The 72,089-nt window shown below is 42.8% G+C and overlaps 1 protein-coding gene and 1 pseudogene across 6 annotated transcripts; one reads left to right on the forward strand and one right to left on the reverse strand.

Annotated features, from left to right (window-relative positions):
* The first annotated feature begins 4,277 nt into the window (after positions 1-4,277).
* LOC112262080 lies at positions 4,278-7,977 on the forward strand (annotated as a pseudogene).
* Positions 7,978-10,343: 2,366 nt separating this feature from the next.
* LOC112216352 (arf-GAP with GTPase, ANK repeat and PH domain-containing protein 1) lies at positions 10,344-59,757 on the reverse strand. Of its 6 annotated transcripts, none has more exons than XM_024376306.2 (19): positions 59,288-59,757; positions 26,723-26,781; positions 26,145-26,232; positions 25,750-25,835; positions 25,405-25,546; positions 24,620-24,754; positions 24,296-24,417; positions 23,895-24,059; positions 23,553-23,639; positions 23,239-23,343; positions 21,892-22,057; positions 21,446-21,562; positions 21,114-21,251; positions 20,657-20,716; positions 18,948-19,099; positions 18,175-18,265; positions 16,532-16,754; positions 15,829-16,180; positions 10,344-14,084 (listed from the first exon to the last, which is right to left on the reverse strand). In XM_024376306.2, exons 1-19 carry the CDS (start codon positions 59,448-59,450, stop codon positions 13,848-13,850), a joined length of 2,688 nt encoding a protein of 895 aa, XP_024232074.1. In that variant the 5' UTR covers positions 59,451-59,757; the 3' UTR covers positions 10,344-13,847. The 6 variants fall into 6 exon arrangements, with proteins under 6 accessions (XP_024232074.1, XP_042153909.1, XP_024232057.1 ...); XM_042297975.1 differs by having other exon boundaries at positions 23,880-24,059; XM_024376289.2 differs by lacking the exon at positions 59,288-59,757 and adding an exon at positions 44,275-47,332.
* Positions 59,758-72,089: the final 12,332 nt, after the last annotated feature.

Below are 72,089 nucleotides of genomic sequence, written 5' to 3' on the forward strand. Positions count from 1 at the left end.
AGCCCACATCAGGTTTACAGCCCACATCAGGCTTACAAGCCACATTATGCTGGCTTGCAAAGTCATGTATACTGAACAAAAATGTAAATGCAACAATTTAAAATATTTTACTGAGTTACAGTTCATGTAAGGAAATCGATCAATTGAAATTAATTCATTCGGTCCTAATCTATCTTTCACATGACTGGGCAGGGGTGCAGCCATGGGTGGGCCTGGAGGGCATAGGCCCACCCACTGGGGAGCCAGGCCCAGCCAATCAGAATTATATTTTTTTTACTCACTAAAGGGCTTTATTAGAGAAAGAAATACTACTCAGTTTCATCAGCTGTCCGAGTGACTGGTTTCAGACAATCCTGCAGGTGTAGAAGCCGGATGTGGAGGTCCTAGGTGGTAACGTGGTCTGCGGTTGTGATAAGAGAATTATGTTCTCCAGGTACATAACCCAATTCAATTGTAATTACTCAGTCTGCTATATCAGGATTTGTAAGATACTGATAGAAATGAAAACAGACGGAGGCCCAGTCTACCACAGTCAAATGTTTATTCACAGGAACGTTCTAAAGTCAAGAATACAAAACAATTCATTTTATACTGACTTCTCATGTTTAATCACCTGCATTAAATCTATCTGATTGGATTAGTTTAGAAAAATAGGTTATCTTTGTAGTGTAAGATTAATCAATCAATGTGCATTCAAAAACACAAATATAAGAACAATCCTTAACATTTCCACCTGCAGTAGAGCATGCTGATAATGGTGGATGTGGTTTTGATGGGAACGTTATACTCTCCACAGAGAAACTGACACTCTCACACTCAACACTGGTTATTAACACCAACACTGGGGTTATTTTACACCACTGAGTGTTAATTTCATATTTACAAAGTTGATTTAACTCTGGAGTCAACAATAGAAATATTATACTGAAAAATAAACACTAGGTAACACTGGAAAATATTTTGTTTTGGAGGAAAATAATGGTCTTGAACATCTAGGGATGTCATTAACATGTTAATGCCTTCCAGTAAACCACCAAATCCCACATGGCAGGCAATCACAGTGCAATCTGATTAACAGTGTAACAGTCTGATTTACTACAGGGATAATAAGGATGGACAGACATTTCCTACCCAAAGCATTAACCACCCACGCATAGTGTTGAATGGGGAGGCACCACTAAATGGATAGAATACACACATTGAGCCATAAAAGCTTGCTTGGCCAGAGTCAAACTGACTCACCATGTCCTTTCCCCAGATACCCCTCCCCTCTCAAGCTTCCTAGAATGATTTCATTGTGTATTTGTGTGTGCATGTAACCAGCGTCCCAGTGCTTCCTTAGCAGATTTGCTTTTTCGCTCAACTTGCCTCTCGACTGGGCTTGAACTAAGGTCATCTGTCTCAAACACTTTCCATTACATGTACATTGTGTGATGTCTGTCAAAGCACACAAAAACAAACGCCTTCATGGTTTTTAGTCCTTCAGTGTAACATCCTTTTAGAGGGGGTAGTTCCTTTAACATTCTCCTCAGAACAGCAGGACTAGGGTCAGAGGTCACAGTTTTTATTGTCCTTGCCTTGTATATCATAAATCTGCTGACATGTTTTCCTGTTGCAATAAGGAAGATCAACAAAATAAGTTGGTACGGGGAACAAAGGGAATTGCTGAGTAAACACCGAGGTACACAGGGGTTTGAAAAGGTGAGGCGCTCTTTTCTAAGAAAGAGATTGAAACAAATCCAAGATAAACATCTGTGACCTGAGAGAGATATGGGATGAGAACTAACTTTGTTACTTTCTAACAAGCACTGTTTTAATTTATTTGCACCAAAGAAAACAAGTGAAAGACAAAACCGTACAGATAAACTGGTTAAAATGGTGTGCAGGTGAGGTTGGAAACCCAAAAGGGCTTATATGAAAACCACACCACAAAAACCAATATACAAATAAAGCTTGTTCAATCAGTTAAACAGAGAATGCCAATTATAAATATACATGATATACTCAGTATACTTTACAAGAAACAAGCACTGGTGTCTATCATTGTACAAGCTTTATTGTAATGTAAAAAATCAAGTTGCAGCAGAAAATTGTGCTTGAAAAAAAATCTGTATACTCTTTACGGTTGCTGTCAGTTTAAACTGAAAATAAAATGCTGTTTTGAAACTACAGAATGCACTCTAAAACTGACACAATTTAATTTTTATAGATGTTTAGGTGGCAACATTATTTCAGGGGTTATAGAAGACAACAATAGAGGGCAGCAGTATTTGAAATGGCAGGATCTGAAATAGCCTAACGTAGCTGTGGAATAATAGTAAGATGAGAAGTCTTAGAGGATCTTGTGGTACTGTAGCTACTATGTACTGGATAAATTGGTTTGTGGATGTAAAACTTCCATAGCACTATGTCTTTCCTGATGCAGACACCAGTAATGACTCTGTAGAATTTCAAGATGCTTCTTCCATTATTTTCTAAAACTCAGTGTCACCCTAAACAAGACTGCAAGTCTTTTGAAAACGCTGAGTATCTCCTCTACCCCTGATTCTGCCCTCTCAGCACAGTTCTCTTCTGAAAGCACTGTTAAAGGTCAACCTCCCCTTAGAACCAACTTCTGATTTTGTGGCATCGATAAGAGTCAGAAACATAAATTCCAGTGTAAGAATTGACTACAAAGTCCGTCTCGTCCAAAGCTGAGCTTTGTGAGTTTGTCATGACTTGCTGAAGGGTTGGGTATGGATTAGGATCATGCCCACTGGCACAGTGCCAACTAACACGAGAGAAGCAGCTGTGCTGATTGTGCTCTATTCAATCATAGCAGTCAGATTCTCCAGACAGTGAGACAGACCTGCCCATTACGCAGTGCCTCAGACTTGGTTACAAAAGACTATACGTCGCCTATGTTAAAATAATAATAAAATAAGCCCTTTATGGAATGGCCACTTGATGTGTGTGATAGCATCAATCACTCGAGTCTGCCACTCTTTGGGGCAAAATTTGAATTGTGACGATCAGAGCAACTCGTCAGAATTGAGATGTATCCCAAATTGTCAACATTCCAAAACCTATTCATGAGTATCTTGTGTGTGTCCCGACCTGTCTTGTAACAATTCCCTATGAAACATAGCCAGACAGATGCACACACTGGTAATAGATAGTGAGAAAGTTAAAAACTCAAACGGCACTGAAGCACACACGTCACCACTCGCCAGTGTCTTGATAAGCTGATCGTGACCTGGCTGCTCAATGTCCCTGCTACCTATTACTTGCCATCTTTATTGGCACACAGTGTAGCAACAAGCAGGCATGTATTCAGTGATGACAGATGAACAGTACAACGTTGTAGATTGTGATTGACAATCAATCGTAGTAGTTGCATGGATGAGTTTAAGTGTAAATGATTTATGTGACTGAGGACTTATTTAATGACCCAATGCTTAAGGGCCAAATTATTCATGTTTATATATACAGTGAGCTCCTAAAGTATTGGGACAGTGACACATTTTGTTTTGGCTCTGTACTCCAGCACTTTGGATTTGAAATTATACAATGACTACGAGGTTGAAGTGCAGACTGTCAGCTTTAATGAGGGTATTTTCATCCATATCGGGGGAAACGTTTTAGAAATTACAGCACTTTTTGTACATAGTCCCTTCATTTTAGTGGACTAAAAGTATTGGGACAAATTCACTTATGTGTATTAAAGTAGTCAGAAGTTTAGTATTTGGTCCCATATTCCTAGCACGCAATGATTATATCAAGCTTGTGATTTTACAAACTTGTTGGATGTTTGTTTTGGTTGTGTTTCAGATTATTTTGTGCCCAATAGAAATGAATGGTAAAGTATTGTCACTTTTATTGTAAATAAGAATATCATGTTTCTAAACACTTCTACATTAATGTGGATGCTACCATGATTACGTATAGTCCTGAATGAATTGTGACTAATGATGACTGAGTTAGATGCACAAACAGTTAGATGCAAAGTTAGATGCACAAATATCAAACCACCAAGGCATGCTAACCTCTCACCATTACAATAACAGGGGAGGTTAGCATTTGGGGCGGGTATGATATTTGTGCATCTTTAACTTTCTCACGTATTATTCAAGATTCATTCAGGACTATCCGTAATCATGTTAGCATCCACATTATTGTGGAGGTGTTTAGAAACATGATATTCTTATTTACAATAAAAATGACACTACATTATTTGCCATTAATTACCCAATACTTTTGGTCCCCTAAAAGGGGGGATGTACAGAAAGTGCTGTAATTTCTAAATGCTTCACCCGATATGGATGAACATACCCTCAAATGAAAGCTGACTGTCTGCTGTTTCACTGTCCCAATGCTTTTGGGGCGCACTGTATAATTGTTTTTTATGGATGGTTTATTATGAGTTGACATGATCATTAGAAATTATTCAGGGCTCACTCAATCTCAGATAGGGACTGTTAATCCTGGGGTGAAAAATAAACCTTGGACTCCATATGTTCCATGCCTAATCTTGCAACTGTTGAAAAGTGTGTTGGATCTGTTTTGGTTCCCTGACCTCTCTGATTAAGGTGACATTGACCTTCAGTGACCTCTGACCCTCACCTTTCTATGATAGATTTTGGCTCTTGCTCACAACTCCTGGTAGTCTCAAGTCTTAATAATGATTTCATTTTAGCCCCTTTAGTGACATCATAATAATGAACTCAGGGTGGCTCAGTTATGTGCAATTGTCTTTTTCTTTTCTTTTTGGAGGCTTCTTTCATCTGTCATGTTTTTATCTCCCCCTCTATGTTGGTCTGCTCATCCTTTTGCCAGAATGTCCCCCAAACCCCTTCTCCTCCCACTCCAGCGAGGATATCCTGTCCTCCTCTAGCTGGGTGATGTTGAGTCAGGGCTGGGGAGGTGGGTGTGAGGAAGGATTTTAACTGTGAGGCTCATGTCTCTACCAGTACAGTGGTCATTGAGGAACACACACAGCCAGTGCAGCCATGACTTTGATCTCGCTCAGCTGCAGTGGATCCTACAGGTGAACAGCTCTGCTCTCTCGCTCCTGATCTTGTCCTCTCATCACTGCTCAAGGTAAGCCTCCTGATGTGAAGTCCCCTCTTACTTTCATCTCTCAGGCTGCTTCCTAAAGGGCACCCTATTCCCCAGTGGCAGGTAGCCTAGTGTTTAGAGCGTTGGACTAGTAACCGAAAGGTTGCAAGATCGAATCCCTGACCTGACAAGGTAAAAATCTCTTCTGCCCCTGACCAAGGCAGTTTATCCACTGTTCCTAGGCCGTCATTGAAAATAAGAATTTGTTCTTAACTGACTTGCCTAGTTAAATAAAGGAAAAATATAAAAGATATTGCATTACTTTTGATTAGAGCTCAGGCTATGGACAAAAGTAGTGAATAGGGTGCCATTTGGGACTTACTCTTAGCTTTCCCCCTTCATTCAGTAGTAGGAGAGAGATTTTTATGACGTATTTCTCATATAGGCTCTTTCCATATGGTCTGGTAATTATCCAGCCATTGTTGCTTAGCTTTTAAACTTATGTTTAGATATATCCACAGCAATATCTATAGATTAGAAGTACCACAGATTTGCAGCATTGTATCAGTCAAGTCTCTGGTCTGACTTAATCTGGATCTAATGTTCTTCATAGGATTGTTTGATATGTGTAACAGTCAAGACCTCTAGTGATCCTTTAATATTCTTAAACACTTCCTCTGATCCTCGCCCTGGAGAACAGATGCATTCAGTCCATTCTGTAACTGCCTCATACCCAAAGTTCCGGGATGAGATATAGGAATGGTACCGAGTCAATGTGCAGGGGTTCGAGGTAGTTGCGGTAATATGTACATGTAGGTAGGGGTAAAAGTGACTAGGTAATCAGGATAGATAATGGGTATTTGGAAGGGAATGTAATTTGGGATGAGTCCCGAGATGCAATCTTACACAAACATCCTTTTGTAATGACGTCCTCAGTGGGGTTTTGAACTTGGCTACAAACACACACAAAAGGTAATGTAGTTGTGGTCACCCCTGATGTTTGTCATAGAAATCCTTATGACACTGTATTTATTTCTGTTTTTTTCATCTGGATACACTACCGTTGTCCACCTACAGGTCATGGATGAACACCCCACCTCTGCCTCAAACGACAACAACTACACAGACTCTGCCTGGTTCATCCATGAGTGCCATGTGGACCTGGACAACACCTCGAGGCGCTCTTCCTGCTCTACCTGCTGTTCTTCATGGCTAGCCTCACGCTCAATGCCCTGGTGGTGTGGGTCAACTGGCACCGGCGCAGCAGCCGCAACAGCGTGCTCTTCTGCATACTCAACGTGGGCGTGTCGGACTTACTGATGACAGTGATGGTGCCCTTCTTTATGCTGGAGGCGATGATGGAGTACGTGTGGGTGTGGGGATACCTTCTGTGCCGCTTCACCAACCTCGTCTATGACATCAACTTCTACAGCAGCTCCTTCTTCCTGGCCTACATGACGGTGGAGCGCTACCTGGCCGTGGTGCACACCGGGCCCCGACCCTGGGGCCCCAAGCAGGCCAGGTTCAGATGCCTTCTCTGTGGGTTCCTCTGGGTCCTGTCCGTGGTTCTGGGCCTTCTGGAGAACGCCCATGTGACACTGCTGGAGTGGGACGAGCCAGGCTGCTACAGCTACCCAGAGCACAACTTTATAGACTGGAACACCGCCCACACCTTCCTCTACCTTATCTTCCAGTTCCTGGGCCCGGCATCCATCATTGTGACCTTTAACCTGCTGACCCTGCGGGCGGTGTGGGCCAGACCCGAGGGGGCGGGGCGCGGGAAGGAGCTGTGGCTGGTTCATCTCTATTCCCTGGTGTTTGTGCTGTGCTGGCTGCCCTTACACAGTGTCTTAATGCTGCTGGTGGTGGATGAGCTGAACCCAAGGGTGCTGAGTTGCCAGACGGTGGAGAAGATCTACTTCTCCTATGTCGTGGTCAAGGCTCTGTCCCTGTTCCACTGTGTGGCCAACCCCATCCTCTACAACTTCCTCAGCAGAAGTTTCCGTGGAAACCTCATCGCCGACCTGGCTCGCCACCTGCCCAGAGACGCTGTCGCCAGGGGAAGGGACGAGAATCATGACAACCGTGTGGGTAATGGAAGGGCAGCGGCCAATGAGAAGGCAAAGGAGTTGAGTAACGCCAGCACCAGCCAATCGGATGTGGAGTCTTAAAGAGAGGGACCATTGTAGAGGGGGAACAAAAACTCATCAAGCATGGCAAAGGGACATTCTACCGCATGTCTCCCGCAATAGTGGATGTTTTGTCACATACACCAGATATGTGCAGTAATATATAATAATATTATATGCCATTTAGCAGACACTTTTATTCAGTCATACACGCATGCATTTTACATATGGGTGGTCCCAGGAATCGAACCCAATACCCTTGCATTACAAGTGCCATACTCTACCATCAGAGCTACAAAGGACCACAGTGATTTGTGTTGTTTTACAGGGTCAGCCATAGTAGTACGACGCCCCTGGAGCAAATTAGGGTTAAGTTCCTTGCTTATGGGAGTGGTTGAGTGGAGCTGAAGGATGGGACTACAAAACAAACTAAATATAACTATTGTAGAATGTATATAGTACAGTATGTATATGCTGGATGTAGAAGTCTAAATGTTGTTTTCCATTAGTTTATCCCAATTAGGGGAGGTAGGGGAAAATAAAAGGAATATATATATATATATATATATATATATATATATATTTGTTTAAATGCATCTATTTTATGTATTTCCCAAAAAATATGGAGTATTGGAAATGCAGACAATTACATTGTGGCTTCCATCAATAGATCCTTTTTTTCCTTTACATGTTTTGGTTGTAATATCTTATCCTACTGCTATAATCTGTTCAAAAACACTGTTGAACAAGCTACTGAACATATGTGATAAACCAGCTTCATGATGTGGATATATAAAATACCAATAGTCTTTTCTGTGAAATTGTTGGTTTTCAATCCCAGCCTTCTTGTTTTCACATACAGTGCCTTGCGAAAGTATTCGGCCCCCTTGAACTTTGCGACCTTTTGCCACATTTCAGGCTTCAAACATAAAGATATAAAACTGTATTTTTTTGTGAAGAATCAACAAGTGGGACACAATCATGAAGTGGAACGACATTTATTGGATATTTCAAACTTTTTTAACAAATGAAAAACTGAAATTGGGTGTGCAAAATTATTCAGCCCCCTTAAGTTAATACTTTGTAGCGCCACCTTTTGCTGCGATTACAGCTGTAAGTCGCTTGGGGTATGTCTCTATCAGTTTTGCACATCAAGAGACTGAAATTTTTTCCCATTCCTCTTTGCAAAACAGCTCGAGCTCAGTGAGGTTGGATGGAGAGCATTTGTGAACAGCAGTTTTCAGTTCTTTCCACATATTCTCGATTGGATTCAGGTCTGGACTTTGACTTGGCCATTCTAACACCTGGATATGTTTATTTTTGAACCATTCCATTGTAGATTTTGCTTTATGTTTTGGATCATTGTCTTGTTGGAAGACAAATCTCCGTCCCAGTCTCAGGTCTTTTGCAGACTCCATCAGGTTTTCTTCCAGAATGGCTTGTGGCAAACTAAATGACACTTTTTATGGATATCTTTAAGAAATGGCTTTCTTCTTGCCACTCTTCCATAAAGGCCAGATGTGTGCAATATACAACTGATTGTTGTCCTATGGACAGTCTCCCACCTCAGCTGTAGATCTCTGCAGTTCATCCAGAGTGATCATGAGCCTCTTGGCTGCATCTCTAATCAGTCTTCTCCTTGTATGAGCTGAAAGTTTAGAGGGACGGCCAGGTCTTGGTAGATTTGCAGTGGTCTGATACTCCTTCCATTTCAATATTATCGCTTGCACAGTGCTCCTTGGGATGTTTAAAGCTTGGGAAATCTTTTTGAATCCAAATCCGGCTTTAAACTTCTTCACAACAGTATCTCGGACCTGCCTGGTGTGTTCCTTGTTCTTCATGATGCTCTCTACGCTTTTAACGGACCTCTGAGACTATCACAGTGCAGGTGCATTTATACGGAGACTTGATTACACACAGGTGGATTGTATTTATCATCATTAGTCATTTAGGTCAACATTGGATCATTCAGAGATCCTCACTGAACTGAAAGTAAAGGGGCTGAATAATTTTGCACGCCCAATTTTTCAGTTTTTGATTTAAAAAAGTTTGAAATATCCAATAAATGTTGTTCCACTTCATGTTTGTGTCCCACTTGTTGTTGATTCTTCACAAAAAAATAGTTTTATATCTTTGTTTGAAGCCTGAAATGTGGCAAAAGGTCGCAAAGTTCAAGGGGGCCGAATACTTTCGCAAGGCACTGTATGAACAAACAAGTTATTAACCTCAAAATGAATGTCATGCACATTCTTCTCACAACCACAAGAAAATAAAGATGACAAATAAGGGATGTGTTTTGTGTAGGCTTACCTTGGCGTGACGTTTTGATAATCTTGTAAATCTTTTCAGGACAAGGTGCCTTGTCGTTTTGGTACAGGTCAGGTTTAGCATCAAAATAGACATTATACAAGACTACAAATTCCTACAAGCCATCTCTGACACCTTTGCTAACAGGTATTGTGTCAATTTAAAACTTGCACAATACAGATCACAGAATTGTCCATTTAAAGAAATGTAACCAATATGTCATTACATTTCATTTACAGATTGTTAATCCAGTGATTCTTACCTTTGCCTTGATTAGGCAGTCTCGTCCATATCATCATGGCATTTGTAGTTCTTTGATCGCCACATTATCAGCAAATTAGCATTAAGATTTTGGGGGGGGGGCAAAAATACAGTTGATTATATTGACAAGGCACCTTGTCCTGGAAAGATTTACACGGTTATCAAAACGTCACGCCAAGGTAAGCCTACACAAAACACATCCCTTATTTTAAGTGTTTCTAAAATCTCCTATGGGAAAAATGAATGGTGGAAAATCAATTGGAACCATTTCCTTGTTTGACCGGTATGTTTTATGGGTATTATGACAAACACTGTGATACTCTATAGGCCCTGTCAAAAGTAGTGCACTACATTGGGAAAAGGGTCATTTGGGACGTAAACCAGGATTAATTAGCAGGTTTCTGTGGCTTGGCCTGAGCCGACACTACAGAACTCTACAGAACTCTTAAATGATCTCTACAATATACATATCTGCCTCCCCATGGCCGACACTGGAAATGAGTGTTTCAGGTTCACTTGTTGATTTACCCCCCCTCACCCCCTCCATCACACACACACACACACACACAACTTGCATAGGGAAAAAAACAAAACATGTAGAGAGACAGATCCATTCCTCAGCTTTATATCCCTTCATGTCAATTCATTCAAATGACAAAATACCCAGAATACAACATTTTTATTGTTGCTTTGTTGTATACTGTTTTTCCTTTCCTTATTTGTTTTAAGCAGATAAAAGTTGCACATTAAAATATGAAACACTCCCAAATATATAAATAAAACCACAGGTTTGACAGTAATTGTATTGACAGCTAACTTGAATGAGCCATGAATCATATACAGGAGTAGAAAAACACTGCAAAACAAAAGCATACACAATTTACAGACAAATGTTCATTTTCAGTCATTAAAAAAAAGAGGTATGATCATACTGCAGTAGATTGATAAGTCCCAATATAAAAGCAACATGGTCCTTGTGGTGTTATGATAATGGTCTCTATTGTGGCCACTAGCAAACCTTTCATTCTCAATACAAGGCAATTCATTTCCCTTACTAATAATCATTTTGTACAGTTGGAATAATAATCGAGAATGACGTCTTGAGTTTTGGTTTTGAACCCCTTTTTCTTTTGTGGGTGTGGCAGTGCACACAAAACATTCCCAATATTTGCAATACATTCAATCAAACTGGAAGGCATTTAATTTGTTTCACAATACAATGGTGTCTGGCAGTAACACTGTTCAGCTAAAATAGGACATATAGAAACTGCCCTAGTGGGTGGGTGGGTCTCTCGCATTTCCAAAACACGCATTATTCACACACATTACAAGTCTCCATCTTGGATCTCAAAGTGACGTCAGGGAGCTAGATAGCGGACTGCCAAATAAAATAATCACCAAATCTGTTTTGTATCTCTGAACAGCTAAGAGTAACCCTTGTGTGTATTAAACAATAACCTACCATACAAACTTCAGAACCCACATTAACATTCTTGTCCATGAAGTACTTCTCAATATTGATAACTATGACAAGTATAGTAATGATGTAAATTTCATATGTCTTCCTATACAATTATTTTGACCTTAAATTCTTAAAATACAAATCCTCTCTCTGTTGGACAGTATTTCTTTTGAATTTGATCTCAGCTGAGCATTGTTCAGTAACTGACCGTTTTGTCTGACTGTGGTACAGTGATACTTTAACAGTGGTCATTATAGTTCCAGCACTGGCCATTGCTGTTGGTCTTGACTCCACTGTTAAGTTTCTGTATAAGTACAATGTCATCCAGAGGATTCAATGAGCCCCATCATACTCCTTTTATCATCATATTGAAAGCATCTTTATAGATGTAGCTGCATTTTAAGTTAAGCTGCTCCACGTCAACCATAACCATCAAAGCACAGGAGAAATGTTCATAATGAATTTTAAACTGACATTCTCCGCTGTTGAGAGCGGAAACCATCTTCCCGTCTTCATACTATAGTCTTATCATGGTACTTCAAGCATCCAGAGGTACAGAAGGGCGAGAAGGACACATCCATTGTCTCACACTGGTAATTCAATTATTGCAGTTCTGTACCTCTGGTTTGTTTTCTTCTCCCAACCCTGTGGTCTGAGAGATGTGATTGGGCATGAACCCAAGTCAGTATACAGGACAGGCCATCAATTTGGCCCCAGAGCTTGGCATTACATTATCCCTGTCTGTCAGTCAGTATGTGTTAGTGAGGCTCAGGGTACGGGGTACTGGTGAAGCAGTAGCACACCTTTTGGCAGGTAAAAAGGTCCAACAGAGCAGTGGTGAGGTGAGCCTGGAAGAGTATATATTATCAGTGCCATAGTGGGGACAAGGTACCCCACTGACCAGACCAGTCCCTCTCTTTCAAACATGCATGCACAGAGCCAAGTTAGAGGGAGTTCTGCCTCCTGGCTTTACTGTGGTTAGTGATGTGTGGGTTGACTCATAACCTGCAGTCCATGCAGTTTAGGGCAATTAAATAGTGTGTGGCTGAATGGCGGGCAGGCGGGTTGAATAAACTATGCATTAAAAAAAAATCCATAAATGTATCATTCTTGTGCAACTCATATCTATAGGCTAGATTTTTTTTTTTTAATTATCTGGTGCTAGAGTGTAGTCTAAGCCTAAACTTTAGGGCCTAACTGTACACTCTGAATACACAGCAATCGTCAATTGCTTTTACGAACTTAAGCAGAAAAAGTTCGTCGATCCACTGAGGAAAAAGGACAATGTTGGAGTTTAATTAAATAAGAGACAAGCTGCAAAATGGAGAGTTGAATATAAATAGAAGTGCCAGAACAGTAGCCTGATGTTTGGGAAAGATTTGGTGAAGTGGTAAAAGAGGATGATAGCAGTGCCAACTATTGTGTGTGATTGTGAGGCGCTATACAAATTTGACAGTCACAAGATGAGGACTTCAAAATGGTACATCAAGGGAACTATAGGCTACTGTTCAGATGGGTTAAAGGCCCAGTACATTCAAAAAACATGATTTGTTATATATATATATATTTTTTTTTTTTTCCACACTATGAGGTTGGAATAATACTGTACAATTTAGAAAATTATGATACTGCCCTTTTAGTGTAAGCTCTGTTTGAAAAGACAGCCTGAAGTTTCAGCCTGATTTGGTGGGAGGGAGTTTTGGCCTTCCATGGTTACATCATCATGTGGTAAATTAGTTAATAGACGAGAGTTCCAAACCTCTCTGCCAATAAGAGCACATTTTCTGTTTTCACCTCCCCATTCAAACCACTCTCAGACAGTCATTGAAAAATTGCTCTTTGCTAAGAAGTCAATTTTGTTTCTTTTTGACCATTTTAATTGAAAACATTCACACTAAAGTACTGAATTGTTATCCAGAAATGATTTGAAATACAGATATAAATGCTGCACTGGACCTTTAAATGGAATAGTATCCTGAAATATGCACACTGAATATAGGTCTATTACCGCCTAATATAATATTAACTTGTGAAATTATACACCATTTTGACTGGAATGGAGAAATATTATTTATTTCAGCATCTTGAGAGAATGAATGTGTGGTTAGGGACCGTCTGTAAAGTTCCTATCTTTATCAGCATCAAAAAAGCTGATAGTAGCCTATTTCAGTCACATAAAATATGCATCCAAGCCGAACTGAAATGTTGCCAGAAACATGTTGGGTAGTTTTTACAGCTTTTAACATTTTATATATTTGCGGGTTAGGGTCAGGCCTCAGATTTTCACTATCACATATAGTCGGGCAGTTGCGGATGGGTTATTTAGCAATTGCGGGCTGGTGTAGGTGAATAAACAGCTGACCAGTGCACCACTAAGGGTGGTGATGGTGTTGGCTGCTTGTTCATTCAGTCCTTCTGGTCTGGGACTACGTCCTGGTGTGACTTTATGGGTTCCTTTTAGAGGACACTGATGACACAGCCTCCCCCTTCAACTAGAGCTACCCTGGCATGCATATGGTCACAAACACACATGCACCACCCACACAACCTCTGTCTCTCACACACACACACACACATATTGCATGTACTCACACTTTTACACGTACATACACACTTACACTTTCACACAGTGTACTCTAACCCCTGTCACATTAAGACACTGCTCTTCTGGAGCTGCTGCTGCGGCTCAGGCTGGTGGCGCTGCTCTTGCGCGAAAGGCTGGGTGTCGTGGCGACTGAGAGGCTGGGCGTTGTGGCAACCGAGGGGGGCGGCTCGTTGGGGCAGCCGTACTGCAGGAGGATGTCGGCACACTCCTGACTTCCTGCGTAACGCGCCAATGTGAGGGCCGTCTGCCCCTGCGCGTCCCGACACCTCACATCACTGCCATACTGCAACCAGGGAGAGAGAGGGGGGAGGAGGGAGAATGAGAGCGGGCAATAAGATTCAGCTGAAATTTGTAGTGGATAAAAGAGACATGTACAGTGCATTCGGAAAGTATTTAGACCCCTTGACTCCTAAAATTGATGACAATAAAGCAAAAACAGGTTTTTAGAAGTGTTTGCAAATATTTCTAAATATTTGGTATGATGCTACAAGCTAGGCACATTGTATTTTGGGAGTTTCTCCCATTCTTCTCTGCATATCCTCTCAAACTGTCAGGTTGGATGGGAAGCGTCGCTGCACAGCTATTTTCCGGTCTCTCGAGATGTTCGATCACGTTCAAATCTGGGCTCTAGCTAGGGCACTCAAGGACCCTTCTCCCCCGATTGCTCAGTTTGGCCAGGCGGCCAGCTCTAGGAAGAGTCTTGGCGGTTCCAAACTTTGATGGAGGCTACTGTGTTCTTGGGGACCTTCAATGCTGCAGACATCTTTTAGTACCCTTCCCAAGATCTGTGCCTCGACACAATCCTGTCTCAGCTCTACGGACAATTACTTCGAACTCAAGGCTTGGTTTTTGCTCTGACATACACATGTCCAATCAATTGAATTTACCACAGGTGGACTCCAATCGAGTTGTAAAAACATCTCAAGGATGATAAATGGAAACCGGATGCACCTGAGCTCAATTTCAAGTCTCATAGCGAAGGGTCTGAATACTTTTGTAAATAAGGTATTTGTTTTATTTTTAATACATTTACTAACCTTTCTAACAACCTGTTTTCTCTTGTCATTATGGGGTAGTGTGTGTAGATTGTCATTATGGGGTAGTGTGTGTAGATTGAGGGCAAAATATTATTGTATCAATTTTAGAATAAGGCTGTAACGTAACAAAATGTGGAAAAGGGGAAGGGGTCTGAATACTTTACAAAAAATAGCTATGCAGTGCATTCGGAAAGTGTCACACTACTATACCCAAGTCATAGACTGTTCTCTCTGCTGCCGCACAGCAAGCGATACATCTGCAACCAACAGGGCCCTGAACAGCTTCTACCCCCAAGCAATAAGACTGCTAAGTACTGCAGTTAGCAGTAGCTATTGGTTAATTATTTAACTAACTACATTGACCCTTTCTGCACCAACTCTTTTGACTCATCACATACGCTGCTGTTACTGTTTATTATCTATCCTGTTGCCTAGTCACGTTATCCCTACCTATTTATTTTTATTTTATTTTACCTTTATTTAACCAGGCAAGTCAGTTAAGAACAAATTCTTACTTTCAATGACGGCCTAGGAACAGTGGGTTAACTGCCTGTTCAGGGGCAGAATGACAGATTTGTACCTTGTCAGCTCGGGGATTTGAACTTACAACCTTCCGGTTACTAGCCCAACGCTCTAACCACTAGGCTACACTGCCGCCCCACCTATATGTACATATATACCTCAACTACCTCGTACCCCTACACATCGACTTGGTACTGGTACCCCGTGTATATAGCTGAGTTATCATTACTCACTGTGTAATTATCTTTTTATGATTCCTCTATTGTATTTCTTCATTTTTTTACTCTGCTTTGTTGGGAAGGGCTTGAAAGCATTTCACTGTTAGTCTATATCTGTTATTTACAAAGCATGTAACATAACATTTTATTTGACATTTCTGCCATTCTTTGGCTGTAGTATCATGAGTGGATGAAAAACAAAAAAATGGAAAAGAAGGATGAAGAGACTAAAGGAGGGACGTTCTCTCACCCAGACCAGCAACTGGGTCATGACCACGTCGGCGAGCTGGCAGGCGGCATGCAGCGCTGAGTGGGGCGGCAGGGGGGATCCCCCCATGGGAGAGCTGGGGAATGCAGCAGGGGGCTGAGGAGAGAGGTGACCCCCTGGGCGGAGTGGGGCGTTAATGTCGTCCTTGGTGCTGTGGGCCAGGAGGAGGAGCAGGCGGGGGAGGTCCCTCTCCATCACGGCCACCAGCAGACACGCCGACAGCGTGTTGACCTCTGACCCCTGGCTGGGGGACATGGAGGGGGAAGGCGGGACCAGCGGAGCAACAAACAGCCTCTGCTCATACTTGGCCCGGATCCACGATTCCCGCTCCTCTCTGGGATCAGTCAGACACAGTTACAGAGACACACACAGTTACCAAGGGAACAGAGTGTGTGAACAGGCATGTGTATATAGTCAGAATCTACACACACACACACACACACACACACACACACACACACACACACACACACACACACACACTACTATTTCTACTTTCTACTACTATTAGCTCTAACACTTCTATCAATGCAACTCTTCTACAATAACAACAATAACTCATACCGCAACTGCAGTCCAGCAAACTTGCCACTTATTCACATGTTATTAAGCGTTCCCTTCCCCTGTCCTATCCCCTGTTTCCCAGTGTCTGTCCCATGTCCTCCAGTATCCCTAGTCCTCCTACCGGGTGGCATTGGGTGTTGGTTTCCGGCGGCCCAGTGTGCGTCCCTCCCAGATGCTGTTGGCCAGGTGGTTGCCAATGGCGCCCAGCACCAGGGTGAGTTCTCTGGGCAGGTCGTCCAGGTCCAGAGAGCGGACACGGGACAGGTGGGTGCCCAGGTTCCTGTGGATCCCTGAACACTCAATGCAGATAAGAGCTCCCAGGTTCAGACTGGCCCACGTTGGGTCTGAGAGAGGGGAGACAGCAGGTTCTGGGATCACACTAAATAGTAGACTAAAATGTGTACAGTCTTAGTCCGGCCTGAAACTGCAAGCATATGATAAACCGAGAGGAAATACAGAGATGGGATTAGATTACTGGTATTACAATGCATTTCTATTCTGGGTTGCAACTACATGAGTAGGATTTACACTGGAGAAAGAGTGGAAGGATATGGAGAACAGTGTTGGGGTCAATTTCAATTTTCATCACCTCAAAAAGTGAACCAAACTCTTTAAAATTTCAATTGTTCCATTGAAGAGAACTGGAATGGAATGACTGGAATTTAAATGGTATTGACCCCAACCCTGATGGAGAACGTTTCCCCCCCACTGAAAACCAAGCTCAATGAGATCACCCGGCTACACATTTGATTCTATGGAAGTTGTGGGAACGTACGTTTTTGGTTTCACATTGGTTGTGGGAACAAAGCCATTCGTTTCCTGACCAGTAAAACTGAAAGAATTTGAAACATTCTGAGAACAGAAGTGAACATTTAGCCTTTTCTGGGAATAATTATTTTCAGGTTGCAGGGATGTTCTGATAATGTTGAACTATAGTTCCTTAAGTTTTCCTGGGAGGTTTTATTAACACCCTGAGAATTGAAATTCTAGGTTATTTGGATGTTTTTGAATAACTTCAGTGAATGTTCCAATAAGACTTAACAACACTAATAGCTTATTTTGGGTTAACTTTTTTTAAACTCCAAGCGTAGATAGGACACATGGAAATTAATTTCTTTAGGCATTAATAATGCGTTATAGAACATTTTCTTAACATTCTCAGAACGGAATATATATGTTTTTAAATCATATTCTAAGAAGGTTGTCTGAACGTTACAAAAGTTTATTTTTTATGATTAATGTTCTTGGAACAATTTGAGAATGACTTTAAATTGAACCATGAGGAAACATTATGCTTTAGTACTGAAATTCCCACAGAAGAACATAGTTTAGAGAATATTGAGAAACAATTTGAAAACATTCCCAATGTCAAACCAGTTGGAGAAAGTTTGATAAGAACATTATCAAAGGTAAATGTAATCATGTTTGAACTTTTAGGAATTCTGTTATATTAATGAAATACCAAGAAACATTTTTTTGTCAAGTTTCTTAAATGTGCTGAGAATTTTCCAAAGCCAAGCAACTATCCTGCACCAATTCCCAGAAAACTGTGGGCAGATTGTATGCAAAATAACCATTGGCCAACCACCCTCTCGCCAAGCTCTAAGAAACATATGGTCCTCAGAACGTTATGGGCTAGCTGGACAGTAAGATGGAAGAGAAAGCAGAGAAAGCAGTAGAGCACGAAAGGAAAGAGAAATTGAATAAACAGAAAGAGAGCAGAAAAGTGAGATACAACCAACAGTAATGAATGAGTTGACTAACTAGGTGCTTCACAGTCCACACAGAGGCTGTTGCCCTTGGCGTTACGGATAGCCTGCAGCGCCACAGCTTCACTCTGGCTGTTCTTACGAGCCTGAAAAACACACAATTAGTTTCTCTTTAGTAATAGCTGGTTTCCTAGATAAACACTTCGCCAGATGCAGATGATATTTTCTTGTAATGCGTGTGTGAGTGCATGTGTGTGCCTGTCTGTCTCTGTGTACCCGCGGACAACAACCATCCGAGCCACTGCCTGTTCACCCCACTACCATCCAGAAGGCGAGGCCAGTACATGTGCATCAAAGCTGGGACCGAGAGACTGAAAAACAGCTTCTATCTCAAGGCCATCAGACTGTTAAACAGCCATCACTAGCACAGAGAGGCTGCTGCCTACATATTGACTTGAAATCATTTGCCACTTTAATAAGTGGATCACAAGTCACTTAATAATGCCACTTTAATAATGTTTACATATCTTGCATTACTCATCTCATATGTATATACTGTCTTTTATACCATCTATTGCATCTTGCCAATGCCGCTCAGTCATTGCTCATTCATATATTTATATGTATATATTCTTATTTCATTCCTTTACTTAGATGTGTGTATTAGGTAGTTGTTGTGGAATTGTTAGATTACATGTTAGATATTGCTGCACTGTCGGAACTAGAAGCACAAGCATTTCACTACACTTGCAATAACATCTGCTAACCATGTGCATGTGACCAATACAATGGGATTTGATTTGTGTGTGTGTACATCTGCATCCTTGCCTTGTTCTTGCTGCTCTCACACAGCTGCAGGCTGGCCAGGATCTGGCTCTCGATGGCAGTCACCCAGGCGTCCCTTTCCTCCACACTCTGTGCCTCAAAGTGCCACGTCTGGCCCGTGCTTGACACGATAAGGAAGTCAAAGTTATCCTCGTCTGATAACAGAACACAGACAATATATAGGCTTGTATTAGAGACAGGCAAAACATGATAAATAGGACCCTGAGTTGACTACATGACCTGGTCCAATTAGGCCTGAGGTCAGGTTAAACTCATGGCCCCAATGACAAATTACCATACAGTGGATTCAGAGGGTTTCTTCCTCCATCACAATGATGATTGGTGGTGGATCGCCAAACAGCACTTATCTGCTAAGTAGACATCGGCATGCATTATTGCATTGCTGTCATGGTAGACAAATGAAGATGCATGGAGTATATGGAGAGAAGACTATTACTGAATGGAGATAGGCGCTTTCTCTTCGAGAGACTCAAGAGCAGTGTTAATTTCGTCAACAATAACTATGATGAAAAATACTAATCAACAGCCTATTTTTCCTAACTAAACTATGACGATAACGAGATGAGATGCCCTGGGGAAAAAACTACAACTATTACAAATTACTTTCCATTTTAGTCGACGAAAATGTGACAAGACGAGAATTCCACCTGAGACTAATGTACATTTCATTTGAAGCTCCTTTTCATCTGTTTTGTCCAATCATAAGCATGCATGCAAAATATTTTATGCAATCATCTCTGAAAGATGGCAGAATTGTCATTTTCAGTTGTGTGGTCTGATTGAGCTGATCTGTTCAGCACTCCCGCAAAGATCCCATTCGGTCACTTCAATCACTCGTCAATCTTTTGAACTGATGCGAAGCCAGGACATTTGACTTGTAACTGACCTCAACTAGAAACAATGTTTTATCCTCTCTCTTACATTCACGTAGGCTCTATTTTTACACGTGCACTGTTATTCATTCATCTGTGTTGCCGTTCCCGCGCCGCGGTCCGCAAATACGAGTTGTGTTTCCTATGGGGAAAAAACGAATGCTATTTGTTGAATATTAGGAGTACAGTAATACGTCTGGCATTTTTTGTAAAGCTCAAACTATTTTATTTTCAAGGAAACCACTGTATGGGGAGAAAATCAGAGCTGTAAATAGTTTAACCTGTAGCCAAGGCTGTATAGCCTATATTATTAATTATGGCTGGCATTGGTTACAATCTGCCACAATATCAATGTTGCCAGCTAAGGTATACGGGGGCATAGTTGGACAAGGCTGTCTGAATGTGCACATGATGAAAGTACAAGGTAGACTGAATATTCATTATTTAATAGATAGAAATACACTGACTTATGTATCTAAAATGTCTGTGACTAAAACTAGACTAAATTTGTCCAGAGTTTTAGGCGACTGATAATAACTAAAACTAATGATGAAATTACTCAAATGTGACTAAGATTAAAAGCTATTTTAAGACGGAAACTAAGACAAACTAAATCTAAAATAGCTGCCAAAATGAACACTGCTCAAAAGAGAACTCAATATGGTGCTACTGCATCTTAAAAGCAGACACAGTGACAGAGAAATTGACAAACAGAAAAGCAGGCAGCAGGACAGACATACAAGACAGATGGAAGGACAGAGACATGCAGTTAGGATGAAAAGCAGGGCTGACAGACAGACAGAAACACACCCTCATTACCTGTCTTGTTTATGTTTCTTAAGCTACCAAAGCTTTTTAGTTTCCACATTTTGCGCTTTGCTACAGGGTATGAGATTAGCAGATCAGACGTCCCAGGAAAGCAGAGGGGAGAGAGAGAGAATGAAGGAGCACAGGAAAAACGGCAGATATTTTGGAGAAAATAAGTAGACATTTTCAAGCAGCAGGGCAATAACAGATGAGAGCAATGTTTTTCTTTAGACGTCTGTTCAGTATTGATCCATTCCCGGTTCACTTTCAAATTTAGTTTCAAGTTTATCCACAAACGAAGTCTACACAAAGTCTAAAATTCCTCAACAAAGATTTGAAACGGAGGATGCAATGTTCAGATAAATATAATGTGTAAAACACATTCTATTGAATCTCATGCAGTTCTATCTGCAATGTTCTGAATGTTTAACCTCACTAAACCCTGAATACACTACTGTTGGAAGCTTACCATCTGCTTGGCCAATTGCTGTGTCTCCTTTCAGGTTCATGCTCTTCTTCTTGCGATGCTTCTTCCTGTCAACCATCGGGGAGGCGGGACCTGTGTCTTTAGAGGAGGAGGGGTTGGACACACCCTCGATGGCAGTGTCTGCCACAGGCACACAAGCACAGGAAATAAGTTTGTGTCATATGGTATAACAGTACAAAAAAACTCACGGGGTATGTGAATCTAGCGGAGAATCATATCCACAATAACTCATAAGAGTACACTAGAGGAGCAAGCAAATTCAAAAGTGACAAAATAAATAAACAAAGTCCAGAGGATGAGGGGGGTGTACGTACCCACACTTTGGGCCCTGTAGGAGACAGAGGGACAGAGCTGCACCCCTCTGAACCCCTCTGACAACCCTCCTCCCGCCCCCTCCTCTACCGGCAGGAGGTTACTGCCACTACCATGGACTATGGGGGAGAGAGAAATACATTTAAAATAAATATTACATAGACACACTCATGACAGTTCAGTGATCAAAGCAAAGAATGTAGATCACTCAAAAAGTTGTCAAGTGCTTATTTATGTTCTATTACATAAGTGCAATGTATTTCTACATCCCAAATCTGGTGAGAGATGGATGAAAGAAGAGTAAGTTACAGGGAGAATGATGGCAAAACAGTGAGACATCAAGATGGATAGAGAGAATATGCTCTAGATTAGATTCAGAGAGAAGGATAATGAAAGGGGAGAGAGAGTGATACAGAGAGAGTGGCTGTCCTTTTGGGGCCCCTTTTACCTGCACTGGCCCCCTCAGGCACCTGTACGTCTTTGACCAGGCCGTTGAGGCCAGGCGGAGGGCCACAGGAAGGGACGGCACCAGCACGAGGCGGGCGTTTCCCTGGCACCTTCACAGTCACCCGCAGCATGTCCATTTCCTTCCCATGGGCATTCTGCATGTAGTCCTGCCAGGTCAGGGGGAAAGGTCAACCATTACAGAAAATATATAGTGGTATTGTAGCATGGTTCAATCCATTCTGGGATTCAATACAGTGTTCAGCAGGTTATACAAGGGTCGTTACACCAATTGGCTGCCTTTTGAGCAGTGTAACTTGGTGGGGGGAAAAAAACATTTTGTTTCACATAGTTTTTACATTCTGTCAAAAAGAGCACATGTTCAACTTAATAAAAATAAACAAATAAGTGCAAGTAAAGTAACAGGGTTGACCATAACACGGTTGACGATTTCATCTTAAGTCAGCCATGAATCCCTTTGTGACAAGCTTGTTGTGTGCAACAGGGAGGGGCAATTGAATGCAAGCTTCCCCCAAAAAATATATTGTTAAAACATTTCTAGCCTGTCTATCTATGGGTAACAGGGTTGATGTGTTATGCTCGACCAACTCCGTTATCCTCCAAAACCACCAGAAAATTGCCAAAAATAGTAGAACCAGCTCACCTGCTTTTACACTAGGGTTTGACTAGAAGTTGTCAAATGTTTCTTTTGAAAAATATTATGAAAAAGGAATAGTTTGACCATATTAAAACAAGAGTTTAGTTCACGTAACAGGGTTGACCTTAAAATTAGGGATTTTTTTTAATTTTTTTACCTTAGAATGAGTCACTAAATCACATTAAATAAATAATACATCACCAGAAATGACTGTGAAAGCAACATAACTAGGGATTCACAATGATGGTGAGAACTTGGTCAAATTTTGGGATTAAGTGGGTTAACATCTTCCTAGAAGTCAAAGAGGGTGCACAGAGGAACATGTCAAAATGCTGTCTTTATTCATATAAAAAAATGTAATGGCATTTAATTGAATATAAAAGGCTTTTAAAATGAAATATTTGTACTTAAAATATCAATGGCACTCATTTCGTGGAACGACCCACAAACCATACTCTTTAGCTAACTCTGGGATTCATTATCCAACCATACTCCAAAGTCCCTGTCATAGAGCCCAGAGTTTTCCCTGTCAGGTCATGTGGTCAAAAAGACAAACTCCTTTTCTCAATCTAAGGAAGCTCTATCATAAGTGTGTATCTCTAATCAGCTACAGTATATGTGAGGTTATTAGGGATGTGTCCATACAAACAGCTAGACTATAGTGTAGCACTGTGTGCCAGTGCATTGACTCACATTGACGTTTGAGTGATAGGAGAGCATGCCGTTGTTGGACAGCGTGACATATTTCTTCTTCCATTCCTTGTTGAGGGAGCTGCCACTGCGCTTCAGTAGGACACTCTGGTGGAGGAGAGGAGACAAGGATAACATTCTTTATCTGTTCTTTGTTATCGTTCGTCACTCTTATGCCAAAAGAGCCTAGAAATTCTCAAAGGTAAGTTGAGTCCCTCTCCTAGCTCCATGATGTTAGTTCATTGTTTGTGGTGAGCTCCAAAAGACTGCGGTGAGTTCCCCTCTACACAGCTCCTACAGGATGTACTGTCACCCACCTGTTTAATGGGGATGGAGCGTCCACTGCCCAGGTCTCCTGTCTTACTGTCTGTACTCCTCCTCTCCGAGTCACTGCCCCTACGGCCCTGCAAACAGGGCACAGGACAAATGACAACAATTAACAGGAGAAAACAGAGTGCGAGAGATTGAGAGAAATATACAGACAGAGAGGCTAAGGAGAGGGACTATAATCCATGAACAGAGCTAAGAAGAGTACATTTCAAAGAAAGCACAGGGCCCCTGAGAGGGTTATGGATTGGTCGATGAAGAAACTAAAGTCAGTAAATGAGAAAGTGTGTGTGTGTGTGTGTGGGGGGGGGGCTTACATGTGTATATGTTACCGTGAAGCGGGAGCCGGTACGTCGCCGGGAGGCACTGCGGACAGACCCTGGGGTGGCGCTGCCCAGCCTCTCCCCGCCTGCTGCCCCACCGATCTCCTTATGACTGATCACTGGGGTGGAGGGCAGAGAAGACGAGTAGTCACTGCTCTGACCACCATTACTGGCCTGAGAGAGACAGAGAGAGAGAGAGAGAGTGACAGACACATTTGAAAAGAGAGAGTGAGATTACAGAGAGCAAAGAATGATGTCTGAATATCTGAAATAAATATGGAAACAAAATCTATATATCTGATTAGGCCCTGATCTGAACACTACCAGTCCAACATTATTAACATCCTATTGATTTGGGCCAGTACCTCATCTCCAGTATGGAGGACTAGAGGCCAAAGTTGTTGCTGTACCTGCGCAGGAAAGACTCCTGACACTGGCGTAGAGCCTCCAGAGTGACTGGGAGAGTTGGGCAGGGATTTACAGGAGGCCAATAGAGCTGCCTGCTTCTTCACTGCCATGATCTTGTGGGCAGCTGTGGTAGAGAGAGAGAGAGAGATAGAGACAGGACAAATACAAACACTACTCGTCAGACCGTCATCTTTCTAGATCCTCCTATAGATGAATATGAAATTCATTTAATTGGTTGATTCAGTCAAATTCCAAGTTAAGCAGCAACATTGCACTGAAAGAACTGAAAAGGAGCAGTGTGTGTGTTTATGTGTGCATGTCCTCACCCTCGGTGAAGACGCGGTTGACGTTGAGGCCGTAGGTAGCGCAAGTCTCGTAGTAGGTACAGCGCCTCACGTCTGAACACAGCTGTCTGGCCCTGGCGTCCTCTATCACCCGAGGGTTGGTGCTGGTGATTTTATCTGGAGGAAGGAGGAACTACATCAACACTACATTCCAAGAGCCTTCCGAGTGGCGCAGTAGTCTAAGGCACTGCATCGCTGTGTCACTAGAGATCCTGGTTTGAATCCAGGCTCTGTCGCTGCCGGCCGCGACCGGAAGACCCATGGGACGGTGCACAATTGGCCCAGCGTTGTCCGGGTTAGGGGAGACTTTGGCCGGCATGGATGTTCTTGTCCCATCATGCACTAGCAACTCCTGTGACGGGCCGGGCGCAATGCACGCTGACACGGTCGCCAGGTGTACAGTGTTTCCTCCGACACATTGGTGCAGCTGGCTTCCAGGTTAAGCGGGCATTGTGTCAAGAAACAGTGCGGCTTGGCTGGGTCGTGTTTCGGAGGACGCATGGCTCTCGACCTTTGCTACTCCCGAGTCCGTATGGAAGTTGCAGCGATGGGACAATTGGATACCACGAAATTGGGGAGAAAAAGGGGGTCCATTTAAAAAATAAAAAAAATTTAAACACTACATTCCAAGTTACATCAACATTACACCCCATTGGGAAACTACACCAACACTACATCTAATTGGAAACCTTCATAAACCCATATAAAGTCCACATGATGTTATCTTTAGAATAACATGGGTTGTTTGGGTATGCGTAGGGTCTTACCTTGGGTGCCCACAACTATGAAGGGGATCTCAGCAATGTTGCGGTGAGAGCCCAGCTCGCTGTAGTTCCTGTAAACTTCCTGTAAACTGGCCTCATTCTCCAGACTGAAGACCAGGATGACCCCGTCCACCCAATTAGCCATCTGGAGGGGAGGGGGTGAGACGGCAGGGGAGGATGGGAGAGGGAAAAGGAGGTAGACAAATTGGGAGCGAAGGAGTGAAATAGAGCGAGTACAAGGAGAACGTATAGGTTAATTTCACTGTGTCAGAGTGAACACCTGTCAACTCTGTGTTTTAAAGGAGACTCACTACTCATCAGTCTGTAGTCAGTAAAGCCTCCACCTACCTGTGCATCTGGGGGTCCAGTCTCCTCCCTGATCAGCAACATGTGACTGTTACCATCAACCAGCACCTCCTTCTTATACCTGCCCTCTGAGAGACAGAGAGAACAAGAGAGAGAGCGAGAGAGAGAGAGAGAAAGCGTGAGTGAGCGAGCGTGAGAGAGTGCGAGAGAGAGAGAGGCCAAGATCATTACAAGAAGCCCTTTGTGTTAGTAGTATTGTCTATACAGGAATCCATAGATCTAACTATGAATTTGAGAGTGGATACATTTTCCACACCCATCCCTCAGCTATTTGCCAAAACACTGGCAGGGTGTACGATTTGCTGTTGTTTGAACTGCCGATTGCCCCTTTAAGTACACAGCACAGTTTGTCTGTGTGGAGATGTTGTCAAACTCACCATCTGGGTTCTCCAGGGGGAGGTAGCTCCCGGTCATGTGTCTGTGGACCAAGGCTGACTTTCCACTGCGGAGACCTCCCAACACCCCCTGGGTACACACACACACACACACACGTTTACCCCACTCTTTCTATTAGAGTGACATGTTTGCCCTACTCTTCTACAACTACTAGTATTAACGTCATCATAGCATACTTAAGCAAAAAGGCATGAGGGGGTGTGGTATATGGCCAATATACCAGGGCTAAGGGCTGTTTATGCACAACGCAATGCGGAGTGCCTGGGTACAGCCCTTAGCTGTGGTATATTGGCCATATACCAGAAACCCCTGAGATGCCTTATTGCTATTATAAAACTGGTTACTAACGTAATTAGAGCAGTAAAAAAAAAAATGTTTTGTCATACCCGTGGTATACGGTCTGATATACCACGGCTGTCAGCCAATCAGCATTCAGGGCTCAAACTACCCAGTTTATAAAGTACATTATAATACACTGTTACTGTCTTTGTTGAAGCCAAGCCTACACGTATTACCTATTCTACTGGAATGACTACAATAATGATAACACTGCTCTCACCAGACGGAGCTCTTGGGCAGTTCGACTGAAGGTCCATTCTTGACTGTTAGTGCACGCCGCTGTATACAGAAAGAGGGAGGAAGAGAGATTATTAGGGATATATATATATATATATATATATATATATATATATATATATATATATATATATATATATATATATATATATATATATATATATATATGAGCAGGGACCCTGGGCATCTTTCTTTGGGTGTTTTTCAGTCAGTAGAAAGGCCTCTTTAATGTCCTAAGTTTTCATAACTGTGACTTTATTTGCCTACCGTATATAAGATGTCAGTGTCATAACGACCATTCCACAGGTGCATGTTCATTAATTGTTTATGGTTCATTTAACAAGCATGGGAAACAGTGTTTAAACCCTTTACGATGAAGATCTGTGAAGTTATTTGGATTTCTACTAAATTATCTTTGAAAGACAGGGTCCCGCAAAAGGGCCGTTTCTTTTTTTGCTGAGTTTATAAGAGAGAGAAAGAAAGCGAGACTGATTAACACATGTGATCATGACATTGACCCTGTGTTCCCTCTCCCTGTCTGCCTCCTGCCTAAATTCTGCTTAGAGAAGGGGAGACTTTCAAAGTCACCGGCCGCCGCGCATCACAGCACTCTGAAGCTGTGAGGCGTGCCGCGCTGTTCCAAGTGGCCACTGCCTCCACTGCAGTGTGTGTGCCCCCCATACGTGCCCTGTCGCAGGTCCAGATGGCACAGAACATAGAGTTAGGGGAGGGAAGGGAAGAAGGAGAGAGGGAGTGAGAGAATGAGGTAGAGCAGCAAAGGAGGAGTGCAAATTAATTGCACAGGCTCAGTGGGGCTGCAGTGGTGAGGCTCAAGTTCATTAGCAGCTCTGTGGATGGAACCCAGAGCTAGCGTGTGTGTGTGTGTGTGTGTCTGAGCATGTATGTGAGATGATTAACAAACAACCTCGTGTTTTAGTCATCCAAAATTCCAATACAAGCCCCAGTTTTCACCTTATTTTTGAAAGCCAAAAAAAAAGGAAGTATACTTTTGAGAGAGAGATCATTTCTGCGTTCACAGCGGAGTGAAAACAAGGATATCCCCCAAGCATTCTGATTTCTAGGTAACTGTTTCACTGCATTTCCCAGAGGTGTCCAATAATATATGAGAAGCACAGAAAGGGGTCTTCACAACAGGTGACTGCCAATGAGTAGTCATCTGTTCCTTTATAGACTTTTCTCAAAGTCACATAATCTTCTATTTGTACACGACTGCAAAAGCCCTCACACAGAAAAGAGTGAGATGAGAGCCATGGTGGACACCCTTTGTTACCAAAGGGTCCAAGAGGATTAAGTCAAGTCACCCTACTGCATAGCAGAGAGGAAGAGGACTAGTAGGTACCATCACATCCTTAAAGTAGCTGCCAATGTCATTCCTCATACTGACAGAGCCAATCAATAAGAGTACATTTGTTCAGATGTGGACCTGAAGACTAATGGCCATGCAGTATGCAGGAGAGCAGACGTGTAGAATGAATGTGACGATCCTTTACGTGGATTTGTGTCAATCTCAAATGGCACCCTTATTCCCTATGTAGTGCACACATTTTAAAACAGGACCCATAGGGTATAGGGAGCCAGTTGAGAGGCAGACAAGGTTTTGAGATGGGTTGAGGGTCGTACATGTACCAGTGTGCACTCCAGGACGAGACTAGCTACCTTCGTGCACTAGACACCCCAAGGCCAGACTGTCTACCAGAGACCCAGGCTGCCTCCCAAATGGCACCCTGTTCAAAAGTAGTGCAGGGAATAGGGTGCCATTTTGACAACACAGGCACTTAAACACATGTCAATATACTAAAGAAGACTGGAGTGATGGATGGGAAATAAAAACATTAACAAGCAGATTCTGCAATGCACGCATGCATACATCGTGTATAACAGTTCCTCTATCCAGAGAACCGATTCCTGATTTGGGCAACAGGCAATCATCATACACACACGGCCACACAAACGATGACACTGACTCAATCAAAAGGGTCTTTGGAGGTCTGAGTAAAGCAGTGTTGAAGTCAAATCCAGTCAGACAATGTGATCCCTCATACACTGAATCCCTTCTCTCTGGACACACACCACCATTGAGGGAGTCTCCACAGGCACACATTATATACTGCCTGTGCTTTGCTGTGCGCACCGGCCACACCTGGTAACACAGCCACCACCACTTCCTTCCACTCTCACTCTGAGGGGAGATGAAAATCCCTTACCCCTTTTCTTTCAGTCTGTCTATCAGTCACTCCCTCTCTCCACCCCCCCTTAATTCCCTCTCTCTTTCTAACCCTCCCTTCTCTCTCCAGCGTCACCGGCCAAATAGCATCTTGTCGCTTGCTGTTGCCATGGCAACCCTTCTTTCATAAATTGCCTGGGTCTTCGCACAACAAACGCTATCATACATACAGCAGTGTGAACACATTCATACAATTGTAACTGAGACACATTCAAACTACACATGAGCCCACATAAAACACTGAAAATGCTGGAAAATAAATGATTGACACTGACCAGGTTTCCATCCAACCTTTTTATGTGAGTAAAGTACATGTTGGATACCAAATGTCATAACAAGCCTGATGGAAACTAAATTTGTTGGTTCCAAATGTCAACAAAATACGCTACAGAAGGTGTAATCACAGAAATATCTGTCTCATTGTTCTTTCACTGGATGTATAAAGGTGAAGCATCCGCTTGGCGTTTCCACTCACTACCAAATATGGTAGTGAGAGGAAGCCCATGGCGGGCAGTGGGACAAGATGGAACCAGATTGATATTAGCCGACATTCTGCACATTTTCTAATCAATGAAACATTTGCTCTCAATACAGTTTTCAGTTACCAAAACTAGAATCTGCTAAAAACAGAGTTAACTAAGTTTTGTAGACTTTACGTTTCGCAAAAGTTTTTTTTCATTGCGCTGTGTAGGAGTGCAAAGGCGCATTGAGTTATTGCAAAGGGAATTGAGTTATTGCACACACGCACTTCAGAGTAGGCGTTCCCTAACGAAATTATGCTGATAGATGCTAGAACTCGCCAATAGGATCTTGCTAGCGTGTGCTTGACTCTGCCCACGTCCTTGAATGTTCTGCCCACTATGACTAATTTGTTCAAATAAGAAACTACAGGCAGTGGTCTATCTTGCTTTAGTTATACATCATTGTAATCATTTTGTTTCGTTAAAATTAATTATGTGAGAAATGTCGGTGGAAACGCTTTTATGCGCAAATATTGATTTAATAACCATCATATCGAGGTAGACTTGGAGTCACGCAATGACATGTTGTGTGATCCTCCCAATACGACTAGTCGGGAAAGCATGCAGTTTATTAGACTACCGATTAAGTAAATTATGATGAACTTCACAGGGTGGTGAAAGTGCAGTGATGAGCTTGATGCTCCTATTCTGGTGACATGATCATCGCTGCTTGGCTGCAGCTTGACAAATGCAAATAATAGCGCTCTTTTGTCCATAATAATCTCATGTAGGCTAGATTAGGTTAGATTACTCGTTGGTTATTACTGCATTGTCGGAACTAGAAGCACAAGCATTTCGCTACACTCGCATTAACATCTGATAACCATGAGTATGTGACAAATAAAATTGGATTTGATTTGACACACACTGCATCTGTGAGCTGTTGGCTAGAGCGCACGTGCCAATACCAGAGTTGGCACACTCGCTATTAAACACAACATTGTTTTGTTGAGAAAAAACATCAGTACAGTTGTAAATGCGATGGAAACCCATCTCATTTGTCATTTCCCACAGCCTTTTATCTGCAACAATTCAATATGATGGAAACACATATCTTCTGGGAAAATGCACATATTGTTCTGGGTTCTGCTGGTGTACCGCAATATTTAAGTCATACCACAGATTCTCAATTGGATCGAGTTTTGGGCTTGGACTCTGCCATTCCAAGACATTTAAATGTTTCCCCTTAAACCACTTGAGTGTTGTTTTAGCAGAATGTTTAGGGTCATTGTCCTGCTGGAAGGTGAACCGCCGTCCCAGTCTCAAATCTCTGGAAGACTGAAACAGGGTTCCCTCAAGAATTTCCCTGTATTTAGCACCATCCATCATTCCCTCAATTCTGACCAGTTTCCCAGGCCCTGCCGATGAAAAACATCCCCACAGCTTGATGCTGCCACCACCATTCTTCACTGTGTGGATGGTGTTCTCGGGTGATGAGAGGTGTTGGGTTTGCGCCAGAAATAGCATTTTCAGTGATAGCCAAAAAGCTCAATTTTAGACTCATCTGACCAGAGTACCTTCTTCCATATGTTTGGGGAGTCTCCCACGACCTTTTGGCGAACACCAAACGTGTTTGCTTATTTTTTTCTTTAAGCAATGGCTTTTTTCTGGCCACTCTTCCGTAAAGCCTAGCTCTGTGGAGTGTACGGTTTAAAGTGGTCCTATGGACAGATACTCCAATCTCTGCTGTGGAGCTTTGCAGCGCCTATAGGGTTATCTTTGGTCTCTTTGTTACCCCTCTGATTAATGCCCTCCTTGCCTGGTCTATGAGTTTTGGTGGGTGGCCCTCTTGGCAGATTTGTTGTGGTGCCATATTCTTTTTTTTAAATGTTATAAACAGATTTTTAAAAATGGTGCTCTGTGGGATGTTCAAAGTTTCTGATATTTTTTTAGAAAGAAAAACATACAATGGGATTTTCTGGATTTTTGTTTTAGATTCCGTCTCTCACAGTTGAAGTGTACCTATGATAAAAATTACAGACCTCTTCATGCTTTGTATGTAGGAAAACCTGCAAAATCGGCAGTGTATCAAATGCTTGTTCTCCCCACTGTAAGTGTCACATGATCTCGGTATATATACACCTGTTCTGAAAGGCCCCAGAGTCTGCAACACCACTAAACAAGCAGCACCATGAAGACCAAGGAGCTCTCCAAACAGGTCAGGGGCAAAGATGTGGAGATGTACAGATCAGGGTTGAGTACACTTCATATGTCATCTGTGAGAGACAAAATCTAAAACAAAAATCCAGAAAATCCCATTGTATGATTTTTAAGTAATTAATTAGCATTTTATTGCATGACATAAGTATCTGATCACCTACCAACCAGTAAGAATTCCGGCGCTCACAGACCTGTTCGTTTTTCTTTAAGAATCCCTCCTGTTCTCCACTCATTACCTCTATTAACTGCACCTGTTTGAACTTGTTACCTGTATAAAAAGACACCTGTCCACACACTCAATCAAACAGACTCCAACCTCTCCACAATGGCCAAGACCAGAGAGGGTGTAAGGACATCAGGGATATAATTATAGACTTGCACAAGGCTGGGATGGGCTACAGGACAATAGGCAAGCAGCTTGGTGAGAAGGCAACAACTGTTGGTGCAATTATTAGAAAATGGAAGAAGTTCAAGATGACGGTCAACAGCCTCGGTCTGGGGCTCCATGCAAGATCTCACCTTGTGGGGCATCAATGATCATGAGGAAGGTGAGGGATCAGCCCAGAACTACACGGCAGGACCTGGTCAATGACCTGAAGAGAGCTGGGACCACAGTCTCAAAGAAAACATTTGTAACACACTACGCCGTCATGGATTAAAATCCTGCAGCGCACGCAAGGTCCCCCTGCTCAAGCCAGCGCATGTCCAGGCCCGTCTGACGTTTGCCAATGACCATCTGGATGATCCAGAGGAGGAATGGGAGAAGGTCATGTGGTCTGATGAGACAAAAATAGAGCTTTTTGGTCTAAACTCCACTCACCGTGTTTGGAGGAAGAAGAAGGATGAGTACAACCCCAAGAACACCATGGAGGTGGAAACATTTTCTGCAAAGGGGACAGGACGACTGCACCGTATTGAGGGGAGGATGGATGGGGCCATGTATCGAGAGATCTTGGCCAACAATCTCCTTCCCTCAGTAAGAGCATTGAAGATGGGTCGTGGCTGAGTCTTCCAGCATGACAACGACCCGAAACACACAGCCAGGGCAACTAAGGAGTGGCTCCGTAAGAAGCATCTCAAGGTCCTGGAGTGGCCTAGCCAGTCTCCAGACCTGAACCCAATAGAAAATCTTTGGAGGGAGCTGAGTCCGTATTGCCCAGCGACAGAACCGAAACCTGAAGGATCTGGAGAAGGTCTGTATGGAGGAGTGGGCCAAAATCCCTGCTGCAGTGTGTGCAAACCTGGTCAAGAACTACAGGAAATGTATGATCTCTGTAATTGCAAACAAAGGTTTCTATACCAAATATTAAGTTCTGCTTTTCTGATGTATCAAATACTTATGTCATGCAATAAAATGCTAATTAATTACTTAAAAATCATACAAATGTGATTTTCTGGATTTTTGTTTTAGATTCCGTCTTTCATAGTTGAAGTGTACCTTGATAAAAATTACAGACCTCTACATGCTTTGTAAGTAGGAAAACTTGCAAAAATCGCCAGTGTATCAAATACTTGTTCTCCCCACTGTACATTGCACACGGGTGGACTTTATTTAACTAATTATGTGACTTCTGAATGTAATTGGTTGCACCAGATCTGATTTATGGGCTTCATAGCAAAGGGGGTGAATACATATGCACGCACCCCTTTTTCGTTTGTTATTTTTTTAAACAAGTAACTTTTTCATTTCACATCACCAGTTTGGACTATTTGGTGTATGTCCATTACATGAAATCCAAATAAAAATACATTTAAATGACAGGTTGTAATGCAACAAAATAGGAAAAACACCAAGGGGGGGTGAATACTTTTGCAAAACACTGTACTTCAACTATAACTGACACCATCTGAAATAAAATAGAAATGCCCCCCAAAATGTAAATAGATTTCAGCTCCTTTTCACCCAATTGTAATGTGGAGTCATTGAGTGAATGGGGTCCATTTGGACTTTGATTGACTCTGCAAGCAGAGCAGGAAGTTACTCCTTCCGTCCCAAATCCCTCACCCCCTGCCCTCTTACTACTCCTCCTATCCATCCCTCAGAAGAACACAGCTCTGTGTACTCCCATGCTTAATTATTCATGTGCCGCTTACTCCTGACAAATTATTCAGCACTTACACCAATCTTACATACTCCTTAAAATCAGTCTACAATAGCACATTCACAAAATATAGTGAAATCTGAATATGTTATTACATTGGGCTTGATCACATTTTCTTGTGACTCCTTGGAGTTAGAGAAATTTAGGCCAAGTAGGTTTTCATTGGCGGAACCATCACTCTTGGGAGTAGGTGAAGCATACGCAGGTTGTCCTCTCCCTTATTTAACCTCTTTCATACCCTAACGCTCATTTTACTGTGCTCCCGAGTGGTGCTGCGGTCTAACGCATTCAGTGCTAGAGGCTTCACTACAGTCCCTGGTTTCACTAGTCCCTGGTGTCATTGATAACAATGGCGCCGGAGAAGGAGGCTGACATTTTACATGTCCATAAACCGATTGTGATTTTTGTTAGTTTATTTGCATTGTTTGTAACTTATTTTGTACATAATGTTGCTGCTACCGTCTCTTATGACCAAAAATACCTTCTGGACATCAGGACTGCGATTACTCACCACAGACTACCAGAATCCTTTTTTTCCTTTAACAAGTCTGACGAGCCCGACGGGAATGATATACTTCTTTCTCGGTAACAGACCCAGATCCCCGTGATTTGCGTGAAGAGGCGGAGAAAAAGGGGCCAGAGGGCGGGCTGCCTTCTGAGAATTCGTAGGAGATTGAATAAACCTCCACTTCCTTCCATTATGCTAGCAAAATGTGCAATCTTTGGGGAATAAAATAGAAGACCTAGGCACCCTACAATCAAATCAAAGTTTCTCACCTGTGCCGAATGAAACAGTGAAATGCTTACTTACAGGCTCTAACCAATAGCGCAAAAAAAGATTAGGTGAACAATAGGTAAGTAAAGAAATAAAAACAACAGTAAAAAGACAGTGAAAAACCGTAGCGTGGCTTAGCCCCAGTGATATACTGGGTCGTACGCACTACCGTCTGTAGTGCCTTGCGGTCGGAAGCCAAGCAATTGCCATACCAGGCAGTGGTGCAACCAGTCAGGATTCTCTCGATGTTGCAGCTGTAGAACCTTTCAGGGGCTATATACAGTAGCGAGGCTATAAACGTAGCGAGGCTACATACAGCCCCGTCGATGAGAATGGGGGCGTGCTCGGTCCTCCTTTTCCTGTAGTCCACAATCATCTCCTTAGTCTTGGTTATGTTAAGGGATAGGTTGTTATTCTGGCACCACCCGGCCAGGTCTCTGACCTCCTCCCTATAGGCTGTCTCGTCGTTGTTGGTGATCAGGCCTACCACTGTTGTGTCGTCTGCAAACTTAATGATCTAAACTTGATGCCCTCAATCTCACACAAATGATCAATGAACCTACCAGGTACAACCCCAAATCCGTAAACACGGGCACCCTCATAGATATCATCCTAACCAACCTGCCCTCCAACTACACCTCTGCTGTCTTCAACCAGGATCTCAGCGATCACTGCCTCATTGCCTGCGTCCGTAATGGGTCTGCGGTCAAACAACCACCCCCCATCATTGTTAAACACTCCCTAAAACACTTTCTAATCGACCTGGCCCGGGTATCCTGGAAGGATATTGACCTCATTCCGTCAGCAGAGGATGCCTGGTTATCCTTTAAAATTGCTTTCCTCACCATCTTAAATAATCCTGCCACATAAAAAAAAATTGAACCAGGAACAGACATAGCCCTTGGTTCACTCCAGACCTGTCTGGCCTTGACCAGCACAAACACATCCTGTGGCGTACTGCATTAACATCGAATAGCCCCCGTGATATGCAACTTTTCAGGGAAATTAGGAACCAATATACACAGGCATTTAGGAAAGTAAAGGATAGCTGTTTCAAACAGAAATGTACATCCTGTAGCACAAACTCCAAAAAGTTCTGGGACACTATAGTCCATGGAGAATAAGAGCACCTCCTCCCAGCTGCCCACTGCACTTAGGCTAGGAAACACTGTCACCACCAATAACTCCACGAGAATTGAGAATTTCAATAAGCATTTTTCTACGGCTGGCCAAGCTTTCCACCTGGCTACCCCTACCCAGGTCAACAGCCCTGCACCCCCCACAGGAACTTGCCCAAGCTTCCCCCATTTCTCCTTCACCCAATTCCAGATAGCTGATGTTCTGAAAGCGCTGCAAAATCTGGACCTTTACAAATCAGCCAGGCTAGACAATCTGGACCCTCTCTTTCTAAATTTATCTGCCGAAATTGTTGCAACCCCTATTACTAGCCTGCTCAACCTCTCTTTCGTATCGTCTGAGATCCCCAAAGATTGGAAAGCTGCAGCGGACATCCCCTTCTTCAAAGGGGAGACACTCTACACCTATATCTATCCTACCCTGCCTTTCTAAGGTCTTCAAAAGCCAAGTTAACAAACAGATAACCAACCATTTCGAATTCCACCATACCTTCTCCGCTATACAATCTGGCTTCCGAGCTGGTCATGGGTGCACCTCAACCACGCTCAAGGTCCTAAACGATATCATAACCGCCATCGATAAGAGACATTACTGTGCAGCTGTATTCATCGACCTGGCCAAGGCTTTCGACTCTGTCAATCACCACATTCTTATCGGCAGACTTAACAGCCTTGGTTTCTCAAATGACTGCCTCGCCTGGTTCACCAACTACTTCTCAGATAGAGTTCAGTGTGTCAAATCGGAGGGCCTGTTGTTCGGACCTCTGGCAGTCTATGGGGGTGCCACAGGGTTCAATTCTCAGGCTGACTCTTTTCTCTGTATACATCAATGATGTCGCTCTTGCTGCTGGTGATTCCCTGATCCACCTCTACGCAGACGACTCCATTCTATATACTTCTGGCCCTCTTTGGACACTGTGCTAACTAACCTCCAGACGAGCATACATTCCATTCAACTCTCCTTCCGTGGCCTCCAACTGCTCTTAAATGCAAGTTAAACTAAATGCATGCTATTCAACTGATCATTGCCTGCACCTACCAGCCCGTCCAGCATCACTACTCTGGACGGTTCCGACTTAGAATATGTGGACAACTACAAATACCTAGGTGTCTGGTTAGACTGTAAACTCTCCTTCCAGACTCACAACTAAGCATCTCCAATCCAAAATTAAATCTAGAATCGGCTTCCTATTTCGCAACAAAGCATCCTTCACTCATGCTGCCAAACATACCCTCGTAAAACTGACTATCCTACCAATCCTTGACTTCAGTGATGTCATTTACAAAATAGCCTCCAACACTCTACTCAGCAAATTAGATACAGTCTATCACAGTGCCATCCTTTTTGTCACCAAAGCCCCATATCCTACCCACCACTGCGACCTGAATGCTCTCGTTGGCTGGCACTCGCTACATATTCATCGCCAAACCCCACTGGCTCCAGGTCATCTATAAGTCTTTGCTAGGTAAAGCCCCGCCTTATCTCAGCTCACTGGTCACCAAAGCAGCACCCTCCCTAACCACCACTCCAGCAGGTATATTTCACTGGTCACCCCCAAAGCCAATTCCTCTTTTGGCAGCCTCTCCTTCCAGTTCTCTGCTGCCAATGACTGAAAAAAACTGCAAAAATCACTGAAGCTGGAGACTTATCTCCCTCACTAACTTTAGCAACAGCTGTCAGAGCAGCTCACTGCAGCTGTACATAGGCCATCTGTAAATAGCCCATCCAACTACCTCATCCCCATACTGTTATTTATTTATTTGGCTCCTTTGCACCCCAGTATCTCTACTTGCACATTCATTTCCTGCTCATCTATCACTCCAGTATTTAATTGCTACAGTGCGTTGCGAAAGTATTCGGCCCCCTTGAACTTTGCGACCTTTTGCCACATTTCAGGCTTCAAACATAAAGATATAAAACTGTATTTTTTTGTGAAGAATCAACAACAAGTGGGACACAATCATGAAGTGGAACGACATTTATTGGATATTTCAAACTTTTTTAACAAATCAAAAACTGAAATTGGGCGTGCAAAATTATTCAGCCCCCTTAAGTTAATACTTTGTAGCGCCACCTTTTGCTGCGATTACAGCTGTAAGTCGCTTGGGGTATGTCTCTATCAGTTTTGCACATCGAGAGACTGACATTTTTTCCCATTCCTCCTTGCAAAACAGCTCGAACTCAGTGAGGTTGGATGGAGAGCATTTGTGAACAGCAGTTTTCAGTTCTTTCCACAGATTCTCGATTGGATTCAGGTATGGACATTGACTTGGCCATTCTAACACCTGGATATGTTTATTTTTGAACCATTCCATTGTAGATTTTGCTTTATGTTTTGGATCATTGTCTTGGTGGAAGACAAATCTCCGTCCCAGTCTCAGGTCTTTTGCAGACTCCATCAGGTTTTCTTCCAGAATGGTCCTGTATTTGGCTCCATCCATCTTCCCATCAATTTTAACCATCTTCCCTGTCCCTGCTGAAGAAAAGCAGGCCCAAACCATGATGCTGCCACCACCATGTTTGACAGTGGGGATGGTGGGTTCAGGGTGATGAGTTGTGTTGCTTTTACACCAAACATAACATTTTGCATTGTTGCCAAAAAGTTCAATTTTGGTTTCATCTGACCAGAGCACCTTCTTCCACATGTTTGGTGTGTCTCCCAGGTGGCTTGTGGCAAACTTTAAACGACACTTTTTATGGATATCTTTAAGAAATGGCTTTCTTCTTGCCACTCTTCCATAAAGGCCAGATTTGTGCAATATACGACTGATTGTTGTCCTATGGACAGAGTCTCCCACCTCAGCTGTAGATCTCTGCAGTTCATCCAGAGTGATCATGGGCCTCTTGGCTGCATCTCTGATCAGTCTTCTTGTATGAGCTGAACGTTTAGAGGGACGGCCAGGTCTTGGTAGATTTGCAGTGGTCTGATACTCCTTCCATTTCAATATTATCGCTTGCACAGTGCTCCTTGGGACGTTTAAAGCTTGGGAAATCTTTTTGTATCCAAATCCGGCTTTAAACTTCTTCACAACAGTATCTCGGACCTGCCTGGTGTGTTCCTTGTTCTTCATGATGCTCTCTGTGCTTTTAACGGACCTCTGAGACTATCACAGTGCAGGTGCATTTATACGGAGACTTGATTACACACAGGTGGATTGTATTTATCATCATTAGTCATTTAGGTCAACATTGGATCATTCAGAGATCCTCACTGAACTTCTGGAAAGAGTTTGCTGCACTGAAAGTAAAGGGGCTGAATAATTTTGCACGCCCAATTTTTCAGTTTTTGATTTGTTAAAAAAGTTTGAAATATCCAATAAATGTCGTTCCACTTCATGATTGTGTCCCACTTGTTGTTGATTCTTCACAAAAAAAATACAGTTTTATATCTTTATGTTTGAAGCCTGAAATGTGGCAAAAGGTCGCAAAGTTCAAGGGGGCCGAATACTTTCGCAAGGCACTGTATATTGTTTCAGCACTATGGCCTATTTATTGCCTTACCTGACTTATCCTACCTCATTTTCATACACTGTATATAGACTTTTTCTATTGTATTATTGACTGTATGTTTGTTTATTCCATGTGTAACTCTGTGTTGCTGTTTGTGTCACACTGCTTTGCTTTATCTTGTCCAGGTCGCAGTTGTAAATGAGAACTTGTTCTCAACTAGCCTACCTGGTTAAATAAAGGTGGAAAAAAAGGGAAAAAAAGAAGATTAAACTACCAACGGGATATTCAAACCTGTAATATCTTAAGCTTCACAGAGTCGTGGCTCAAGACACTATCAACATACAGCTGGCTGGTTATACGCTGTACCAGCAGGATAGAACAGCAGTGTCTGGTAAGCCTAGGGGCGGTGGACTATGTATTTTTGTAAATAACAGCTGGTGCACTATAACTAAGGAAGTTTCGAGCAATTGCTTAATGTTCGCCTGGGGTAGAGTATCTCATGAAAAGCTGTAGATTACACTAAATACCTAGAGAGTTTTCATCTGTATTTTTCATAGTTGTTTACATACCACCACAGACTGAGGCTGGCACTAAGACAGCATCGAATGAGCTGTATTCGGCCATAAGCAAACAAGGAAACGCTCACCTAGAGGCGGCGCTCCCAGTAGCTGGGGACTTTAATGCAGGGAAACTTAAATCTGTTTTACCAAATTTCTATCAGCATGTTAAATGTGCAAAGAGGGGAAGATTTAAAAAATAAAAAATATTTTTAAAAAATCTGGACCACCTTTACTCCACACACAGAGACACATACAAAGCTCTCCCTAGCCCTCCATTTGGCAAATCTGACCATAATGCTATCCTCCTGATTACAAGCAAAAATTTAAAAAGTAAGCCCCAGTGACTCGATCAATAAAAAAAGTGGTCAGATGAAGCTGATGCTAAGCTATAGGAATGTTTTGCTATCACAGACTGGAATATGTTCCCGGGATTCCTCCAATGGCATTGAGGAGTACACTACATCAGTCATTGGCTCCATCAAACACGCATCGATGACGTCGTCCCCACAGTGACCGTACGTACCCCAACCAGAAGCCATGGATTACAGGCAACATCTGCACTGAGCTAAAGGCTAGAGCTGCCACTTTCAAGGAGCGGGACTCTAACCCGGAAGCTTATAAGAAATCCTGCTATGCCCTCCGACGAACCATCAAACAGGCAAAGCATCATTACAAGACTAAGATCGAATCGTACTACACCGGCGCTGATGCTCGTCGGATGTGGCAGGGCTTGCAAACCATTACATACTACAAAGGGAAGCACAGCCGAGAGCTGCCCAGTGACACGAGCTAAACTACTTCTATGCTCGCTTCGAGGCAAATAACACTGAAACATGAGAGCACCAGTTGTTCAGGAAGACTGTGTGATCACGCTCTCTGCAGCCGATGTGAGTAAGACCTTTAAACAGGTCAACATTCATAAGGCCGCGGGGACAGACAGATTACCAGGACGTGTACTGTGAGCATGCGCTGACCAACTGGCAAGTGTCTTCCCTGACAATTTCAACCTCTCCCTGTCTGTAATACCAACATGTTTTAAGCTGACCACCATAGTGCCTGTTCCCAAGAACACTAAGGTAACCTGCCTAAATGACTATTGACCCATAGCACTCACGTCTGTAGCCATCAAGTGCTTCGAAAGGCTGGTCATGGCTCACATCAACACCATTATCCCAGAAATCCTAGACCCACTCCAATTTGCATACCGCTCCAACAGATGATGCAATCTCTATTGCACTCCACACTGCCCTTTTCCATCTGGACAAAGGAACACAAACTCATCAAAAAAAGAAACGTCCTCTCACTGTCAACTGCATTCATTTTCAGCAAACTTAACATGTGTAAATATTTGTATGAACATAAGATTCAACAACTGAGACATAAACTGAACAAGTTCCACAGACAAGTGACTAACAGAAATTGAATAATGTGTCCCTGAACAAAAGGGGGGGGTCAAAATCAAAAGTAACAGTCAGTATCTGGTGTGGCCACCAGCTGCATTAAGTACTGCAGTGCATCGCCTCCTCATGGACTGCACCAGATTTGCCAGTTCTTGCTGTGAGATGTTACCCCGCTCCTCCACCAAGGCACCTGCAGCATCCCAGACTTTTCTGGGGGGAATGGCCCTAGCCTTCACCCTCCGATCCAACAGGTCCCAGACGTGCTCAATGGGATAGAGATTTGGGCTCTTCGATGGCCATGGCAGAACACTGACATTCCTGTCTTTAAGAAATCACACACAGAACGAGCAGTATGGCTGGTGGCATTGTCATGCTGGAGAGTCATGTCAGGATGAGCCTGCAGGAAGGGTACCACGTGAGGGAGGAAGATGTCTTCCCTGTAACGCACAGCATTGAGATTGCCTGCAATGATAAGCTCAGTCCGATGATGCTGTGACACACCGCCCCAGACCATGACAGACCCTCCACCTCCAAATCGATCCTGCTCCAGAGTACATGCCTCGGTGTAACGCTCATTCCTTCGACGATAAATGTCAATCCGACCATCACCCCTGGTGAGACAAAACCGCGACCCATCAGTGAAGAGCACTTTTTGCCAGTCCTGTCTGGTCCAGCGATGGTGGGTTTGTGCCCATAGGCGCCGTTGTTGCCGGTGATGTCTGGTGAGTACCGGTCTTACAACAGGCCTACAAGCCATAATTTGCAAATAAATAAATTAAAAATCCTACAATGTGATCTTCTGGATTTTTTTCTCATTTTGTCTGTCATAGTTGAAGTGTACCTATGATGGAAATTACAGGCCTCTCTCATCTTTTTAAGTGGGAGAACTTGCACAATTGGTGGCTGACTAAATACTTTTTTGCCCCACTGTACATACGGACAGTGAGGCGACTTGGAACCTGAACCAAGACAGGTGGGCCTTTTCTTCACCAGACTTGATTTCACGCTGACATATCACCCAGGTAAAAAATACATCAAAGCCGAGGCCCTGTCTCAACAATTCGGGAGATGTTCCTGTCTTTAGTGCACCCATAACTCCGCCCTCTCGAGTTGTAGCCCCCGTGCTCTGGGACGTAGACATCTTTACCCGTTCCGTGCCTCAGCATCCCTGCTCTTATCTGTCCATTGATTTTGGCACTGATCTCCCCTCTTCTAATGGTTTTACCACCATTTTTGTGATAGTGGACAGATTATCTAAATCATGCCATTGCATCCCTCTCTCTGTTCTCCCTACCACTATCCAGGTCACTGAGGCATTGTTCCAGCAGGTCTTCCAGCACTGTCGCCTTCCAGAGGATATCATCTCCGATCGTGGCCCCCTATTCACATCACGTGTATGGAAGGCCTTCATTCCTGAGGAGCCATTATCAGGACCGGCAGGGGGAGCGACCCCGATTCCTTCCCTGGGCTGAATATGCCCAGAATTCATTGCGACACTCCTCCACCGGGCTGACTTCCTTCCAGTGTATTCTGGGTTACCAGCCAGCCCTGGCTCCGTGGACTCCGAGCCAGACCTAAGCTCCTGCAGTGGACGAGTGGATCAGGCGCGCAGTTGTGGTATGGAACGATTCCCATGTGAGACTCCAGCACGCCGTACGCTGTCAGAAAGAGCAGGCGGATTGCCACCGCAGAGAGGCGCCACCCTGGTGATCGCGTCGGGCTCTCCACCAGGAACCTTCCTCTCCGCCTGCCCTGTAAGAAGTCCTGTGGGGCTGTTCAAGGTCCTCTGGATGGTCAATGAGGTAATTTACAGATTACAACTCCCCACTCACTACTGAATCTCACCATCTTTTCAGGTTTCCCTCCTCAGGGCCTGTGGTTCCTGGTCCTCTGGCTGATGCAGTCCCCCACGACACCCCTCCGCCTCCCTTAGACATCGAGGGGAGCCCTGCCTATGCAGTCAGATCCCTCCTGGACTCCCGATGTCGTGGGGGTGTCCTCCAGTACCTGGTGGACAGAGGGGTACGTTCTAAAGGAGCAGTGTCGGGTTCCGTTGGACGACATTCTAGATCCCAACATCATCCAAGATATCCACCTTCGCCATCCGGACCGGCCAGCTCCTCGCGCTCGGGGCCGTCCCCCTGGCCGGTGTCGTCCTGCGGGGGGCGGGGGTGGAGGTTCTGTTACGTCTACTGCCACTCTCCTGCTCTGGCACTCGACGCCACCGGTCTACTAACCAACAGTCCTGGCAACCCATCTTTACGCACACCTGCGCCCTATCATCAGTCACACCTGGACTTCATTACTTACCATTTATCTAGCACACTGTTTTGTCAGTCATCAGGTAGTATTGTTTGTATTTCCATGTCAGACGCTTCTCTTGTTTTGTATCGTTCCATGTCCATTATCATTAAACTCACTAACTGCACCTGCTTCCTGACTCCGTGTCTACGTTACAGCAACAAGATGTGGAAAAAGTCAAGGGGTCTGAATACTTTCTGAATGCACTGTATGTTCTTGGTAATAAAGATGTACAATATCACTCTCACCCCTGACAAAGAACACCTCAATAACCTTTTTTAGAGTATATGCTGTGTATGCTGGTCCAGCATGGTCTAGTTGGTTAAGCTGGTCTGCAAAAGCACGCCCATCATGCTCTATTGCGGTTAGATTTTTTTCAATATCTATGTTTTTGCATTACATTGATTGATTAATTAATTAATTTAGATTTTTCTACACAAATAACACATTTTTCTAAACCTTTCTAAAAAACACAACCAAGGTTAGTCACCAGGAAAAACACAACCAAGGTTGGTCACCAGGAAAAACACAACCAAGGTTGGTCACCAGGAAAAACACAACCAAGGTTGGTCACCAGCAAAAAAAACAAAGAAGGTTGGTCACCAGCCTATGCTGGAATATGTTTTTTTTTCAGAAGGGTAGCCCAAGGTTATATACACTGTACTGTGAAATAGCAATGCAATCACCATCACTCTAGTTGGGAGAAGGGTATGGGGTTTAAATCTTATATTAACCAATGTTACAGGCAACAAATAAAATGTAAGTCATTGGAGTAAGATGGTAGCCTGCCGCATCCAGTAGTGAAAAATCTGAAATGAAATGGAAAATGCAGCTAGACCTGGTTGGGGTGAACTATGGGGAGGTGGATGTGGGTGATATCTTACCTTCCTCCTCACTAGAACCCCTCTGTATGGGTGTGTAAATAGGGGGCGTTGTGTTGGAGCTGGGAGGCGCAGGCGTACTCTTTGTGAAGATCCCACTGATGAACTTGAGCATCTTGCGGTCGCGGGCACGCTGGGTGGTTCCCCCCTGACCCTGGCCCTTGCTATCCTTCCCCTTCTTCAAGTCCTCAGAAAGAGAGTGCAGGTCACTGTTGTCCAGGGTACGGCTCTTGCCCTTCCTTGCCGGCTTGGACACCTGGGTGGTGGGTTGAGCTGGCAGGGAGGTGGAGCCTGTCTTCAACCTGTCCCCTTGGGGGCTTTCCCTGGTCTCCACGCCTGTAAACCCTCCCCCCACTGGGACCCCCTGGTGAAGGAGGGTGGTCCTGCCGTCACTGTCTGCCCAGGACGCTCGGTAAGGCCCTAGGGCGGCCGCAGCACCTATCATAGGCGACCGATCCCCTATACGGTTGTCTTTGCGGTCCAGACTCTTGGCAGATGGAGGCATACTCTGATCTGCTTCCCTCAACTCCCGCCGGCTTACAGCCCCCACCCCGGCATGTGACCTCATCAGGACCTCGGGTCGATGGGTAAACCTGGGAGGGACAGTGATGGGCACGCTGACTCGGCAGAGGGTGCTGCTTGGGTCGCCCATCCCCTCCTCGCCCCTTGGAAACCGCATGGGTGGCTCCCTGTAGAGTTCGGTTTTAGGACGGGTTCCCTCTCTCCTCAGCCCTGCCTCTGAGGGGACACCTGACACCCCTGCAAGCCCCTTCACTTGGTCTTTCATGTTCTTCGGTAAGAGGGGACACTCCTTGCTCTTAATCCCCAATGTGATATCTTTTGAGGAGCCTGGCCCACGACTCTCTTTCTCCCTCATCTCAGGCTTCCCCCGCTCCTGAACAGGCCCCCTAAAGCTAATGTCCTCCTGCTCATCTTCCTCCATTTCTGTGTCCCTCTCTCCCTCCCCCACGGCACACGAGTGTCCTCCCTCATCCTCAGTGGTCCTGCTCAGCTCCTCATCCTCCTCATACCCAGGGCCCCCCACACCTCCTCTCCCTAGGGAAAGGGCCAGCTGTGGCTGGGGCCCGGTGGCCCTTCCATCACCCCCTACCGCCTCAACCTTGACCAGGGTGAGGGAGATGAGGTAGGTGGTGCGCCTTGGTAGGGTGCCTGTTTGGCTCATAGGGGCGGCAGGCTGGCAGACAGGGAGGCAGACCGACCTCAGAGCAGCGGCAGAGCCCTCACTCTGACCCAGACAGACCCGCAGGGAACAGGCATGGCAACCCACAGCTGGAGGCTTCACCAGAGAGACAACAGTCAGACCAGAAAACAGTCAGAAGGTACTGTCAAACTAACTGGCGTAGGGATACATCTGATGTGGGTGAATGGTAACTTTGTCAAGAGGTGGTAGGTGCTACCTGGAATTAGCGGAGAACACTTAACAAGGCTGAGTTACTTAAATCTAGAGTGTACTTTATTTTAATCCTTCCTGTAATCCCCTTGTCACCTTCTCTTTGCTGATCACTGGTCTCCTCCACAGGTTCATTCACAATCCTCTTTCTTTTCCCCTTTCTCTCTCCATATGAAAGATTAATTCTACAGCCCAATGCCAGGGATCTGAGATTGCTTTCCTCGATCTTGATGTTTGAGACTGGGTAGTCTGGAATTATGCAAGAGTCAACAAATGAGCCTGGTCCATTTTTCCAACAAGACTGTACTACGTAGTTCCCCACTCCACAAAATCACCCAAGATGAAATGCCTCAAGTCAGTCTTCAGCCTGTAAGCTTCTCTTCAGATAATTTCTTCACTCCCAGTGAAGGATATTCATTGTGCTTCAGAATCTTCATATCCCAATTACATTTGATTGGTTGACAAAAAAATAAAAAAAATAATGTAGCACCGTCACAGACAAAGGGTATGTATCGTGGTAAAGACAAACCAGACAGCACAGTAAACAGCTTAAGCAGACCTAGCAGAGAAAAACAGGTTTGAATGTAAATAAGAGAACAAACATCCATATGGAAATCATTCACGTGTTGCAAAGCATGTGGTGGTGAGAGTCTACTTCTGACTGCATGTGAGGCAAAGACACACTAATGTCATGCATGAATCACGTATGCACGTTGTGCGGATCAATGAAAGGCAGGCTGCAAACATCTGTTGTAATTCCCACAGTAAAGAGAAGCAGAAATGGTGGTCAGATAGGCAGAACGCAGTCACTGTTCCACTGCCTGTAATGCTCTTCTGTACAGTTGGTTCCTTCGCGCCCTTCAGTCACTGCATCCTCTCCTCTGAGTGTCTTAGGCAATTAGCAAGTCAATAAAATGTGTCTGTGAGGCAGAGAGCAAGCCCACCGGCTCAGCTTAGCCCCTCTTCTCATCAGAGCCACTGTGCCTGCTAGCCTCTCCGATAGCCCGTCGCTACCACAGCTCCAGCTCCAGGCAGGCAGGCAGACTGAGTGGAAGGGTGAGGGTGATGCGTCCAGTGAGAGATGCCTGTTCTCGGTCAAGCACTCGCGTTCTGTGGCTCATGTCGGATCAGACAAAACCAAGACAAAAACCTCTGCCTCCTCCTACCCATCACTTGCTCGCTCTCTCTCTCGCTCTGTTCTTCTTAAGGCAATCTCCTTGGCAGTTCCCACTCTCCCTCGCTCTTCTTCTCTCCCCCTCCCCTTCAGGAAAGAGGGAGCAAGCGATGATGCAATGGAGGAAGAAAGGTGATGAAAAAATCCACAGACGTCATACTGATGAATGAAAGGAGAGAGCGAGGGAGGAAAGAGAGAGAGAGAGGAGGAAAGGATAAAAATGAACACGAGTGTGAGGGGGAGGGTATAACCGTCAAATTAAATAAGGTGGTTTGAAAACAAACTGAATGGGTGATGATAAATCTTGGGGCACAGAAAAGGGAGGGGATGTGAGGATGAAAGAGGTGATCCGAACAGAAAGGAGGGTAGCTAAAGGTGGAAGAGAGGAGAGGAATGCAGGAGAGAAGGGAAGGAAAAAAAGGAGCTGGAAAAAGGTAGACAAGAGAGTGAAGGCTCCATCTACCCTCTCCCCTTTCTCTCTCCTTGGCAGTCACAATAGCTCCATCTCCCTCCAGAACGGCTCCCTTCACCCCCCTTTTAAAATCAGCAAGGATTGGGGTAGCAACAGCTTATTCACCACCTCCCTCCTTCCACCTCCCTCATCTCTCCCGCTAAGCTGCTGATACCATGTCGGTCTCTGTGTGTGTGTATTTTTTGGTTTCACTATCCTTGTGGAGACCATAAGTCCTCACAAGGAGAGTAAAACAAAGACAAATCTGACAAGCTGGGACATTTTGCTACTCCCCATATGGAAAAATACTATTTTAGGCTTAGGGGTTAGGTTTACAATTAGGGTTAGAATTAGGTCCCCACAATGATAGTAAAACAAACATGTGTATTTGTGTGTCATTGACATTGAATGAGGAAAGGTTATGCTCCTTCTTTCTTCATCATTAGTTCATTATTGACTCACACAATAAAGAGAAACCATGGGTCCAATATTAGAAACTAACACGTTATCATAATTATCCCAATAACGTTTGTACCATGTTTTCTGCTGCTACCATGTTGTGTTGCTACCATGTTGTTGTCATGTTGCTGCCATGCTATGTTATTGACTTATAGGTCTCTCTTTATGTAGTGTTGAGGTGTCGCTCTTGTCGTGATCTGTGTTTTGTACCATTGTTGTTGTAATTCCAGCCCCCGAAGGAGGCCTTTTGGTAGGCCATCACTGTAAATACGAATTTGTTCATAATTGACTTGCCTAGTTAAATAAATTAAAATACAAAATGTAGCCCATAATATACTCGCATGACTTAATGATACATGCCACGTGATTTTCAGCATGTGTACTGTATGAGTGTGTAAATGTATGTGGCTGTATGTTGTGTGTGCTCACAGTGGGGGTGGGGCTTCATTGTGTGTATAGGTATGTGTTACCCACCTGTGTCTCTTGTTTAATTGGCTGAAATCTGTGAAGGAAGAACACCCACAGAGTATGATGAATCATGTCCCCTCTAAACTGAAATTATAATGTGTAACTTACTGTGATATACACAGACAGTTGCTTATAGATACATACACATCTGCTCCTTAGAGATTATTTACACTGACTACCCAAACATCCAACCTTTACACACAAACTCTCACACACACAAACGCTGCTGTTCTATTATATACTATTTATGCCACTGCATGACCATGTAACTAACCCACTTTATATTTGTAAATACAATGTAATACAGTCCATTTTTACAATGCATACTATCTCTCTTATTACTTCTTTTACTTGACTGACTTTCAGGGCTCTAAAGTGCCCACATGCAACAAAATGTTTTGCTGTTGGACCTGTACTTTTATTTTGGAAGCACAGACTGATAAATTGTTTACGAATCATAACCAACTTTCCCTCAGAACTGTTCTGATGTTTCTGTCAGCTAAGTAATGGCATTAGCTGGCAAGAACAGCAACAATGAAATGCGGTGGAATTTAAGCTTTCTTTAACAAAATGTTTGTTTTTATTAAATGATCAACCACAACCAGGAGATGAGGACAATGTTAAAGATGGTGTTACCAATCCACTTCCTCAGAAAAAAAAGAGCTACATGTTTGGAGAGGGATTGGCCCAATTATGTACTATTAGATTTTAATTTTATTTATGAGAGGTATTGCCATGTTGAATGCACCGAGCTGTCCGTCTAAACTACTGGCACACAGCTCGGACACCCATGCATATCCCACAAGACATGCCACAAGAGGTCTCTTCACAGTCCACAAGTCCAGAACAGACTATGGGAGGCACACAGTACTACATAGAGCCATGACTACAAGGAGCTCTATTCCACATCAAGTAACTGACGCAAGCAGTAGAATTACATTTTAAAAAACAGATTAAAAAAAAAACACCTTATGGAACAACGGGGACTGTGAAGCAACACAAACATTGGCACAGAACATGCATACACACACACTGATTTAGTACTGTAGATATGTGGTAGTGGTGGAGTAGGGGCCTGAGGGAACACAGTGTGTTGTGAAATCTGTGAATGTATTGTAATGTTTTAAAATTGTATAAGCTGCCTTAATTTTGCTGGACCCCAGGAAGAGTAGTTGCAGCTCCATAATTAATACAAATACTCTTAAGGAGCCTAACGTTAGGGTCACGTCTACTCCCGCTCCCTGGCACACAACGTCGCCAGTCTAGTAACCCATCATTACGCACACCTGCGCCTCATCATTAGGCACATCTGGACTTCATTACTTCCCTGATTACTCTCCCTTAATCTTGCACTCTGTTATCACCCATCAGGCAGTATTGTTTCGGTTTTCGGTTTTCGGTTTTCTTGAGTTGATTGAGAGGCGGACCAATATGCAGCGTGGTTACTATTCATGGTTCTTTAATAAAGCAACTTCACATGAACAGACTAACAAAACAAGAAACGTGAAAAACCAAAACAGCCCTATCTGGTGCAAACACAGAGACAGGAACAATCACCCACAAAACCCAACAGGCTACCTAAATATGGTTCCCAATCAGAGACAATGACTAACACCTGCCTCTGATTGAGAACCATATCAGGCCAAACATAGAAATAGACAAACTAGACATGTAACATAGAATGCCCACTCAGATCACACCCTGACCAAACAAAACATAGAAACATACAAAGCAAACTATGGTCAGGGTGTGACAGCTTGTTTGTTTATTCACTCTACGTTCGTTCTTATTAAACTCACCAACTGCACCTGCTTCCTGACTCCCTGCGTCTTCGTTACAGAATAATGCCTCACAAAATGGAAGCAGCAGCCAACCAAGACATCTCCCAGATGGTCGGCGAACAGGGAGACCTACTTCACCGACACCACACGTTCTTCAACATCTAGATCTTCCTCAAGCGGCATCCTCCAACGAGCAGAGGATCCTATATCATGAGTCGACCCAGTGCCCCCACCACCAAGAGGTCCAAGGTTTCCACGGTTATTTCCCTGTTGACCGGGCGGGCATTGGAGTGGGCTACGGCCGTCTGGGGAGGTGAGGAGGAGCTGGGTTCCTATGATAGTCCTCTGAATAGAGCAAAGAACCTATTTGATCATCCACTGGAGGGCAGAGAGGGGGTGAGCGCCTACTCCAACTACGGCAGGAGGGCCAGACCACTGCGGAGTACACCCTCACCTTCTGTACAGTGTCAGCATCCAGCAGATGAAATGAGATGGCACTCTGCAAGTTATTCAGAAAAGGATTGCGTGAAGAGGTCCAGACTGACTTGGCATGCCTAGACGACACCCTCTCATTGGACACACATCGCGATGGCCATCCGTCTGGATAACCTCCTTCAGGATGGTCGGCACCCCCATCGACTCTCCCTCCTTCATTGACAGTTCTGAGTCAGAGCCTGAACCCATGGAGGTAGGGGCCTCACGCCTCCCCGCAGCTGAGCGATGCTGTTGGAGACAGCTGGGACTCTGTCCCTATTGCGGTCAGTAGGGACACCAGCTTCAACGGTGTCCGCTACATCCCAACCTGGGAGCCACTAGAGCAGAGGTCTCCTGGTAGGTATGACTATTCCATCATCATAATCACTCTCCACCAAACCCTTTTTAGTACCAATATCACTAGCTGGCTGTCCCTCGTGTTGTTTCTACAGCTCTAGTGGACTCTGGTGCCACAGGGAATTTTATTGATAAGGCCCTTGACTGCTCCCTGAAAATAACATCATACCTGCACTCCTCTCATTTCCGTTCAAGCGCTGGATAACAAACCACTGGGATCTGCGACTATCACAGCACCCCTCACCATCACCGTGGGACCCCTGCACCAAGAAAGCCTTCCCTTCCCTTCTCCTCCTGCTCCTCCTCCTCCTCCTCCTCATCCAGGCACCCGTACACAGTCATACTTGGCCTCTCGTGGCTCCAACACCACGACCCCACCACCTCTTAGTTGAGGATGGAGATCACTGACTTCTGTATACCATCACACATACGTGTCACAAGACAACCGATTGGCTCAAACGCATTAGGAATAAAATTAATTCCATAAATTGCTTAACAAGGCACTCATATTAATTGAAATGCATTCCAGGTGACTACTTCATGAAGCTGGTTGAGAGAATGCCAAGAGTGTGCAAATCTGTCATCAAGGCAAAGGGTGGCTACTTTGAAGAATCTCAAATATATTTTGATTTGTTTAACACTTTTTTGGTTAGTACATAATTCCATGTGTTATTTCATAATTTTGATGTCTTCACTACTATTCTACAATGTAGAAAATAGTAAAAATAAAGAAAAACCCTGGAATGAGGAGACAAACAATCCAAACATTCCACTGAGGGGTGGCGAAGCCATTGTTGTCATTCTTCTTTTATGCTGTTGTGACATTTATCAAGTCAACCACCAAGAAAGAGTGCATTCCCTTACCACTGGGGACCACGGCCCTGTGCATTCCAACACACCACCTGCATAACTAAAATGCTGCTCTGGAGAGCCACACCACCACTCTCCTTTTGCTAATCTGATAGTTGACACATGTTCTGCATTCTGGTGTAATCACCGGCATCAGACTACATTCATTTTGGCCTGAGGTGTGACCTCTTTCTTAAAGGGACACATTTATTTTTCTCCAAGTCTGGAAGGGAGGCTAGGCCCGGCTGTGTGACAAGGGCATTATGTGATCCTTCCATAGAGGAATTAAATCAACATTTAGCCTCCCCGGCCACATCGTAATGACGATTAACATCCTCCTGCCATGAAGGGTGTGGGCGGTGTGTGTGTGTGTATGCAATGTTAAGTAGAAAGGGGGATGGGTGGGACTTAGGAGACCCCTACGCAGGCAATCAGAAATTGGGCACACGCACATACAAAACTAATGACACTTGACACTTCCGCAATGCAAATGAAATAATGGAAAACACATAAATTAGTGTGTAGAAATGATGTGCATACACACCTTACACACAGACACTGCAGATTGAAACACTCACACACACAGTGGGAGAGGGTGAGTGGGTTCAGAAATCGAATCAGAGCTCTTGAGAGAAGATCCGGGGTGTTTCAAATTGTCCTAATTGCCTCGTAACTGCAAAATATGAGATCTGCAATAACACAAAGAAAGAAACTAGACGAGGCTGACAAGTCTGCATCTGAATGATTAGGACTGGAGATTAGGATATAATCTAACTGCCACACCAGTAGAGAGAAGCCAGGTGGTGTGTTGCAGTGAGTTCGGTCTCGGTCTCTTCCTCTGTGTCTCATAGAGATGCTATTGAAGGTGAATAGTGTCTCCTAACGAGGAGTGATACCTGCTGTGAGGAAAGGCTAAATGACAACACAAGGTGGAGGGACAGAAGAGATGAGATAGGATAGACGTAAGACAGGGGGCGGGAGAGCATTTTTGAGGTGCTTGATTTGGGTTAAGTCCAGGGAGTGTACATGAGGAGACACTGTAAAAGTGTGTGATAAAATAAACATTGTAGGAGTAAAGCAAATTTTGAATTGTAAATTAAGTAGAGTACAGGGGAGGGAGGAAGCTGTACCAATACATACTCTGCCTGTCTCCTTGAGGCAGGAAGTGGCTTTGCAGAGAGACAGAGGAAATAGGGCCAACAATGACGAGTATCGCTGCCATGAAAACGTCTCAAGGGGCACGCTATCGGTAACCACAACTTGCATAAATGCACAATCAACCTGATTGCTCATTATATTGTCACGATTGTTAGTTCAGGGCATGGAGGTTTGTTTGACGTTAGATTCAGATACAATATTTGAATAGTAAATTCAACAACATCCTCTACCACATTTACAGCTTTACAGTTAGTAGAATTAAAGTAAACACGGGACTGGTACAGTTGAAGTCGGAAGTTTGCATTCACCTTAGCCAAATATGTTTAAACTCAGTTTCACAATTCCTGACATTTAATCCAAGTAAAAATGCCCTGTCTTAGGTGTCATCTTAGGTGGCACTTTATTTTAAGAATGTGAAATGTCAGAATAATAGTAGAGAGAATTATTTCTTTCATCACATTCCCAGTCTGTCAGAAGTTTACATACACTCAATTAGTATTTGCTAGCATTGCCTTTAAATTGTTTAACTTGGGTCAAACATTTTGGGTAGCCTTCCACAAGCTTCCCACAATAAGTTGGTTGAATTTTGGCCCATTCCTCCTGACAGAGCTTGTGTAACGGAGTCAGGTTTGTAGACTTCCTAGCTCGTATACGCTTTTTCAGTTCTGCCCACAAATTTTCAATAGGATTGAGGTCAGGGCTTCGTGATGGCCACTCCAATACCTTGACTTTGTTGTCCTTAAGCCATTTTGCCACAACTTTGGAAGTATGCATGGGGTCATTGTCCATTTGGAAGACCCATTTGCAAACAAGCTTTAACTTCCTGACTGATGTCTTGAGATGTTGCTTCAATATATCCACATAATTGTCCTCCCTCATGATGCCATCTATTTTGTGAAGTGCACCAGTCCCTCCTGCAGCAAAGCACCCCAACAACATGATGCTGCCACCACTGTGCTTCACGGTTGGGATGGTGTCTTCAGCTTGCAAGCCTCCCCCTTTTTCCTCCAAACATAACGATGGTCATTATGGCCAAACAGTTATATTTTTGTTTCATCAGACCAGATGACATTTCTCCAAAAAGTACAATCTTTGTCCCCATGTGCAGTTGTATGACGGTGGCTATTTGCAAAGGGTGGCTATTTGAAGAATCTCAAATATATTTTGATTTGTTTAACACTTGTTTGGTTACAACATGATTCCATATGTGTTATTTCATAGTGTTGATGTCTTCACTATTACTCTATAATGTAGATAATAGTAAAAAGTACAGTAAAACCCCCAGTAGGTGTTCTAAAACTTTTGACCGGTGAGCCCGTAAAACAGCGCCATCTTTCATAACATACAGCATTGCGGTATGTATCGTCCAATCGCAGAGCAGATACAAGTAATGTGATCTGCTAACACACTGCCCTATCCCACCTGGACAAGAGAAATACCTACAGTTGAAGTCGGAAGTTTACATACACTTAAGTTGGAGTCATTACAACTCGTTTTTCAACCATTCCACAAATTTCTTGTTTATAAACTATAGTTTTGGCAAGTCGGTTAGGACATCTACTTTGTGCATGACAAGTTATTTTTCCAACAATTGTTTACAGACAGATGATTTCACATATAATTCACTGTATCACAATTCCAGTGGGTCAGAAGTTTACATGCACTAAGTTGACTGTGTCTTTAAACAGCTTGGAAATTCCAGAAAATGATGACATGGCTTGAGAAGCTTCTGATAGGCTAATTGACATCATTTGAGTCAATTGGAGGTGTATCTGTGGATGTATTTCAAGGCCTACCTTCAAACTCAGTGCCTTGTTACTTGACATCATTGGAAAATCTAAAGAAATCAGCCAAGACTTCAGAAAAAAAATTGTAGACCTCCACAAGTCTGGTTCATCCTTGGGAGCAATTTCCAAATGCCTGAAGGTACCAGATTCACCTGTACAAACAATAGTACGCAAGTATAAACACCATGGGACCACGCAGCCATCATACTACTCAGGAAGGAGACGCGCTCTGTCTCCTAGAGATGAACGTACTTTGGGGCGAAAAGTGCAAATCAACCCCAGAACAACAGCAAAGGACCTTGTGAAGATGCTGGAGGAAACAGGTACAAAAGTATCTATATCCACAGTAAAAATGAGTCCTATAGCGACATAACCCGAAAGGCCACTCAGCAAGGAAGAAGCCACTGCTCCAAAACCACCATAAAAAAGCCAGACTATGGTTTGCAACTGCACATGGGTCAAAGATTGTACTTTTTGGAGAAATGTCCTCTGGTCTGATGAAACAAAAATAGAACTGTTTGGCCATAATGGCCATCGTTATGTTTGGAGGAAAAAGGGGGAGGCTTGCAAGCCGAAGAACACCACCCCAACTGTGAAGCACGGGGGTGGCAGCATCATGTTGTGGGGGTGATTTGCTGCAGGAGGGACTGGTGCACTTCACAAAATAGATGGCATCATGAGGGAGGACAATTATGTGGATATATTGAAGCAACATCTCAAGACATCAGTCAGGAAATTAAAGCTTGGTCGCAAATGGGACTTCCAAATGGACAATGACCCCACGCATACTAAGTTGTGGCAAAATGGCTTAAGGACAACAAAGTCAAGGTATTGGAGTGGCCATCACAAAGCCCTGACCTCAATCATATAGAAAATGTGTGGGCAGAACTGAAAAAGCATGTGCAAGCAAGGATGTCTACAAACCTGATTCAGTTACAACAGCTCTGTCATGAGTAATGGGCCAAAATTCAACCAACTTATTGTGGGAAGCTTGTGGAAGGCTCCCCAAAATGTTTGACCCAAGTTAAACAATTTAAAGGCAATGCTACCAAATACTAATTGAGTGTATGTAAACTTCTGACCCACTGGGAATGTGATGAAAGAAATGAATGCTGAAATAAATCATTCTCTCTACTATTATTCTAACATCTCACATTCTTAAAATAAAGTGGTGATACTAACTGACCTAAGACAGGGAATTTTTACTAGGATTAAATGTCAGGAATTGTGAAAAACTGAGTTTAAATGTATTCTGCTAAGGTGTATGTAAACTTCCGACTTCAACTGTATGTAAGAATGCTGTTCACTGACTATAGCTCAGCATTCAACACCATAGCACCCTCCAAGCTCATCATTAAGCACGGGGCCCTGGGTCTGAACCCCACTGTGCAACTGGTTCCTGCACTTCCTGACAGGCCGCCACCAGGTGGTGAAGGTAGGAAACAACACCTCCCTACGCTGATCCTCAACACAGGGGGACCACAAGGGTGGGTGCTCAGCCCCCTCCTGTACTCCCTGTTCACCCATGACTACGTGGCCACGCTCAGCATTCAACACCATAGCACCCTCCAACTCAATTATCAAGTTTGCAGACGACATAATAGTAGTATGCCTGATTACCAACAATGACGGGACAGCCAAGAGGGAGGAGATGAGGGCCCTCACGGAGTGCTGCCAGGAAATTAACCTCTCCCTCAACAAAACGAAAGAGATGTTTGTAGACTTCAGGAGACAGCAGAGGGAGCACGCCCACATCCACAGGACCGCAGTGGAGAAGGTGAAAAGCTTCAAGTTCCTCGGCGTACACATCACTGACAATCTGAAATGGTCTACACACATACAGACAGCGTGGTGAAGAAGGCACAACAGCGCCTCTTCAACCTCAGGAGGCTGAAGAAATTTGTCTTGGCCCCTAAGACCCTCACAAACTTTAAAGATGCACAATTGAGAGCATCCTGTCGGGCTGCATCACCGCCTGGTATGGCAACTGCACCGCCCACAACTGGAGGCCCCTCCAGAGGGTGGTACGGTCTGCCCAATGGATCACAGGGGACACACTGCCTGCCATCCAGGACACCTACAGTACCCAATGTCACAGGAAGGCTAAAAAGATAATCAAGGGTGGGGGGGGGCTAAATAAGTAAATAATGGTTACTTCTCAGAAAGTATTGAGCTTTTAAAATGAGTAAAACAATGGCCATTGAAATGCTAGCTATTTAAAATGTATCCAACAAGATAATCAATGGGTTAGAAATCCAGGGGATAAAAACAAAAAGTGTCAATGTATGCTGATGACTCTAGTCTGCAATCGGGATCCCTGCACAGTCTCATTAAAGATCTTGATCACTTTTCTAGACTCTCTGGATTAAAATCTAATTATGACAAGTGTACCATATTACGTATTGGATTGTTTAAAAAAAGTGTTTACACTACCTTGTAGTTTACCAATAAAATGGGCAAGTATGTGAATACTTGGTATTCACATCTCAAAAATATAATTTAACTTACCACAATCAATTTCAATAGAAAGTTAACAAAAATAGATAAGATTCTACAACCATGGAGAGGTAAATGCTTGTCTATTTATGGAAAAATCACATTGATTAACTCTTTGTTCCTATCACAGTTTACTTACTTACTAATGGCACTGCCTACTCCAGACGACTTTAAAACGACAAAATTAAATGTGTCTATTTATATAATGACTGAGTTTGTGGGGCAAAAATGATTAAATATTATAGCTTTAAACCTCTCACTAAAAGCTTCACACATACATAAGTTAAACTTAAACCCAAAATGGTTCTCCAGTAGATTATTAAGAAAGGCTCATCCTTTGTTAAAAAAAAGTCTTTATACAGATAAAAAATTCTCATTTTTGACTAATTGAAAATTATATTTTGTTTAAAGTATTGCCTTTTCTTAAAAAAGTCATACAAAGCTGGTTACAATTTCAGTTTCATCCCCCAGAAAAGATAGAACAAATATTACAACATATGTTATGGTTAAAATTCAAATATACTGATTAATTTTTCAAATTTTCATTTTTATTTTATTGTATTATATTTATTAATAATATTATGAATATTTACTTATTTTCCACCATAATTTGCAAATAAATTCATTAAAAATCCTACAATGTGATTTCTGGATTTTTTTTCTCATTTTGTCTATTATAGTTGAAGTGTACCTATGATGAAAATTACAGGCCTCTCTCATCGTTTTAAGTGGGAGAACTTGCACAATTGGTGGCTGACTAAATACTTTTTTGCCCCACTATGTAAAAGTGTACGTAAAATGTGTATGTAAAATTAGATTTGATACCTTTTTATACTTGTCAGAAATGTCCAGATCAACTAGTCCAGGTTTCTCCGATCAAATAGCCTAACCTAAATGGCACTAAATAAAATAGACAATATGGAATGGACAATCACAACTGTTGTGTAGGATTTTCACCCCATTGTCATGATCAGTTGTTGAAAGTTGATCATAGCGACAAAGAAAATACTTCTGCATTTCCCGCTGTGTGAACACATTGCAAATAGGCTCACGATAACTCCTGATAAAGTTGGGTAAATTATATTCAGAACTTAAATAACCAAATTGATTAGTCACAGGAATTAAGACTAATAAAGCCAATGCAATGGCCTGTTTTACAAATGGTGGGCCAACAACACAGATGAGCATTGATAAAATTCCATTGTGGCAGACATGGTAGGCTATACCCAAGTATGCACGAGCCAACGTCTTTTTTCGGTCCTGTCCGGATATCGTTTCTTGGTGTTTATAGACAACATAACATTGACGGGCATTCATAAAATTCAATTTCAGACAACACTGTGGGCTACACCTCAGTAAGCATGTACCGATGCCTATAAGCATGTACCGATGCCTACACCTTTTGGACGTATTTTTTGTTGCAGTTCTGTACCGGCCTTGATTTCCACAGACATTGGTTTTTGTTCCGGTCCGGACCAAATCTGAACCAATCATAGACGTCTATTTTTGGTTCAGATTTGTTCCGGTCCGGACCAAATCTGAACCAATCATAGACGTCTATTTTTGGTTCAGATTTGGTCCGGTCTGACCAGCCTTGATTCGGCCCAAACATAGACATCTACAAATGACTTATTTTCAACTTTTATTCAGAACCGAAAATGTACCCGATTTCAACATCTGGAAAATACGTACTTTCAACGTCCGGAAAATATGCCTTTTCAACATCCTGAAAAAAAAGTATTTTAAACATACGGAAAATAGATTTTCACGTTTCATTCAGAACCTAAATTGAACTAGTCTTTTCAGACGTTTAAGTTATGTTTTAGAAGTCATTTCAAGTCATTTTGCTTAGTGGGACTATTCTAGTTTTGCTGGGGGCGCAGGACGTTCTCCAATGCTGGAAGGGGGACCCGAGTGAAAAAGTTTGGGAACACTTGGACTAGGCTAAAGGAACATATATTAGCCTATCAAGTTGCCAGCACTTTGAAATGACGTTTTAAAGTGGTGTATTTTAATTACAGGTAGGCTATCATTTTGATTTTAATGAAAATGCGTCCACTATTTGTCGGTTGTCAGGACAACTCCTTGCATGATAAACTGGGATGAGGGGCCAATGGCAGGTCATGGGGCTAGGCCTATTGAATTGCTTACCTTGGATGCTGTGAAGGTGAACGTTTAAACCAGAGCGAAGCTGTAGGTCGTCGACGCTCTCCAACTGCTTAAAAAGTTTGGCAAAGTTGTTCTTCACAATTTCATAGCGCCGTACCTCGGTCCGAATTGCATTGGAAAGCGCTAACTTGTTGCTGCTGTTCATAATGACACCTGTCTCTGGTGATTACATGCGCGAGATTGACATTCGTTATCCACCTGCGCGCACTTCTCCAAACAGTTCAACCAAAGCTAATCGAACCTATGTATTCAGTTTAATAAGAGCTTCTGTCTGCAAAGTAGCCTACATCATCAATCAAAAGTACTTTATTCATTTGAGCAAATTTCTTGTTCCGTTTGTGCCTTACAACGACTACTTCCTTGTTTTAAAGAGCTGCAAAGAAGAATGCTGATGAGTCGGACTCGTTTTGTCCTCTGAAAAAATATGACACCTCATGGAGACAGTGTTTCCCACTGGGCACAGACGTCAGTCCAACGTCTAATGTTGATGTACATTTGGTTGAGTTGTGAAATAAATAAAAAATCACTATGTCATTGGACTTAAATGTCTTTATGTTGATTACTTTTTGCCAATCCAATCTGTTTTCCACGTTGATTCAACGTCATCACTTATTTTGGGGGGTTTAAATTACTGGAAACAACTTTGATTCAACCAGTCTTTTCACAGTGGGTTGTGTGTGTATGTGGCTTTGTAGGAATACAAGTGAAGTACGCCCTACATTTATTTGGACATTGAAGCGAAAACATTTCATTTGACTCAATACTCCAGAATTATCGATTTGAGATCGAATGTTTTATATTAGGCGAAAGTACATAATGTCACCTTATATTTGAGGGTATTTTCATACATATCCGATTCACTGTTTAGAAACTAATGCGTTTTATATACTGTATCTAGTCCACCAATTTGAAGGTGTTATAGATAATTATACAAATTCACTATTCGTATCACGCAATGATTACATCGAGCATGTGACTACAAACTTCTTGGATGCATTTGCAGTTTGTTTTGGTAGTGTTTCGAATTATGTTGGGCCCAATATAAATTCATCTTAAATAACTTTTACTGTAAATAAGAATAGGATATGTTTCTGAACACTTACATTTTACACCCCATGACAAAATGTATAGAGATGCAGGAAATAAGCTTTAAGAGGTGTGTAAACAGTTTTTGTCATGAACAGTCATGGCCGGCCAACTCATTAGGCAGGATTAGGAGGGTTCTTATGGCGGCAGATTGACGAGGGCGGCATTTTCTGAACTAAACTGGCCAAACTGGCATTTTCTGAACTAAACCTCAAACAACAACACATAAAACCTCACTTAATTCTGCCCAAAAACAATGAACATTTTTCTCAACCAGTGGCATATGGGCTTTTTAAGTGAGTGCTGATGCCACCCTTTGATAAACAGTGCCCACTTTGTCAAGGGCAGAGGCCAAAATATTTTGCTTGTCCATTCCCAGCGCGTCTCTCCAGGGTGCGCTGGGAATGAGGGGACCCCGATGTATGATATTTATGCCTCTGTAACTTTCTCAATCATCGTTATTCCCGATTCATTCATGATTACCTGCAACGTCCACATTAATCTAGAAGTGTTCAAAAACATATTATATTCTTATTTACAATAAAAGTGGCTCCAAAATGACACCATACATTATTTACCATACATTTCTATTAGGCGTAACATAATCCGACTGACAACCAAAACAAACTGCAAATGCATCCAGCAAGTTTGTAGAGTCACATGCTTGATGTAGTCATTGTGTAGTCATTGCGTGCTAGGAATATCGGCCCACAAACGTGACTTTTGACTAAATTGAATACACAGTAAGTGTATTCAAATTGTCCAAATACAGTGGCAAGAAAAGTATGTGAACCCTTTGGAATTACCTGGATTTCTGCATAAATTAGTCATAAAATTTGATCTGATCATCTTAGTCACAACAATATACAAACACAGTGTGCTTAAACTAATAACACACACATTATTGGATTTATCTTGTCTATATTGAATACATCATTTAAACATTCACAGCATAGGTTGTAAAAAGTATGTGAACCCCTAGGCTAATGACTCCTCCAAAAGCTCATTGGAGTCAGGAGTCAGCTAACCTGGAGTCCAATCAATGAGATGAGATTGGAGATGTTGGTTAGAGCTGCCCTGCCCTATAAAGAAAATCACAAAATTTGAGTTTGCTATTCACAAGAAGCATTGCCTGATGTGAACCATGCCTCGAACAAAAGAGATCTCAGAAGACCTAAGATTAAGAATTGTTGACTTGCATAAAGCTGGAACGGGTTACAAAAGTATCTCTAAAAGCCTTGATGTTCATCAGTCCAAGGTAAGACAAATTGTCTATAAATGGAGAAAGTTCAGCACTGTTGCTACTCTCCCTAAGAGTGGCCATCCTGCAAATACGACTGCAAGAGCACAGTGCAGAATGCTCAATGAGGTTAGGAAGAATCTTAGAGTGTCAGCTAAAGACTTACAGAAATTTCTGGAACATGCTAACATCTCTGTCGATGAGTCTACGATACATAAAACACTAAACAAGAAGGGTGTTCATGATAGGACACCATGGAAGAAGCCACTGCTGTCCAAAAAAAAACATTCCTGCAAATCTGAAGTTCGCAAAAGAGCACCTGGATGTTCCATAGCGCTTCTGGCAAAATATTCTGTGGACAGATTAAACTAATGTTGCTTTGTTTGGAAGGAACACTATGTGTGGAGAAAACAATGCACAGAAACATCAAAACCTCATCACAATGGTAAAATATGGATGGAGCAAGCATCATGGTTTGGAGCTGCTTTGTTGCCTCAGGGCCTGGACAGCTTGCGATCATCAATGGAAAAATTAATTCCCAAGTTTAATCAAGACATTTTGCTTGAGAATGTAAGGCTATCTGTCCTCCAATTGAAGCTCAACATAAATTGGGTGATGCAACAGGACAACGACCCAAAACATAGAAGTAAATCAACAACAGAAGAAAATACACCTTCTGGAGTGGCCCAGTCTGAGTCCTGAACTCAACCCGATTTAAAATGCTGTGGCGTGACCTCAAGAGCGCTTCACACCAGACATCCTAAGAATATTGCTGAACTGAAACAGTTTTGTAATGATGAATGGTCCAAAATTCTTCCTGACTATTGTGCAGGTCTGATCTGCAACTACAGAAAACGTTTGGTTGAGGTTATTGCTGCCAAGGGAGGGTCAACCAGTTATTAAATCCAAGGGTTCACATACTTTTTCCACCCTACACTGTGAATGTTTATATGTTGTGTTCAATAAAGACATGAGAACATATAATTGTTTGTGTGTTATTATTTGTGTTTGTGTGTTTGTCTATTGTTGTGACTTAGAATTTGATCTGATCTTGATCTATGACCAATTTATGCAGAAATCCAGATAATTCCAAAGGGTTCACATACTTTTTCTTGCCACTGTACTTATGATACCTTCAAACGGGGGACTAGATACATAAAGTGCTTTCATTTATAAACGGTAAAGCAGCAGTGGTGTAAAAATACTTGAAAGTACTAGTTAAGTAGTTTTTTGGGGGGTATCTGTACTTTACTTTACTATTTATTTTTTTGACAACTTTTACATTCCTAAAAAAAATGGTGTACTTTTTACTCCATACTTTACTCCATACATTTTCCCTGACACCCAAAAGTACTCAGAACATTCAGAACACTTCTCCCACATGCTGAACACTTAAATGCAACAACAAAACATTCATGTTTTTTTAAACACTATAGTTTGTTTACAAGCATGATGGCTGTACTTTAGGTTTATTGCAGCATGCTGATATGAAAATAAAGTTATTGTACTTCAATGTTTGTAAACAATGTAAATGTAAACAACCACTGTATAGCCTCATAACATGGTTAAAACTATCATGTTGATATCATGGATGGTCTGTCTTTGCATACATACAGTGCATTCGGAAAGTATTCAGACCTCTTGACTTTTTCCACATTTTGTTACGTTACAGCCTTATTCGAAAATGTATTAAATGTTTTTTTTCCCTCATCAATCTACACACAATACCCCATAATGAAAAAGCAAAAACAGGTTTTTTGCAATGTTTGCAAATGTATTAAATATCAAAAACTCAAGTAATTCTACTTCGTTACTTTACACAACTGCTCGTCAGAATCCAGGGAAAGAGGAACGAAGCAAAGTACAGAGAGATCCTTGATAAAAACCTGCTCCAGAGCGCTCAGAACCTCAGACTGGGGGCGACGGTTCAGCTTCCAACAGGATAACGACCCTAAGCACACAACCAAAACAACGCAGGAGTGGCTGTGGGACAAGTCTCTGAATGTCTTTGAGTGGCCCAGCCAGAGCCCGGACTTGAACCCTATCGAACATCTCTGGAGAGACCTGAAAATACTTGTTCAGCGATGCTCACAATCCAACCTGACAGAGTTTTAGATAATCTGCAGAGAAGAATAGGAGAAACTACAAGGTGTGCCAAGCTTGTACAGAGTAAAGAATTGGAATACTTAATGTACATTTTATATTTCATTTTTAAAATTTTTAATACATTTGCAAACATTTCTAAAAACCTGTTTTTGCTGTCATTATGAGGAATTGTGTGTAGATGAGATTTAAAAAAAAATCAATTTTAGAATAAGGCTGTAACGTAACAAAATGTGGAAAAAGTCAAGGGGTCAGAATACTTTCCGAATGCACTGTATCTATGAATTTGAGTGGTTACATTTCTCCAGGCCCATTGTTCAGCTTATTACCAAAACAGAGACGGGGTGGCCCTTTGTTATTGTTTTAGTTAAGTATTCTAGCTTTAACTGCTGCTAATTTACACATTTGTATGCTGTGTTCATAACATGGGAAGGTGGTCTTACCACAAATGACTGGGAAAAATCCAGCCCTCCAACGTAATTACTAGTGGGAAACTTGTTTATCATACCTGATGCCCCGTTCAAGACAACTCAGAAACTCTGAATCCTTGAGTAAAAACGTGCACATGCTTTTGCGTACAGCATCCTATTGGTTGATAATGATTATTTCCAAGTGGGAAACTAGGTCCTCATCTTTCTACCACGACTTTCCAAGTCGAAGATTTCATAGTTTCCGAGTTGTCTTTAATGCCGACTTCTCCCACATGCTAAACTCTGAGGGAATTACCTCAATAACAGCATTTTTGCCACTTAAATGCAACAAAACATTATTCATATATGTTTTTTTTAAACACTATAATTTGTTTACAAGCATGATAGCTGTACTTTAAGTTTATTGCAGTGTTCACATGCTGAATTATCAGAAGCTCCTAGTTCCCAGTGGTAAATTTCACTTGTACGACCCTCCAAGTAGAAAGTGGGAAACTCAGAGAAAATGTTTTTACCTGAGTTGCCGAGCTGTGACGTTTCACCTCCAACCTTTTTACCTTTTCAGCCAAAAGATGACGACAAATCAATTTTTTACTATTACAAACTTTATGAATATCTTTATGAATATCTAATCAATATTTCTCACATGCTTCATAAACAACAGGTGTGGACTAATAGTGAAATGCTTACTTCCGGGCACTTCCCAACAATGCAGAGAGAAAGAAAATAGATAAATACCAAAAATAATAATATATACACAATGATTAACGATAACTTGGCACAAGTTACAAGGGGTACCAGTAATGAGTCGATGTGCAGGGATACGAAGTAAGAGGTAAATATGTACATATACTGTAACTAGCAATAATGTGACAGATAGTAAAGTGTAGCAGCAGCGTATGTGATGAGTAAAAACAGTTAGTGCAAAAAGGGGTCAATGCATATAGTCCGGGTAGCTATTTGGTTTACTATTTCAAACTAACTTTTTAGCAGTCTTATGGCTTGGGGGTAGAAACCTTTCAGGGTCCTGTTGGTTCCAGACTTGGTGTATCAGTGCCGCTTGCTGTGCGGTAGCAGAGAGAACAGTCTATGACTTGGGTGGCTGGAGTCTTTAACAATTTTTAAGGCCTTCCTCTGACACTGCCTGGTATAGAGGTCCTGGATGGCAGGAAGCTTGGCTCCAGTGATGTACTGGGCCGTACGCACTATCCTCTGTAGCGTCTTACGGTCAGATGCCGAGCAGTTGCCATACCAGGCAGTGATGCAACCAGTCAGGCTGCTCTCGATGGTGCAACTGTATAACTTTTTGAGAATCTGAGGGCCTGTGCCCTCTTCACAACTGTGTTGGTGTGTTTGGAACATGATAGTGATGTGGACACTGAGGAACTTGAAGATCTCAACCCGCTCCACTACAGCCGTGTCGATATGAATGGGGTCGTGCTCTGCCCTCCATTTCCTGTAGTCCACGATATGCTCATTTGTCTGCTGATGTTGAGAGAGAGGTTGTTGTCCTGGTACCACACTGCCAGGTCTCTATCCTCTTCCTTAAAGGCAGTCTCATTGTCATCTGTGATCAGGCCTACCACCGTCATGTCGTCTGCAAACTTAATGATGGTGTTGGAGTCGTGCGCGGCCATGCAGTCGTGGGTGAACAGGGAGTACAGGAGGGGACTAAGCACGCACCCTTGAAGGGCCCCCATGTTGAGGGTCAGCATGGCGGATTTGTTGTTGCCTATCTTCACCACCTGGGGGCGTCCCTTCAGGAAGTCCAGGATCCAGTTGCAGAAGGAGGTGTTCAGTCCCAGGGTCCTTAGCTAGGTGATGAGTTTTGAGGGCACCATGGTATTTAACACTGAGCTGTGGTCAATGAACAGCATTCTCATGTAGGTGTTTCTTTTGTCCAAGTGGGAAAGGGCAGTGTGGAGTGCAATAGTGATTGTGTCATCTGTGGATCTGTTGGTGAGGTATGCGAGTTGGAGTGGCTCCAGGCTGTCTGGGATGATGATGTTGATGTGAGCCATGACCAGCCTTTCAAAGCATTTCATGGCTAAAGATGTGAGTGCTATGGGGCGATAGTCATTTAGACACGTTACATTGGCATTCTTGGGCACAGGGACTATGGTGGTCTGCTTTAAACATGAACATGAAGGTATTACAGACGGGGTCAGGGAGAGGTTGAAAATGTCAGTGAAGACACTTGCCAGCTGGTCAGCGCATGCTCCAAGTACGCGTACTGGTGATGCTTCTGGCCCTGCTTTGTGAATGTTAACCTGTTTAAAAGTCTTAATCACATCGGCTAAAGAGAGTGTGATTACACAATCGCGTGGAACAGCTGATGCTCTCACGCATAGTTCAGTGTGCTTCGAAGCGTGCATACAAGGCATTTAGCATCACTGGGCAGCTCTCGGTTTGGTTTCCCATTGTAATCTGTGATAGTTTGTAAGCCCATGCCATATCCGACAACAGTCAGAGCTGGTGTAGTAGGATTCGATCTTAGTCCTGTATTGATGATTTGCCTGTTTGATGGTTCATTGACACACTTATTAATGAAGCTAGTGACTGGTGTGGTAAACTCCTCAATGTCATCGGATGAATCCCGGAGCATATTCCCAGCCTGTGCTAGCAAAACAGTCTTGTAACTTAGTATCTGCCTTATTGGACCACTTCCATTTTGAGTGTGTCACTGATACTTCCTGTTTGAGTTTTTGCTTGTAAGCTGAAATCAGGAGGATAGAGTTGTGGTTAGATTTTTCAAATGAAGGGCGAGCTTTGTATGTGTCTGTAGTAAAGGTGATTTTGATTTTTCTCGCCTCTAGTTGCACAGGAGACAAGGTAGCAGAAATGAGGTAAGACGAATTTCAGTTTTCCTGCATTAAAATCACTGGCCACTAGGAGCGCCAGCCTCTGGATGAGCACTATACAGCTTGTTGAGTACAGTCTTAGTGCCAGCATCGGTTTGTGGTGGTAAATAGACAGCTACGAAAAATAAATAGGGGTAAATTGTATGGTCTACAGCCCTCAATCTCAACCCTGGATCTCGAATTCAGTGCCACAGCATTTTTTTTTATTGTTCCCATCTAATCAGGGACTGATTTATACCTGGACCACCAGTTGTGTGCAAATAATTATCAGGTAAACCAGAAATCCGGCAGGCTCCAGACCTCGTAGTGTAAGAGTTAAATACCCAAAGTCTAAAGCTTATCATTATGAATACTAACTAAATGTAGCTAGTTTGACCATATTGTCAATGTTAAGCAAGCTAGCTAACTGTATTAATAGCAATGTAAGATAGCTTATGATTTCCCAGTTTCCCGTGAAGCCAGCATATGGTTGACGCAGCTTGTTTGACATTAGCCAATCAGTGTTTCTCAACAAGTTCAAAGCACGTGAATGCATTCAACCAATTTTACGACTTTACAACTGGTAATTACCACCTTCCTACTTGGTTATGAATGCAGCATTAGCTACAACTTCAGAGTCCGTTGGAAAGGATCAAATTGAGCAAAGTGAGGTGTACAATCATTGTTCTACAAATCATATTCCCTGACAAATAATAGGTTTTGTGCGATTTAAGATTCGCAGAGCTACGGCTCCCCTGTCTCAGGCAATCCCAAGCCATGCACACACACACAGAACCAGACATTGATTCATTGATTGTAGACAGCTTGTGTCAATTACAGAACATTTCCTAGGAGTTTCTACCTGCAGCAACACTAGTGGCTAATGCTGGAAAACGGTAAATGCACAGTGCCTCCATTTCCACACCAAAAAGTGGGGCCTAATATGTGAGTCAGTTAAAAAGTCCAATGCAGCCATTTTTATCTCAATATCTAATCATTTCCAGGCAACAATGAAGTATATTACTGTGATTGTTTTAAAGAAACAAAAATACTTTTTTAGCAAAGAGAAATTTGTCAAGCAAGAATTTAGCTAGGACTGTCTGGGAGTGGTTTGAGTGTGGAGGGGAAAAGTAGCCGTTATACCACAATACGAGTACCATAGTATGAGTTATAATAACTATAAAACCTAACGGTCAAACAAGGAAATGGTTCCAATCGTTTTTCAACCATTCATTTTTCTCATAGGGGATTTAAAATAAGTGCTGTGTTTCGTGTAGGCTTACCCTGGTGTGACATTTCGATAACCGTGTAAATCTCTCTAGGACATGGTGGCTTTTATCAATTAATTACCACCCCAAAATGAAATGCAAATTAGCAGCTAATGTGGCTATCATAAAGAACTACACATGCCATGATGACTGGCCAAGACTGACGAACCGAGGTGAAGTTAAGAATCTCTGGATTAATGATCTAATTTTAACTAAATTTAGTAATTAATAAATTGTCAAAATGTCTTTAAATTGACAATTCTGTGAACTGTATTGTGCACATTTTTTATTGACACAATACCTGTTAGCAAAAGTGTCAGCTAGAGATGATGTGCAGGGGCTTGCAGGGATTGGTAGTCTTGCATGATGTCTACTTTGCATTTTCAAATCTGAGAGTAAATAGAGCCGAATATATTTATAAAAGTCACCTTGTCCAAGAGAGATTTACATGGTTATCAAAATGTCACGGGAGAGTAAGCCTACACGAAGCACAGCCTTTACTTCAATAGTGTTTTTAAAAAACTATTGAAACCCTTTCCCTGTTTGACCGCTAGGTTTTCTGGGTATTATGACACCTCCACTGTGGGGCTCAATAAGCAGAGATGTTTGGAACTCTCTTTTGTATTGGTCTATTAACTAATTTACCGCCTGATGTTGTCACAAGGCAGGCCAAAAATCCCTCCCACCAAAACAGGCTGAAATTTCAGGCGGTGATTTCAAACAGCTCTTACACTAAAATAGCATTATCATAACAGCCTCAATTTATCAGCGCATAGACTCTACAAGGTGTCAAAAAGTTCCATGCTGGCCCATGTTGACTCCAATGCTTCCCACAGTTGTGTCACATTGGCAGGGTGTCCTTTAGGTGGTGGACCATTGTTGATACACACAGGAAACTGTTGAGCGTGAAAAACCCAGCAGTGTTGTAGTTCTTGACATAAACCCTGGTACCTACTGTACTACCATACCCCGTTCAAAGGCTCTTAAATATTTTCTCTTGCCCATTCACCCTCTGAATGGCACACATACACAATCCATGTCTCAAGGCTTAAAAATCCTTATGTTTCCTGTCTCCTCCACTTCATCAACACTTATTTGAAGTCATTTTAACAAGTGACATCAATAAGAGATCATAGCTTTCACCTGGATTCACCTGGTCAGTCTACAATGCATTTGGAAAGTATTCAAACCCCTTAACTTTTTCCACATTTTGATACATTACAGCCATATTCTAAAATGTATTGAATTGTTATTTTTCATTAATCTACACACAATACAGGTTTTTAGACATGTACAGTTGAAGTCGGAAGTTTACATACACCTTAGCCAAATACATTTAAACTCAGTTTCACAATTCCTGACATTTAATCCTAGTAAAAATTCCCTGTTTTAGGTCAGTTAGGATCCCCACTTTATTTTAAGAACGTGAAATGTCAGAATAATAGTAGAGAGTGAATTATTTCAGCTTTAATTTATTTCATCACATTCCCAGGGTCAGAAGTTTACATACACTCAATTAGTATTTGGTAGCATTGCCTTTAAATAGTTTAACTTGGATCAAACATTTCAGGTAGCCTTCCACAAGCTTCCCACAATAAGTTGGGTTAATTTTGGCCCATTCCTCCTGACAGAGCTGGTGTAACTGAGTTAGGTTTGAAGGCCTCCATTTTGCCACAACTTTGGAAGTATGCTTGTTGTCATTGTCCATTTGGAAGACCCATTTGCGACCAAGCTTTAACTTCCTGACTGATGTCTTGAGATGTTGCTTCAATATATCCACATAATTGTCCTCCCTCATGATGTCATCTATTTTGTGAAGTGCACCAGTCCCTCCTGTAGCAAAGCACCACACAACTTGATGCTGCTACTCCCGTGCTTCACGGTTGGGATGGTGTTCTTCGGCTTGCAAGCCTCCTCCTTTTTCTTCCAAACAGTTCTATTTTTGTTTCATCAGACCAGATGACATTTCTCCAAAAAGTACGATCTTTGTCCCCATTTGCAGTTGCAAACCATAGTCTGGCTTTTTTATGGTGGTTTTGGAGTCGTGGCTTCTTCCTTGCTGAGCGGTCTTTCAGGTTATGTCGATATTGGACTCGTTTTACTGTGGATATAGATACTTTTGTACCTGTTTCCTCCAGCATCTTCACAAGGTCCTTTGTTGTTGTTCTGGGATTGATTTGCACTTTTTTCGCACCAAAGTACGTTCATCTCTAGGAGATAGAACACGTCTCCTTCCTGAGCAGTATGACGGCTGCGTGGTCCCATGGTGTTTATACTTGCGCACTATTGTTTGTACAGCTGAACGTGATAACTTCAGGTGTTTGGAAATTGCTCCCAAGAATGAACCAGACTTGTGGAGGTCTACAAAAAGAATTCTGAGGTCTTGGCTGATTTCTTTTGATTTTCCCATGATGTCAAATAAAGAGGTACTGAGTTTGAAGGTAGGCCTTGAAATACATCCACAGGTACACCTCCAATTGACTCAAATGATGTCAATTAGCCTATCAGAAGCTTCTAAAGCCATGACATAATTTTCTGGAATTTTCCAAGTTGTTTAAAGGCACAGTCAACTTAGTGCATGTAAACTTCTGACCCACTGGAATTGTGATTCAGTGAATTATTAGTGAAATATACTGTCTGTAAACCATTTTTGGAAAAATGACTTGTGTCATGCACAAAGTAGATGTCCTAACCGACTTGCCAAAACTATAGTTTGTAAACAAGAAATTTGTGGAGTGGTTGAAAAACAAGTTTTAATAACTCCAACCTAAGTGTATGTAAACGTCCGACTTCAACTGTGTGATGTATATATATATATATATATATATATATATATATATATATATATATATATATATATATATATATATATATATATATACATTTATTTTGGTATATATATTTTATTCAAGTGTTACAAAATGTACATCAATGTACATAGAAAGATTCCCCTTATCCTAACCTTCCTTCCTTCCTGCTTTCAGACCCTTTACTCAGTACTTTGTTGAAGAACCTTTGGCAGTAGTTACAGCCTTGTGTCTTCTTGGGTATGGCGCTACAAGCTTGGCACACCCGTATTTGGGGGGGGGCTCCCATTCTTCTCTGCAGATCCTCTGCACAACTATTTTCAGGTCTCTCCAGAGATTGGGTTCAAGTCTGGGCTCTGGCTGGGCCACTCACGGACATTCAGAGTTTTGTCCCGAAGCCACTCCTGCCGTGTCTTGGCTGTGTACTTAGGGTTGTTGTTGGGTTGGAAGGTGAACCACCCCAGTCTGAGGTCCTGAGCGCTCTGGAGCAGGTTTTCATCAAGGATATCTCTGTACTTTGCTCCGTTCATCTTTCCATCGATCCTGATTAGTCAACCAGTCCCTGCATCTGAAAAACATCTCCACAGCATAATGGTACCACACCCAGGTTTCACCGTAGGGATGGTGCCAGGATTCCTCCAGATGTGAAGCTTGGCATTTAGGCCAAATAATTCAATCAAATCAAATTGTATTTGTCACATACACATATTTAGCAGATGTTATTGTGGGTGTAACGAAATGCTTGTGTTCCGAGCTCCAACAGTGCAGTAGTATCTAACAGTGCAGTAGTATCTAAAAACAATTCACAACAATACACATCTAAAAGTGAAAGAATGGAATTCAAAAATATATAAACATTAGATAGAGCAATGTCGGAGTGGCATTGACTAAAATACAGTAGAATAGAATACAGTATATACATATGAGATGAGTAAAGCAGTATGTAAACATTCTTTCGGATCAGTGTCCCTTCCACGGGATGGTTGAGCTAATGTAGGCTAATGTGATTAGC

This window comes from Oncorhynchus tshawytscha, linkage group LG02 (assembly GCF_018296145.1).
Source record: "Oncorhynchus tshawytscha isolate Ot180627B linkage group LG02, Otsh_v2.0, whole genome shotgun sequence".
NCBI lineage: Eukaryota > Metazoa > Chordata > Actinopteri > Salmoniformes > Salmonidae > Oncorhynchus > Oncorhynchus tshawytscha.

Coding starts and splice junctions, on each gene's coding strand:
- LOC112216352 (XM_042297958.1), bottom strand. CDS start 45,454: ATGAGCCAAACAGGCACCCTACCAAGGCGCACCACCTACCTCATCTCC. Junction 26,782..44,274: donor GGGTTCTAGTGAGGAGGAAG/GTAAGATATCAC, acceptor TTCTGTATACAG/CGGCGTGCACTAACAGTCAA. Junction 16,755..18,174: donor TGTGGACTGTGAAGCACCTA/GTTAGTCAACTC, acceptor CCCCTCTCTCAG/ACCCAACGTGGGCCAGTCTG.